General features: G+C 46.2%; 1 long non-coding RNA gene across 1 annotated transcript; it reads left to right on the top strand.

The window, feature by feature from the left end:
- The first annotated feature begins 20,083 nt into the window (after nucleotides 1–20,083).
- LOC132392442 (uncharacterized) lies at nucleotides 20,084–60,621 on the top strand. The gene is made up of 3 exons (XR_009511535.1): nucleotides 20,084–20,146; nucleotides 21,337–21,515; nucleotides 58,879–60,621. It is a non-coding gene; the product is annotated as an uncharacterized LOC132392442 (long non-coding RNA).
- Nucleotides 60,622–72,089: the final 11,468 nt, after the last annotated feature.

Genomic DNA, 72,089 nt, shown 5'->3' with positions numbered 1-72,089 from the left:
TTGCCTATTGCAGCCCACAGGGAATAGACACTAGAGGCAGGGTGGGCGAGAGCAGAGGCTCTGAGGGCCGCTGGAATTCAAGCTGGGTTGGGGACTGGCCCATCCATTGTTGCTGCTCTCCTGTATTCGCTCGGTGTAGGACAATTTGGATTGTGTTCATCTGCAGCCATACTCATGTGCGATGAGGAACTGCTGTGTACTTTTTCTTGCAGAAACCTGGCTCCAGACCAACAACCCATGCGCATTCATGCTACAGGCCATGCCCTTTAAGGACTTGCTGCATCATTTTTTTCAGATGGAATGTTTTCCTATTACTGTAGCTACAGGTATATGTACATTAGAGGGTTCTGTGTATTGTGTATAACTGTAGGTGCTGTATTCTGCACCTTTACTCTGAAGGAACGCTGTATTTGGCTGTATTCGTGTGTATGGTTGAATGACAATTAAACATGAACTTGTGTGACAAATGGAGTCTCAAGGAAAAGGAAGACATTGAGAGGGGAGATTTGGAAAAGTGAAGGATACAAAGATGAAAGAAGGGGAGTCTTCACAGGATGGACAAATGACTCTGTGTCTGGGGTTCCCACTCCTATAGGAGCTGCAAAGATATGTTTGCTGCAGATGTTCCTGGTGGCTTAGACTTTGCTAATCCCTAATCCGAGGGCCTTCGACTTGGTCAGGGTCTGCTGCTAACAGCCCCCTAGTGCACTCTGCAGATGACTGACACACCCTCGAAATCTGATGGAAGGGTCAGATGTCCAAATGCAGAGACATCTGCAGGCAGTAACACAAACCGTGGTCAGTAACTTGACATGACAAGGCACGAGGTGAGGCGGTTCACACTCAGCATCCGCAGGAACAAATGGCTTGAACCAATTATTGCACATATTGAGTGATAATATTTCAACAGTTGTTGCTCTGCGGGACATTTTCACTGATTCTAGATTCAAGATTCAAGTTTATTTGTCATTGAAACAAACAGTGTAATGCGTCGTTTGCTTTAACAACCAATGCTTCCAAGAGCACGCTGGGTACTGTCACGTGCCGCTACGCATTCCTGCACCAACATAGCATACTCACAACGCTCAGCCGATTAAGTCATTACAAGCAACGACAAAAGAACAATAGCGAAACCGGCCCAGTTCCTCCCTCCCCCTCGTGCACATACACTGTCCTTTAATGCCAGGGTAGACTGTCATCTTCGGCCTCTAGCCTCAAGTAGACTTGGACTCAGAATCGGGCCTTCAGCTTCCCCAGTAGAGGCTCCCAGACTCAGCTCTGGCCAATAGGCCTTGACTTCCAGACTGTGGATTCGAATCCCGGGCCTCAGTCCTCAGCATCGTTCTCAGGACACACCAGTCTCCAAATATAAAGCCTTGAACTCCAGACTCGCGGATTTTGGAACCCCAAACAGCAGAGCTTGAACTTTAATCTCATTGAATCGTGAACCCAGGTGGTCGTCAGAACTCATTCCTTCTGCCTGCATGTGGAATTTTGACCCCAGAACCCGGCAAAAAACTCGCTGAGCTGGGTATTGGGCCTTGTCCACTTTCCGCCAGCCGAGTATCTGAATCTGACCATAGATATCCAATGTCTTTGACCCTGGCCATTGAAAGTGGAGTCGTGACAGCCTTCAGCCTGATTTACCTCTAATCCCCTATCCATAAACCCAAGCCTCATCTCTAACGTCCTCTCTGTCCGCAAAACCATTGTTTTGAACCTAAAAAGCAATTAAGAACAACAACTAAATCTACTCACCAGAGGCTGTAGGTCATTTCTCAGACTGAATGCCTGACTGTAACCTTCTGTGGCTGTGACCACCCAACGCACAAAGTCATGGGTCACACACAGGAGACAGATAGTTGTGATCTGAAGAAGGGTCCCGGCCTGAAACATCGACTGCTTACTCATTTCCATTGATGCTGCCTGGCCTGCTGGGCTCCTCCTGCACTTTGTGTGCGTTGCCTGGATTTCCAGCAGCTGCTGATTTTCTCTTGTTTAGAAAATGAAGATCTGTTGATTGTGAGCAGAGATACTGTACAAGAGGGAACTAATTTCTCCTGGTATTAGTGGTCAGCCTGTTCTCCTTGAGTTAATAGACCTTCTTCTATGTTCTGTGTCTCTGGGACTCTCTGAAATTGGACAAAATGTCCAGAATCAGGGACGGATTAGCTGGTGCAGAGTTTGTTTACGATGCAGTCTGAGGTAGAATTCCTAGGATCCAACTGATCCATAAAGTCCAGTAAGATGGTGGCGCGCGTGGTTGCATCAGCCCCTCAGGTAGAAACAAATTTGTAATTGTTCTTTCTTAATCTCTTGTTATACAATCACAAGGCACTGCAGGATATTAAAAACATCGAGTGCTGCAGGTCTTCCCCTGCTAGCGAATTGCTGGTTAGTGATGGAGCTAGAATTGTTGCGTTGTTATCGGTCCTGTATCCCATCCTTCAACCCTAATCTCACCCCGACTCCCATGTCTGTCCCCAAAACCATCGTTAAGAAACCTAAAAAACCAATAAACTACTAACTAAATATGAGAATCTACTCAACGGAGCCCGCAGATCGGTGCACTGAGGACATTTCTCAGTCCGAATGACGCAGTTGTGCCAAGGTGATGGAGTGGAAATGGGCAGACCGTCACCTTCTGTGCCTGTGACCTCCTACTGCATAAAGTCATGGGTCTCACACAGGAGACAGAATATTGAGATCTGTTGCCTTTGAGCAGAGACGTGATACAAGAGGGAACTGAGGAAGTGACTTGATTCCTCATGGTATTAGTGGTCAGCTTGATGTCCGTGGGTTAAAAGACCTTTTTCTATGTTCCATGACTCTCAGACTGTGTATGCTCAGGCAAAGTGTCCAGAATCAGGGAGTGGCTGGGGATGCAGTGCCTTTGCAATGAAGTCTTAGGTAGAATTCCTAGGATCTAACTGATCTGTAAACTCTGGAAAGATGGCGGCTTCTTCAGCTCTAAGCAAATGTGTAATTATTCATTCATTTTATCTCTTTGTATGATCACAAGACACTGCTGGATATTAAGAACATCATGTAATGCAGGTCAACCCCTTCAAGCAACTTGTTGGATGGTGGGGAACTTGTTGCTGTGCCGTCCGACAAACGATGCAAATGATTGTGCTATTCTGGCTGCGAGACCCGGCTGGACTTTGGTAATGTTGAATACTTCAAGTCTGCCTCATTGGTTCATGGGTGAGACCGAAAGTGGGGTCGCACCAATGAACCAGTGAAGTAGGCTTGACCGACCGCTATGCGGCCTGGGTTGTTGCATGATTGAGGCACCTCATGCTGCGGGGTTGCCTGTTGCAGCCCATAGGGGAGGAGGCTCTGTGGGTCACCGGAATTAGTGGTGGGTGGTGGGCTGGCCCCTCTGGTGTTTGTTCAGTGAAATGCCAGCTGGATAGTGTTCCTCCACACCTGCACTGGCGTGTGATGAGAAACTGCTGTGTGCTTGTTCTTGCAGAAAGCTGGCTTTGAGGCCAACATCCCATGCACCATCAATCTACAAGCCATGCCACTCAAGGACTTGCGCTATGTTATTTATTCCTGCTATTGTAACTGTATGTGCTATGTTCTGTGTGCTGTGTATGACTGCTGGTACTGTATTTGACACCTTGGCCCCTGAGGAACACTGCTTCATGATGGGACTAGCTCAAGGAGCTGAGATGCCCACTTCCTTTGCTGAATATATACATATTGTCATTACTGGAAAACCAGGTTCAAATACCATAACTGGGGAAGTCTGTTGAAGGAACTTTTTCCATGTTACATGACTATGAGATTAGATAAAAGTCCTGTATCAGGGAGCAATTGGATGGTGAGATGTTTTATTTCATTGAAGTCTTAGTTTCAAATGCCTAGGATCTAACTGACGTGTAAGTTCCGGGAAGATGGCGGTGCGCACGGTCATGGCAGCCTCTTCCGGACCAAACAAAGGTGTTTGTCCTTTATGTCTTTCTGCCGTTTGCAAGACACTGCCGGACATTAAGAACATAGTACTGCAGGTCTACCCCGGCAGCAAGTTACTGGATAATAATTGAACTAGATTTGTTAAGTACAGTGTTGTTGGCTGGAATTGATGCATACTGTCGCGTGGAGGTGGTGTGTGGTCCATCAAATGGTGCAAATGATTGCCTTGGACATTTGATAGAAGTTTGTCAAAGTTTTAGATGTCATGTCAAATCTATGCAAATTCCTAAGAAAGCAGAGCTAATGTCGTGCTTTCCTTGCAATTGCACTTGTGTGCTGGGTCTTCTGAAATAGGAATTTAAAGTTAAAGTTAAAGCAATCTTCTCCTCTGATCCCCTGAAGAGGACTGGCTCTTGGACCTTTGGTGTTCCTCTCCTGAAGTCTACAATCAGTTCCTTGGTCTTCCTGACATTGAATGAGAAGTTGTTATTATGACACCACTCAGACAGATTTTCATTCTCCCTCCTTCCTATATGCTGATTCATCACCACCTTTGATTCGGCCTGTGACAGGGGGTATCGTCAACAAACTTAAACGTGGCATTGGAACTGTGCTTAGCCGCACAGATATAAGTGTAAAGAGAGTAGGGCAGGGTGCCTAGTACGCAGCGCTGTGGAGCACCTGTGCTGATGGAGATCATGGAGGAGATGTTGCCAATCTGAACTGACTGGGTCTACAAGTGAGGAAATCCAGGATTCAACTGCTCAAGGTGACAATGAAGGATTGACAATCAGTGGCTGACTCATTTGATGTTGGAGGTGGCCCTTGTGCAGTGTGGTAATGGTTACCGCATTACTCCAGAAGATGCCATAGTGTGTGAAGAGCCAACCTTCTTCTCATGATGAAGAGGCCTAGATCGGTCCAGCTGGGGACTGGCCTACAGTAACACCCTGACATGACTGATCTCCAACATCCACAATCTTTGGTTCTTCCTTTGTATGAGGGATGACACCAGCCAATGGGATTGATGGCCACGGACCTGTTTTGCCAGGGCTCCTTATGCTCATCAAATGTTGCCTCAACATCAAAGGCAGTCGTTCTCACCTTGCCTCTGGAGTTCAGATTTTTACTCGATGCTTGCACCAAGACTGTGTAATCTGAAGACATATAATCCTGGCGAAACTTAACTGATTAGATCATTGGTCAATGGCACTTGAGAGCACAGTCAGTGACACCTTCTATTACTCTGGTGACTGCTGGGGCATATTCAGGAGTTAGGGTATATATCAAATATTTCTTCACCAGCAACCACTCTTCAGACATGAACATAGATTGTAGATTGAATTTAAAATGCTGCCCCGAATAATAGTTTTCCTGGAGCTGTGGACTGGAGTTGGTTGCAAACCAGAAAATGCTGATTAACATTCATTTTGGGAGTCTGGAATGTGGGTGTGAAGAAGGAGTTTGAAAACTATATGTAATTCAAAGGAAGCTTTGTAGGTGCCTTGTAATTAGAATTGTCCTGCAGTTACCTTTGACCTTTAGCATATAAAAAATGTCGCTTGGCTGGTGGCGTAGTGGCGTCAGTGCTGGACTTTGGAGCAATTGCTCCTGAGTTCGAATCCAGCCGGCTCCCTTGCACGCTTTCCATGCTAAAGAAACACCGTCACGACGGCGTCCCGATGACTCCACTCGGAGTTAAGGGCTTTCTTCTTCTTCATATAAAAATGTCATGTAATATTGGATTAAGAGGCCTCTTAATATGATGCCTGCTGTTTGTTTCCGTTGAATAAAACTGCTTCTATATACACTAGGTTCAGTGGATCTCCAGTGGCTTTGTTCATGTAATACTGATGATTAGGAGCAGACGGATTGGGTGGTAATTTCTCCCGCCTTCTACGGACAAAACATTCCTGGTCAATCTTCCTCATTGTTGCGTTGATGTCAATGTGGAACAGCTTGGCAAGGGCCACAGAAAGTTCTGGAGCCTGGCTCCTCAGTATTACTGCAGGGATGTTGCCCAGCGCTGTGGCCTTACTGTGTTCAGTGCTCAGATCTTTCTTGACATAGCGAGGAGTGAACTGAACTGGCAGAAGGTTGGCTTCTGACAGGGTGGAGATGCCAGGAGAAAGCTGAGGTGGAACACCCACACAACCCGACTGGCTGGGCATGGTTGTGAATGCTTCAGACTTATCTCCGGCTGGTCCCCGACGTAATTGTGGATGGGGATGTTCTCAGGGCCACCTCTGCTCAGGACTGGACGTAGCAGGACTGCAAAGCCTTGGTGGGATTGCTCACCTTGTCAGATTCTGCAGCTTAGCACACTGCAATCCTGGACTGGCATTTGGCCAAGCTGGTGCCTGGTCTGCTATTGCATCCAGCATGTCCTTCCTGCACTCCCCTTTGAACCAGGGTTGATGTCCTAGCTTGGTAGTAATGGTGGAGCGAGGGATATGTTGGGCCATGAGATTAATATCGATAAAAATTACAGCAATTGTAATTTATTATGTTACATGAAACAAAATACAGTGAAAAGCTTGTATTGCATTTTGCTTATATAGACCAACTCACTGCACAGTTCACTGAGCTGGAATTTAAAACAATAATAATGCTGAATAAAGTGTAAAAGCGCCAAGAAAGTGCAATGCAGGTAAATGATAAAGTGCAAGATCATAATGAGGTAGATAGTGAGGCTGAGAGTCATCTTTATCGTACACGAGGCATGTTCCAGCAGTGGGATAGAAACTGACCTTGAGCCTGGTGGACGTGAAAACATTAGAAATATAGAAATGCAAAGGAAGGGTTTGGGGTTTGCTTTCCTGATGGATTATTGACGAAGCTTGTGAGGCCTCTGTCAGTCAGGGTCGACGGTGGGCGTTGCGTCCGAGCTATCTCGAAATGCAAGCCTGGGCAGTACGATATGGAGAACAAGCTGTTGCCCATGTAGCAAACGCCCCCTCTCCATGCATCTGTTGAACCCAAAGGAACGGCAGAGACCGATACAGTTTGGCTTCGCAGGAGTTGCCAGTCAGTGTTGGACTCAACATAAGGACTTCATCTCCTGGTCTTTCCCTTGATATTTACTCCCAAAGCCTTCCCCATGAGTGGGTATGGCTGCAAGGCAGCGGAGGTTTGAGATCGGGGTTTACCTTCTAGATGAGCTGCCAACCACGGCTGATGAGCCCCTTCTGTCCCAAGCGACTGGTTTTAAGGTACCAGTAACCTGGCTTTGTCCCTTCTCCTATCAGTAGAAATGGCTCTGCCGGGCTCAATGGCTAAGTCACACGTAAAGGCCAGGAACTGGACTTGGCTGTCAGAAGCTATTTGAGACACACGAGCATTTAATACATAGCGGGAGCTTGTCTCCACTACCTCATCTGGCTACAGCAACCTTAAGGAACCAGCCTAGGTTCCTCAGTGGACAGAGTTTAGTGGAAACCAGTGTATGTTCTGATTGAGAACTTCTCGACATGTTATTGACACAGGGAGCAACGCTGCTCACTGCTCACTGCTCTCCCTTCACAGGATATTAATGTCAAGTTGCAGGAGACTCAGAATTGGCTGGACCAGTCTTGGTGATTTGAGGCATCGGTCCTAGCAACAGTTCCAGCAACAGTTAGTACACTAGCAGTTGGTGTGCCAAAGCCCAAGAACCCTGAAGAATGCTGTTGGCTCAAGGTGCAGGGAGAGCTGGGTCGAATGTTAATTTAATTAAGTGAAGAAAGGGAACGTCTTTACTGCATCTCCAGGATGTCCCTGACGTGCTTTATAACCTGTGTTATTTTGTAGACAAAAGCTGGCTGCCAAATTGTGCACAGGCAAATCCCACATGTGAAGCTGCTGCCACTTATGTGGTGGCTCTGACACAGGAGGAGTGCACCTTAAGGCACTTTGCAGGAATATTAGCAGAGAACAGCTGGCTCAGAGGCACAAAGGAGACATTCTGGACAGATGGTGAATGAATTAGGTGTGAAGGAGCATCTTACGTGGGGGAAGCAGCAGAGAGGAATTCCCAGAGCTCAGAGTTCTGGCCTCCTATAGACAAATATCTTGGCTGAAGGTGTATTTTTGGTCTAGACGTCAGCTTAAATTCTGTTGTTCTACGATCTTATTTGCCCACTCAAGTTGGCAGTGGAAAGCAGTTTTGGATTAACTGTTCAGTACCTATGCTGGTGCTGTTCTGCAGTGATGCACTGTGTTAAACCTCAGGGTTAGCTTCTCATATAGAAGGCCCCTCATCTCTACACTACCTGGCGGTGCCATTTTCCTGGACACAGTGGGCTTTTGGTACACGGGTGATCGGTCACTTATGTTCTAATTCTCTTCACTGAATTCTCTTCAGTGCCTGGCAGTGTCCGGGAAGATGGGAACCCAGTCACCTTCCCTTCAAATAGACCTTGAGGTCCTCTAATTCGTGGGCTTGGGTTGCCACAGTTGTGCCAGTGGGTACTCAGCTGGAAGAGGATGCTGGCTGGGCAATGCAGAGTCCTCCCTGCCAGTTCAGGGGGATTCCAACATGAAGAAGATTCCACCCCCTCCCCCCGCCTCCCAATTTGACATCAGAGGCAAATAATGCAAAATACTGCAGACGGTGGGAAGCAGAAGTAAAGACTGAAAGTCATTGGAAAGGTTGAGCGGCTGAGGCGATGTCTACAGAAGGGAAAGAGAAGTGACGTCTCAGATGGCGAGACTCAGAGAGAAGAAACTCTCTGAAAGTGGAAGTGTGAAGGTGGGGAAAGGAAGATAGGGCACAAAGAAAGGTCAGAAGTTAGGAGGAATCCAGAATAGATTCAGTGGAAGAAAGAAATGATTGGACAAGGCAAGAGGTCATGTATGCAGTCTTATGTATGAAGAAATATGAGGCTATTTGGCCCAACTGATTCATGTTGTTATTTATGTTCCACTCAGACCTCATCCACATTAGCCACCAGTGGAACTCCCTAATCTTCCCTCTGTCTCAAACCTTGAACGTCCTACCTCCTTAAATTCATCTACCCTGTTTCCCTGTGGGAGCAAGTTCCATGTTCCAGCTGGGCTCTGAGCAAAGAACTACCCTCTGAAGACCTAACTGGATTTCTGGGTGCTTGTCTCATGCTGTTGGTTCCCAGGTCTGTCCTTTCCTGCACCCCTCCACCTTCTTGACTTTAAAGTCTCCATCTAGGTCCCTGCTCAGCCCTCTTTCCTCAGCAGATTCTATCTATGAGCTGGTCCTCTCTTCTCTGAGGAAAAACTGGCAGGAGTTGGACCAACGCCAACTGCTCCAGCCTGAAAACATGGCCCCATGGATATGATGGAACCAGTTGAAGCCATGTAGGATCCATAGAATGTAAACAAATCCCAAAATAAAGATCAGTTTCTTCTTTCTAGTCTGTTGTTGACTAAAGCAGAGAGGGCAGAATGAGGGAGGAGCAGAGAATGCTGAACAAAAAAAAAACTGTTGAAATTACTCAATTCTTTCGAAATGTTAGTTGGAATCTGTTTGGCTCTGAATCCAGGTTGTATGCACGATGCAAGTAAAATCCTTCTGTAAATTGGAAGCCAAGGACAACAAGCTTCATGTTTATGATTTGACATGACGGGCAATGTACTCTGATCAGGAATGAGGAAAGCAATTGACTGGAAGGCGACCCAGGAAGTGGGCAATCACTCCTTACAACACACTCAAAATGCTGGAGGAAGTCAGCAGGCCAGGCAGCATCTATGGAAAAGAGCCCTGATGAAGTGTCTCGGCCTGAAATGTCAACTCGTTTCCATAGGTGCCTTCAGTGTTTTGAGTGTGTTGCCTTAAAGTGGTCATCATGTTGCTATACTGAGGCAATGATGAGGGTTGTGCGGGTTGATTCAAGAACGAAATGTTTGAAGGGAAGTGGCTGTTCATGAGCCTGGGGTGGGGGACATCAAGTTTCTGCACAGCACAGAAACAGGTCCACATTGACCACCAAGTGCCCATCTATACAATTCCACTTGTCGACAACTAGCTGTAATCTTCTACCCCTTGGTGATTTAAGCGCTTATTTAGATAGTTCCGAAATGTTGCATTATTGGTTGTAGCCAGAGACTGTGAAGGGCAGTGTGACCCTGGTTCCCTACACCAGTGGTTATCGCCTGGAGTATTTCCTACAGTCGGATCAGCACATCGTGCCAGCTGCTTTTTGTAATGCTGGACCGGCAGCTGCTGTTATCTTCATGCAGGACAGCATCATGTGAGAGCTACGGGTAGGCCAAGCAAGCGGCCTTTTACGAGAGACCCCTGGCTTCCCTGCACTGCAAGAAGGGGAATGATTTAGACTGCAGGGCGGAGCGTGGCCCTAGTCCTGGCCTGCCGAGGATGTGAGTCCCAGTTCCAAGCCGGCCATAACTCAGCGCTAATTGGCACTTAATTGGCAGCTGTGTTCGGAATAATAGCCAGCCAGGAAAGCAGCAGGCGTGGGCTGCTGAGTGGAGGGAGGAGGGAGAAGTCTGAGGGTCAGTGAGCGCTGCTTAAGAAGAATGCAGGAAGGCTCACTGTAAGCGGACGCAGAACCTCACAGAGCTGAGGCCGTGCAATAACACAGATCCTGCGCAAATCGGCAAGTTTGCAGATGATTGAACTGGACCGTATCTCAAATAACGATCAGTCAGAGTACAGGGAGGAGTTAGAGAGCTTAGTGACATGGTGTCATGATAACTACTGTATGTTTCCCTTCATGAAACCGCAGCTAAAGAGCAGATCATGGTCGTCAGGAAGGGAGGTGATGCGCGTGCTCACAATAAGGTTGAAGCTGAGAACGTTGGGAGTTCCAATTTCCTGGGAGTGAACACCACCAAGATTATGCCTTAGTCCAACCAGCAGATGTCACAACTAGAAAAGCTCACCAAAGCCTCCTCATCCTCGGGAGGCCTAAGAAATTCGGCAAGCCTGCATCAACCCCTGTCAATTTTTATTGATTCACCATAGAAAATACTCAATCTGGATGCATAATGACTCGTTATGGCAACGGCTCTGCCTGTGACCACAAGACACTGGAGAGAGTTGTGGGCACAGCACAGCACATCCGGGAAACCGGCCTCCCCTCTGCGGACTCTATCTGTACATCTTGCTGCCCCAGTAACATAACTAAAGACCACACATCCCCAACGTTTTCCCTTCTTGCTTGCAGAAGATACAAAAAACTGTAGGCACCTGCCACTAGACTCCAGGACAGTTATCCCACTGTTATCAAACTCTTATACAATAGATGGAGTCCGGAGCTCACAGTTGACCTTGTTCTGATCTTGTACCTTATCATTTACCTGCACTGCAATTACTCCGCAGTTTTTACACTTTATTCTGCATTCTGTTCTTGTTTTTACCTTGTTCTACCTCAATGCACTGTGCAGTGAGTTGATCTGCATGAACAGTATGCAAGACAAGCTTCTCACTGTATCTTGGTGCGTGTCATAAGAATGAACCGATAAACCAAGTTGGTCAGTCCCAGGGGAACAGAGGCAGATGCGTACTGCTTGACCCAGTTGCTCCACTAGACATTAACATCCATTGTCCGGGCTTTGCCAGAACACACTTATGCTCTGCTAGCGCAGTGCATAGAGGAGACACCATGAGTTACTCCATCTCACGTTGTTCCAGGCTCCGCTCCGGGCCAAGTGCCTTGGAGTTGCAAGTGGACTCTGCACCATTGGATACTGTTCGGGCTCGATGCTCTGTTTCACCAATCATAGCCGCAGGTGATTCACGTGTTTCCTCCCAGGCCACAATAACCCAGCATCAGCTGCAGTGGCTGGGGCACGTGATAAGGATGCCCCCATGTCGGCTACCCCGCAGAGTGTTATACGGCCAGCTACATCATGGTCGACACTCAGCTGGAGGGCTGAAGAAACGCGATAAGGATCAGACCCGAGGAACTGGAGGATGTTGCTGCTGACTGTAACACTTGGCGACAGCTGTGTAGGGACAGGGTTCGTATTCTGGAGATGGAAAGAACAACCAGAAGACAGCAGAAGAGAGCCGGGAGAAATTCAGCCGTGGTTGCCATCACCACCACCACTACCACATATACATGTCCCACCTGCAATAGAGCGTGTGGGTCCAGAATAGGACTGTATAGTCATCAAAGATCTCACCGTTAAATGAGTGGACGTTGTCATCGGATTCTGATGGACAACCGAAGAAGAAGATACTGATTTGTAACGGGGTAACACATCACACAGGAGGTTTAGCAGCTCAATCTCACACATTTGGTGGGGCCGGAGATTGTCTCCCCCAGACTTACGCAGGCGACAGAACCTGAGGGTCACACGTGGAATAGTTCCAACACTTGTAAAGAGAGAAGCTGCATCTTTAACATGGCCTTTGCCATGGATGTCCCATTAACTTTACTGCCTTCTGAAGTGCAGTCACTGCTGCACGCAGAAAATACGATAACCAATTTACACACAGTTCTCTCCACCATCTTCTGCTGTACATGTGCACTCCCAATTTAATTGCTCCCCCTCCCTCTCAGTTTCCATGGCATTTCACCCCTCCCAGTCAGCAAAGTGATTCACCTCATGTCTCCCCTCAGCCTTTGCGTGTCAGGAGTGTGAAGGACCAGTCCCTGCTTGCCTGGATGAGTACAGCTCCAAGAACAATCAGAATCAGATTCAGGTTATTATCCCTGATGTATGTCACCAAAGTTGTTATTTCGTAGTGGCAATATGGAGCAAGGTATCAAATTATGTTAAGTTACAAATGTACAAAATAAATAGGAAATGTAAAAGATAAATAACAGGGTATGTCTCATGGGTTCACAGACCTACAGGAATCTAGCAGCAGAAAGGAAAAAGTTGCTCTTAAAACATTGAGTGTGGGTCCAAAGTTTAGATGGTACTAAGGTGAAGAGGACATGCCTCAGGTGGCATTGGTTTTGGAATTGCTTTATTTTCATCACATGTACCAAGATACAGTGAAGAGCTTGTCTTGCGTACTGTTCGTACAGATCATGGATGCTGCCTTCCTGAGGCACTGCCTCTTGAAGATGTACTTGATGGCAGGGAGGACTGTGCCCATGATGGAACTGGTTGCGTCTACAAGCCTCTGTGGCCTCTTGGAGGCTCCGTACCAGGCGTGATGCAACTAGCCAGAATGCTTTTCACTATAGAAATATTCCCGAGTCTTTGGTGAAGCATTAAATCTCCTCAAACTCCTGATGAAGTAGGTCCTTCATGAGTTCATCAATGTGTTGGGTCTAGCATCGGTTCTCAGTGACAAACTGAAAGCTGCTCACCCTTTCCACACACCGATCCCCTCAAGGAACCCTCGTGTGTGTTATTCCAGCTTCCCCTTACTGACGTGGACAATCAGTTTCCTGGTCTTGTTGACGCTGAGGGCAAAGTTGCAACACCACTCAGCCAGCCAATCTTTCTCACTCTTATACGCCTCCACATTGTCGTCTGAGATTCTGTGATCTTGCAAGCAATCCAGAGCCAACCTAACAGAGTGTCCCTCCCTCCCTGGTCATTCTCCTTTCTCCCCCTCCCTCTGGGCAGAAGGTACAGAAGTTTAAGAACATGTACAGACAGACTCAAGGTGTGTGGTTTAAAGGTGAATTCTTGATCCCATTGTTATGCTTGCACCTTAGTTGGCTACCTACACTGCATTTTCTCTACAACTGTAACACCATACTCTGCACTTTGTTTTCCTTTTGTACAACCTTGATGTACTTATGTGAGGAAAGATGTCTGGATGCCACACAAAGAAATGCTTTTCATTTTCAACGTGGTTGGTTGGCATCCGTCTGTCTTGAAGGACAATGAGTGACGATGATCCTATTCACAAGCCTGGGCGGAAGGTATGGAGATCCCAAAACACCCAGTTGTCGAGATCCCCCTCTCAGCCTCACCAGTGTAGTCCAAAGGAAAGTTTATGAAGCAATACATTTGGCACCAGCTTGGCTGCAGGAGCTGCTGGAAGGATGTTCAATGACGTCCAGCTGCCTTAGGGGCTCCACTCCAGATTTTCTGTCTGGGTTTACTCCCACAGCCTTTGTTTCATAGCTGGGGATCTGGTTCATGAGGACCAGGGTGTGTCCACAAGTCGGTGGGCCTGCATGCTGCGATCTCTTCCCCGTCCTCTGTAGTTCATCCTGAGTCTGAAAGGAGTTCAGTTTCCGTGTGTTGCCAGTGAGGAGAGGCTGTGCACTGGCAGGGAGAGACTTACAAAGTCAGCTCTCCTTTCCATTAGACTGCTAGCCAGTGAAAGCATGAACGACAAGCACTACTCACTACACTACCACACTAGACGCATTACAACAGCCATTAGACAGACACTGTCAATTTGATTGTACATCTGATAGTAATAAACTAATACCCAATTACCAGGTTATAAAACAGATATGGAGGGAAAAGGGGGTGTGAAGGGCATTTACCTGTACAATATGAAAGCAGGGATTGCCAAGGCCAGGTGTTACCCTCCTTTGGGAGAAAAGACACCAATATGGTCCTACCTAACGGTGAACTGTTATGAGGTTCAGCCAAATCAGCCATGATCTTGTTGAATGGTGTGCAAGCTGAAGAGGGCAAATGGCCAGTTCCTCCTGTTCTTCATGGCTTGACGGGATTGATGTAGACAAGGTGTTTCCAGGCATGACCAATGGTATAGGCAATGACTGTGGTACTCACATGAAAAACTTAGGAGAACCATCCTTACTGGGAGAACGTGCATCTAGCTGATGAGTTGCAGCTGTGTAAAACTCTGGTTAGGCCGCACCTGGAGCACTGCCTGCAGTTCTGGTCTCCCTGTTATAGGAAGGATGGTAGAGGCTTTGGAGAAGGTGCAGGGAGGTTTATCAGGATACTGCTTGGATTAGAGGGTATCAGTGATATGGAAAAGCTAGATAGAGTTGGGTTGTTTCTCTGATTTAGGGCTGAGGAGAGATCTGATAGAAATGTGCAACATTAAGAGAAGCAGAGATAGACTAGATAGTCAGAATCTTTTTCCCATGCAGAAATATCAAAAGATGGGGGATCAGAGGTGGAGGGTCATCAAATTATCATTTCAGAGGATCTGTCCTGGGACCAGCGTATAAGTGCCATCACAAAGGAGGCATTGCAATGCCTCCACTTTCACAGAAGTTTGAGAAGATTCGGCATGCCATCTTAAACTTTGACGTACTTCTATTGATGTGTGGTGGAGGATATGTTGACTGGTTTTATCATGCCTGGTATGGAAACACCAATGTAAACACCTACAAAAAGTATGGACATGGCCCAGTCCATCACTGGTAAAGCCACCCCCCCCCCCCCCACCACTGAGCACACCTACACGGCATGAGTGCTGTCGCAGGACGGCAGCATCCAGCATCAAGGATCCCCATCCAGGCCATGCTCCTTTCTTGTTGCTGCCACCAGTAAGAAGGTAAACTAGTCCTAGGACCCACACCACCACGTTCAGGCACAGTTATTACCCCCCAACCATGAGGCTTTTGACTTCACTCAACTTCATTCAACATTTGGACTCACTTCTTTTTCTTCATCGCAAGCTCTCAATATTTATTGCTTTTTATTATTATTTTTTCTTTCTTTTTTCTACTTGCACTGTTTGTTTTTTTTTATTTTGCACATTGTTATTTTTTGTCCATCCTGTGGGGTGCAGTCTTTCCTTGATTCTACTGTGTTTCTCGTATTTACTGTGATTGCCCACAAGAAAATGTATCTCAGGATTGTATAAGGAGAGATATACAGTATATATACTTTAATAATGAATTTACTTTGAACTTTGATCTCACTGTTGGTCCCCTTTGTTGAAACATCTGGGATTTGTGAGAAATTGAGACAACTTTCCCTGGCGTTTCTTATTTCTGCTGGACAGTGTTGGGTAGGAGGAGGAGGCATGACGTTGGCAGATGGTGTTCCTGAGGTTGCTCTACACTTTCTGCCCATTCCTGGACCGAGGTTTCTCACTTCCAACAGACAAGTACTTGTCCAAAAGTCTTGCTTTCCCCTCCTACTTGAGGCCATCGTGGTGTGCGGGCCTGCAGTCCATTTGGTCCACAAGTCTGTGCATTCAACTGTTCAGATGGGGAAACTGAAGGGTAACCGACTCAGGTTACAGAGCATAGCTTCTAGGACCGAGATGAGGTGAAACTTTCTCACACAGAACAATCTTGACTTACCATGGAGTGCTGTAAAGGATGTGAGACTGTGCACATATAAGAAGGCAGCAGATATATTTCCAGTTGAAAAATGCATCAAGGGATAGGGAAAATGGCAGCGGACTGGAGGATCAACTGTGATCATGTTGGATGCTGAAAGGGTAGGGTGGACCAAGCCTGTACAGCACACAAAATGCTGGAGGAACTCAGCAAGTCAGGCAGCATCTATGGAGGAGAATAAACAGTTGGCATTTTGAGCAGTGACCCTTCATTAGGGCTGGAAAGCAGTGGGGAAAGAACCCAGAATAAGAAGGCTGGGGTGGGGAAGGAGTTTATTCCACTCCATAGATGCTGCTTATGCCAGCTGGTGGCATAGTGAACTCAGCACCAGTCTTTGGGATTTCCATCAGTAACTTCCATCAGGTCCCGAGTTCGAATCCAGCCAGCTCCCGTGCACGCTTTCCATCGGTGCTGGGTTGAGCACTGAGCTAGCAACTCGACTTTGTAAAAAAGAAATTGCCTGCTACAGAAACATCAACAGCAAAAAGTTGATGGCCTATGCTTTTTCACGAGTTGAAAGTTGAAAGGCAATTTCTTCTTCTATAGACGTTGCCTGACCTGCAGAGTTCCTCTGGCATTGTGTGTGTTGCTCTATATTTCCAGCATCTGTAGAATCAGAAGATATGCTAGACTGATATCTAGGACAGGCAGGCTGACTTGGGAGGAAAGGTTGGACAAGCAAGGCTTGTATCTGCCAGACTTTGGAATAGTGAGACAAATTCTCAATGGGGGCTCACAAGTTGGATGTGGGAGAATTTAGAACTGATACTGTATCACGCTTTAAAAAAAGAGGTTATTCCATTCAAGACAGAGATGAGATGGAACTATTCCTCACAGAAGGATTTAAATCTTTAGCGAGCTCTGCTGGAGTGGTGTCCTTGATTAAGACAGGTGGAGGAAGATTGTTGATGAGTGAGCGAGAGATCACCGGGGGTAGTTGATGATGCTGAGTTGAAGTTTCAATCCAATCTGTCGTGACCTTAGAGACTAATGGAGCAGGTTTGGTGAGCTGGTACCTGGTACTGCTCCTCATTCCAATATTCACGTATTTGTAGGTAAACCTGTTTCTCTCGCCACCGATGTAGCTGACCGCCTGAGCATTCCGAGAACTTTCCTGGTGTTTGCAGCCAGTAACTTGGATGCCTTTGCACAGGAATGTTCTCAACCTCAGTATTGGTTTATTATTTATGTATTTATTTACTGAGATACAGCTCGGAACAGGCCCTTCCAAACACACTGCCGGCAACCCACCGATATTGCATGCCATCCAGACCGATCCCACGTACATCGAGGCTGTAGAAAGAAAACAGATGAACAATATAGTCTTACAGTTGCAGGAAGGTATATTGCAGATAGACGTATAAAGTGTTAGGGCCACAATGAGGTAGGTTGGCAGATCCAGAGCTCATATTTTAGCGTATGAAAGTGCATTCAAGACTCTGAAATGAACCTTTAGCCTGGTGGACTGTGCTCTCAGGCTTGAGGCTCAACAGGAGAAGAGAGGAGAGAGAGTGACTAGGGTGGCAAGGGTCTTTGATTATGTTGGCTGCTTATGTATCACACTCATTCGTAATACTTTATGCCTTTATTTGATTACCTCTACTAGGGGAGGTCAGGGCTCTCGGTCTGTTGCCAATAGTCCTCTGCTGGGACCAGTGTTTCACAGCTGGCCCCATCACAATGCAGGAGTAAGGAGAATCACCCCAACCGCACAGCCTTCCCGTTACTGAAGCAAGGAGGGTAATCTGTCACCTGTAAGCTCACAGCCCTGGTATCCCAGGATGGGCCCCGGACAGGCGGCATCTAAAGCTTTATAAGCAAGCCTTTGTACCAGGAGACCCTGTAGTATCTTGCTTCTATCAGTCTTGTGACTGGAGTCTGCCAAAGCTCTCCACAACTGCAGCTAAATAAGCAGTTTCAGAGATGTCTAATTTCTAATTAGCAAGGCTATAATCTTCTTTGAAATGGCTTAGTGTTCCGAGGCAGTAGCGCACACCATGTGACAGGAAGTATAGACGAAGAAGACGGTGCTTGAACATTTTGGTTAATAACATATCAGAGTGTTTGAACACTATTTATTGTTGGAAGGATTCTGTTCATTTGGTTTGTGGTTGGAATTCAATAAGCTGGCAATTAAGTCCTTCCTATGAAAAATGGACCACAGTTTTTATTCAGGGAGCAAGTTGGACTGACCGTTGTAAAAGTCAGTAAATCACGAGACTGCGGATGCTGGAAATCTGCAAAAAGCAGGAACTGCTGGGGATGCTCAGCGGGTCAGGTAGCATCTGTGGAGAGGAACACAATGCTCAAGGTCCATCAGAACTAATAAAAATAGAAAACAAGCTGTATTAAGTTAGCGATAAGCGAGAGTGATAAGCAATGCATTATGCAGGTGATAATGAATTAAACAAGATGACCAAAAGGATTAACAGAAGACCGGGGTGGTTAGAATTAACAGGGGATCCTCCTGCTGCCTCACTTTGCACATTACACGTTCGTCACCACCAGCACAGTCCTCCCCCTGACTCTTCCTTCCTCACTGTGATCCAACCCTCAGCCCCCTCAACAGGAAAACCTTCCTCACAGGCAGACTTACAATTAGTTCTCATCACAGAGGCAGCAGCAGCTGAGTTCCAGGAAAGGATCAGTGTGGTGGAGGCTCTAATCAGTACAGATACCACCCCACCCCCTCTGCCATCCTCTCACTACGTAATCGAAATGGCAACTCCAACCTCACCTGATCAGAGATACTCCCCTTTTCCCCATCCCTACCTACCATACCCTCTCCCGCTTAAAACTAAAGCTGCTTCGTCTCCTTTTAGGTTTGAAAAATTGTCACTGACTTGAAATATTAACTCGGTTTCTCTTTCTGCAGCTGCTGCCTCAGCGGTTGAGTGCATCTTCTGTATTTGAAGTGGGAGGTGAGCAAAAACCCGATGTCCCATCAGTCCGGAGAGAAACACACCCCGAGTAGAGGCACTTCTTGTGCTTGAGGTCCAGGCTGTGCCTTAGACTGCCAACTGAACTCCAGCAGAAGACTCACCGATGGTGGCCAAGAAGGTATTTGGTACGCCGGCCTTCATCAGTCGGGGCACCAAGCTACGTAGGACATTGTTGAGATGACACCTGGAGTTTTGTCTCACGTTCTTTTTGGAAAGACATTAAAATGGAAAGAGTGCAGTGCAGAGAAGATTTACAAGGATGCTGCCAGGGCTCAAGGCCCTGAGTGATAAGCAGAGATAGGTCACGATAGGGCTGTATCCCTTGAGCAGATTAGGGCTTCATTCACTGGAGCATAGGAAAATGTAGGGCAATAGTATAAAATCATCAGGGCCATTAACAAGGTGAACACACACAGTCTTTTCCCCTATGAAAAAGGAACTCAAAACTACAGGGCATAGATTTAAGGTGTGAGGTAAAAGATTTAAAAGAGACCTGAGGAGCAGATTCTTCATTCAGAGAGTGGTGGGTATATGGATTAAGTGGTTGAGGCAGATATAAAAAGAAAGGGTGTTTAAAAGATATTTGGATAAGCATATGCTGTAGAGAGAAAAGTTTTGGAGGGTGAGGGGCCTAGTGGGCAAATGGGACCAGCTTGGTAGGCATCATGGTTGCCATGGACACATTAGGAAGAAAGGCTGTAGTTCCATGCTGTCTTGCTCGATGACTCAGATGAAGAAACACGAGGGGCTGCAGATGCTGGAATCTGGAGCACAGTTGAAGTTACACATGTTCTGTCAGAGTGAGTGGACTGCACCTGCAACAGAGCGACAGGCGGACATTATCAGCCTTGAGTCTGTTCCAGCACTCTATTTGAGGTCTAGCTGCATTCCTTTGGCTCAGATCCTCCCATAACCCTGGCCAACTAAGTGCATTCCAAGGTTTAAAACTAACAATTGACTCAACATTAGTCAGCATTATGAGCACGAGTCCTAAATCTCTCTCTCCTTCTCTTCATGTAAACTGTTATCTTAAGTCCTGAAAGGGTTTGCTCCAACGTTAGGCTCGTCCGGAAAAGCAGAAGTACTTGCCGCCCATTCAGAGGCAATTCTGAAGTGAGTTTCAAGATTATAGAGCCTGCCGGGTGAGTGGTGGTTTGGCTTGGAGAGGGACTTCACCTCAAGTGTGTGGAGTGGATGTGGGAGAATCTAAAATTAGGTGTCACTGTTTAAACTAAGAGGGTTCCTATTTGAGGCAGAGGAAAAGTGAAATTTATTTCTTTATGAAGGCTGAGAGTCTTTGGAAATCACTTCTCCAAACAGAAGTGGAATTATGGTCTGGTTATTTTTAAAGCAGAAGGGAGACAGATTCTTGATACAGGTGAAAGGTTACTGGGAGGTCATCTACAATGAAAAGTCGAGGTTTTGCCCAGCTCAGCCACAAACTCATTGAATGATGAAGCAGGTCCACTGGACTTCTGGCTGACTAGGATTCTTGGTCTGAGCTCAATCATTTGTATGTTTGTGTCTACTCATAAATGGGCAGAGTTAAAATCTTCTGGTGGCAAGTAATTGATTACCCCTCTGAGGAGTGCTGATGGGGATGGGTAGGAAGGAGGGTATGGGGTTGGGTGGGGGTGTTGAGGGAGGATAGGGAAGAGTAGAAATGGGTGAAGCGAAGCTGTTGACAGAAGCATGGAGCTCTATGTGGGTAGGCCATGGTCATGTGCCCCCTCCCCCCGCCATCCATGGTACATCCTGCCAGGTGGCAGCACTGCACAAACCAAAGCCCTTGCTGGCATTATGTCTGGAATGGTCATTGCCACTGCTGTGTCTGTACTGGAGTCCATTCGCCACCTGTGGTGTGCACGAAAAGGGTTCTAAAGCCTGGTCAGTCTTCTTGGACAACACAAGAAATAGATCAGGCCATTCTGCGCCACTCCCCCAACCTTTATCCAACATTCAACAAGATCATTGCTGATCTTTTACCTCAGTACTACTGTCTTGCACCAGCCACATTTCCCTCAGTTTCCCTAAATCTATCAGTTCCCACCCAGAATGTACCCAGCATCTGAGCCTCCACTGATCCCGAAGGGAATTCCAAAGATTCACCACCCTCTGGGTGAAGAAATTTCTTCTCATCTCGGTGCTGATTCTCAGCACTCTAAACCGGAGAAACGTGTCCTCTAGTTCAACAAGAAATGCCAGAGCACTGGCCTAGCCTACTTATTCTTATTGCATGCCACAGACCAGCGGTCTGAGCAGAGACGGTCACTCTCAAAACTCCTACTCTGTCTCCCCTTCAGATTGGATACAAACCTGTAAGGGGGAAAATGCGAAGGTGACTCTGGGACTTGGTCTGGACAGGGGTTTGGGCATCGGTGTGTCCAATCTAGAGATACCTGAAGGAAGGAGCCCGGACTGAGGCATTTTCACAACCCGGGCCCGGGGGCCTGCAGGCAGATTCTCTGTGTTCGATACTGTGGTGAGTTGCTGCTTCACTGAGTCACACGGTAGCCAGGCAGCACAAATCTCTCTCTAAAATTTACAATGACCAAGAACAAGAACAGGCCCAACTTTTTGTGTAGCTGTCCCATGTCCACCACTGGGCTTCCCAGCGAGGTAAACAGGCTTTCGGTTCTGATCAGCATGTTGGAGCAGACAGCCTAACTTTGGCAGGGACACCGTGTGGCAAGGTGATGGTGCAGCTGTTAAACCACCGGCTCACAGTTCCAGTCACCCAGGTTCGATGTTGACCTCCGATGCTGTCTGTGCGATTAGAATATTCTCCCTGTGACCATGTGGGTCTGGCCCAGGGGCCTCGGTTTCCTCACGCATCACAAAAATGCGCAGGTTGTTGGGTTAATTGCTGCTGTAAATTGATGTTAGTGCGTAGGTGATTGGTAGAATCTGGGAGGGGAAGCTGATGAATAGGTGGGGAGTATTATGCAAAGTTAGTGTAAATGGATAGTGGATAGTGGTGACTTTACTCAACTTCACTTGCACCATCATTGAAATGTTCCCATAGCCAATGGACTAACTTTCAAGGACTCTTAATCTCATGATCTTGATCTTGATATTTGTTGCTTATTTATTTATTATTATTATTATTATTAATTTCTTTTTGTATTTGTACCGTTTGTTGTCTTTTGCACACTGGTTGAACGCTCAGGTTGGTGCGATCTTTCATTGATTCTGTTATGATTACGATTCTAAGGATTTATTGAGAATGCCCACAAGAAAATGAATCTCAGGGTTGTATTTGGTGATATATATAGAATCAATAGAGAAGTACAGTACAGAAACAGGCCCTTCGGTCCATCTAGTCCATGCTGAATCCATTTAAACTGCCTACCTACTTCCATCGACCTGCACCAGGACCATAGCCCCCCCAAACCACTACTGACCATGTACCTATCCAAACTTCTCTTAAACGTTAAAATTGAACTCGCGTGCTCCACTTGTGCTGGCAGCTCAGTCTACCCTCTTAAACTTTTCACCTTTCACCCTTACAACCTCAGTGGAAAAAGCCTGCTTGTATTTACCCATCGATAACCCTCATAATTTTGTATACCTCTACCAAATTTCCTCTCTATCTTCCATGTTCTTAGGAGTACAGTCCCAATCTATCCAAACTTTCCATATAACACAGTTCCTCCAGACCTAGAAAAAAATCCTTTTCCTGTGCCTCAGTGAATAAAGTCCTAACCTATTCGACTTTTCCTATAACTTAGATCCTCAAGTCCTGGCAACATCCTTATATATTTTCTCTGTACTCTTTCAACCTTGTTTACATCTTTCCCGTGGGTAGGTGACCAAAACTGGACACAATTCTCCAAATTAGGCCTCTTTACAACATGTTTCCTTCAACAAGTGGTGTGATGTGGAACTCATTGCCTGAAAGAAAGGAGCTGGCAAAAAAAAACCTGAGCACGCTTCGGAATCACTTGGCCAATTGGAGACGAAGGTGGCCTGGAAGGAGGAGCCAGAGGGTGGTGGTGGAGGGTTGTTTATCAGACTGGAGGCCTGTTATCACCAGTGAGCCACAGGAATTGAGACTGGGTACACTGTTGTTTATTTATTTCGAGATACAATATGGATTAGGCCCTTCTGGCTCTTCCAATACTGCCAGAAACCCACTGACTTAACGTCAGCCTAATCACGGGACAATTTAAAATGACCGCTTAACCTGCCAACCAGCATGTCATTGGACTGTGGGAGGAAACGCACGCATGAATGGGGAGAACATACAGATGACGTTGGAATTGAAATCTGAACTCCGACGCCCAGAGCTGTAATAGTGTTGCGCTAACTGCTACGTTACCATGGTACCCAGGAGAGGTTTAGAGTTCTGTGGGTAGATGGGACTAGCTTGCTTGTCAACTCAGTCAGCGTGGATGAGCTGGACATGTAAAGTGCCAGGTGAGATAATGCAAAATGGGAAATCCAATTTTGGCTGACATTGACCTAATGGGCAGAATGGACTCCTGTGATTTTCGTAATTCTAATGACTGCAGGACAAAGGGTCACAAATCCCCTACAATCAGAGGCTTCAGAGTGGGGTCAGCAGCTCTAGCATAATGGGTTGGCTCCTCGGCAAAGCTCTGCAGCAGAGTGGAGTGCTTGGTCACTGCTGCTCCATCTGTGCCGAGAGCCTCTCCGTTCTCCGAGGATCTGAAACACACTGTGAGCTTCCAAGTCCCAAGTCATGGCTTAGGGGAAGGTCTGCCAACCCGGAATGCCAGCTCATCAATCTGCACCAGTCCTGCCTTAATTGGTAGGCGCTGTATGTCCGTGTTTGTCCCTGTTGCTAGATTCCAGATTGAAGCACGATAGGCACTCACGTTCACTGCTCCCAGCAACAAGCACCCCATGGGGTTACAGGAGGAATGTGAGCATTCCTTTTTAAGACACTTGATGATGGCACTTGGCCAGATAGCAGATAGCAGAGTCAACACAATCTTAGTTTAAGTCTCTTCAAGTCATAGAGTTTAAAGAGGAGAAGTGAGTCCTTTTATCTCCTGTTGCACTGGTGTGTGGGATTCTCTTAAAACAGAGCAGATACAGGAGTTGTACCCACTCCTGACCGAGTTATCACCCTGAAACTCAAGCAATGGAGACATAAGAGACTACAGGACCACAAGACACAGGAGCAAATTTAGGCTATACAGTTCTTTGAACTGCTCCAGCATTCAATCATGGTTAATTTATTTTCCTTCTCAACTCCATTCTCCTGCCTTCTCCCTGTAATCTTTGATGCCCTTCCTATTAAATGACATGTTAACGTCTACTTTAAATATACCCACAGACTTGACCCGAACAAGGTCTGTGGCAATGAATTCCACAGATTCACCACCCTCTGGCTAAAGAAATTCCTCCTCATCTCTGTTCTAAAGGGGTGTTTTTGTATTCTGAGGCGGCTTTAGACTCTCCCACTATAGGAAATACCCTCTCCACTTTCACTCCATCTGAACCTTTCTATATTCAGTAGGTTTCAATGAGATCCCCTTCATTGTTTTGAACCCCAATGAGTACATTCCCAGGGCCATCAAACTTTCTTCGTGCACTAACCCTAAGCGACCGCAGATTTGGAACCTGGAGCATCCAAGCATCCTGCTGGATGAATTCAGGAGAGCAGGCAGAGTCTGTGAGTTCAAGAGCAGGCAGAGTCTGAGAGGAGAAGGAGAAGAGGAGAATTAGATAGGTATCTTATGGATAAGGGGAATCAAGGGATATGGGGACAAGGCAGGAACCGGGTATTGATAGTAGATGATCAGCCATGATCTCAAAATGGCGATGCAGGCTCGAAGGGCCGAATGGTCTACTTCTGCACCTATTGTCTATAGGAGAAGAGAGATTGAGAGAGATAGAGAGAGGGAGAGAGGGAGAGAGGGATATATATATATATATATTCAAAGTAGAACTGTATTAGGCCAGAATCCCGAGGGGATTATTCAGCACAAGGCAAGTCAAGTCACTTTTTATTGTCATTTTGACCATAACTGCTGGTACAGTACACAGTAAAAATGAGACGACGTTTTTCAGGACCATGGTGCTACATGAAACAGTACAAATACTACACTGAACAACGGGAAACAACACTGAAAAAAACTACACTAGACTACAGACCTACCCAGGACTGCATAAAGTGCACAAAACAGTGCAGGCAATATAATAAATAATAAACAAGACAATAGGCACAGTAGAGGGCAGTAAGTTGGTGTCAGTCCAGACTCTGGGTATTGAGGAGTCTGATAGCTTGGGGGAAGAAACTGTTACATAGTCTGGTCGTGAGAGCCCGAATGCTTCAGTGCCTTTTCCCAGACGGCAGGAGGGAGAAGAGTTTGTATGAGGGGTGCGTGGGATCAGCAGAGTGAACAGCAGTGGACTGAACACACAGCCCTGGGGGAGCCCCCGTGCTCAGTGTAATGGTGTTGGAGATGCTGCTCCCGATCCAGACTGACTGAGGTCTCCCAGTCAGGAAGTCTAGGATCCAGTTGCAGAGGGAGGTGTTCAGGCCCAATAGGCTCAGCTTTCCAATCAGTTTCTGAGGAATGATTGTGTTGAATGCTGAACTAAAGTCTATGAATAGCATCCGAACGTATGTGTCTTTTTTGTCCAGGTGGGTTAGGGCCAGGTGGAGGGTGATGGCAATGGTGTCATCTGTTGAGCGGTTGGGACGGTACGCAAACTGCAGGGGGTCCAGTGAGGGGGCAGCAGGCTCTTGATGTGCCTCATGACGAGCCTCTCAAAACACTTCATGATGATGGATGTGAGTGCAAAGGGATGGTAGTCGCTGAGGCAGGACACTGAAGACTTCTTTGGCATGGGGACGATGGTGGCGGCCTTGAAGCACTTTGGAACGGTGGCGCTGCTCAGGGAGATGTTGAAGATGTCAGTGAGAACATCTGCTAGCTGGTCTGCACATCCTCTGAGCACTCTGCCAGGAATATTGTCTGGTCCAGCAGCCATCCGTGGGTTGACCCTGCACAGGGTTCTTCTCACATCAGCCACTGAGAGACACAGCACCTGGTCATTTGAAGGAGGGGTGGACTTCCTTGCCGCCACGTCATTTTCCGCCTCAAAACAAGCATAGAAGTTATTCAGCGCATCTGGGAGGGAGGCATCACCCCCACAGTCAGGTGATGTTGTCCGGTAGTTGGTGATGTCCTGAATGCCCTCCCACATGCACCGCATGTCGCCACTGTCCTGGAAGCGGCACAGGGAAGAGGGATGAGTGTAGTGTTCCAAAATTATCATCATCACTTCTCCTTGGACCCGGAAGCTTCGATTAACTTTCACCAGACGGGACCTGAGCCTCCTGTTACATGGCACAATTCCACCTCCTCCACCCGCAACTTTGATTACTCCGTCTCATTTCAGAGCAGTCACCTCCAGGTTATCAGTGCACAACCTAGGACAACACTGTCCATCATCCTGGAGGGAGTAGTATCTGGTTGGAGGTGGATGTTTACGGGTACACCTTGTTAAGCAGCTTGGGTTTAAAGTTGAAGATAAGTCTGAGACAGCCATGTGGATTTTTGGATCACTGGGCCAGAGTTACACCGGACAGTTCCTTCAGCCCAACTAATCCATGACAAATGTGTCGTCCAGCAATCCAGTTCCATCTGTCTGTGTTTGGCCCATATCCCTCTAAACCTCTCCTTTCCACATACTTATCCAGAAGGCTTTTAAATGTTGCTAATACGCCTGGCATGACAACTATTTCTGGCAGCTCATTCCAAATACAAATCATGTTTTGTGTGGAGAAGCTGCGTCTGATGTCCCTTTGACATGTCCCACCTGTTTCTAGTATCCTCTCCCTGGGAAAATGATTATGTGCCTTCACCCTATCTATACCCTCATGAGCTCTGTCAGGTCATCCCTCAATCTCCTACGGTCCAGGGGATAAAGCCCAAGTCCACACAACCTCTCCTTGTAACGGAGACCCCAAAATCTAGGCAACACCCTGTTAGATCTTTTCAGCACTCTTGCTGGTTTAATAAAATCTTTTCTACAACAGGGTGTCAAAAATGTTCACAATCCTCCAGGAGTGACCACTTTTCTGGCACATTTTCTGAGCAACATCCCTCCCACCACCAAAACACATTAATTTGACACTTGCTGGTTGCTGGGCTGCCCGCTGATCCACGTACCTGACGTGAGCACGTGGTGCTAGGTAATTCTTTGCAGGTGATGTCAAGGCAAGGTGATAAGTACACCTAGTGGCCACTTTATTAGATATCCTGTGAGCGGAATCTAGTGCGGCCTTTTGCTGCTGTGGCCCATTCGTTTCAAGGTCTGATGTGCCTTCTGTTCAGAGATGCTCTTCTGCTGTTGGAAAGTGAGCTACTGTCACCTTCCTGTCAGCTTGAAGCTGTCTAGCCATTCACCTCTAACCTCTCTCATTAACAATTTGTTTTCATCCACCGAATTACCACTGACTGCATGTGCTTTTGGATCTTGCACCATTCTCTGGAAACCCTTGAGTCAGTTTTGTATGGAAATCCCAAGGGATCAGCAGCGTCTGAGATACTCAAACCACCCCAGTCTGGCACCAACAATCATTCTACAGTTAAAGTCACTTGGATCATATTTCTTCTCCTTTCTGAGAATCAAGTATGAAAGAGTTGTCATGTGAGGAACGTTTGATGGCTCTGGGTCTGTACTCTCTGGAATTTAGAACGATGAGGGGGGATCTCATTGAAACCTTTCAAAAGGCCTAGACAGAGTAGATATGGAAAGGATGCTTCCCATGGTCAAAGAGTCTAGGACAAGAGGGCATAGCCTCAGGATAGATGGACACCCTTTCAAAACAGAGATGTGGAGAAATTTCTTTAGCCAAAGGGTGGTGAATTTGTGGGGTTTGTTGCCGCATGCAGCTGTGGAGGCCAGGTCGTTGGGTGTATTTAAGGAAGAGATTGATAGGTTCTTGATTGGATATGGCATCAAAGGTTACTGGGAGAAGGCCGGGAACTGGGGTTGAGGAGGAGATAGAAAAAAAGGATCAGTGATGATTGAATGGCAGAGCAGACTCAATGGGCCAGATGGCCTAATTCTGCTCCGATGTCTTATGGTCTCATGATGCTTGATCTGAACAACAACTAAACCTCTTGACCATGTCTTCATGCTTTTATGCTTTTATGCATTGAGTTGCTGCCACATGATTGGCTGATTAGACATTCGAATGAACAAAGAAGTGTACAGGTGTATCTAATAAAGTGGTCACTGAGTGTACATACTGCATCATGGTATGCAGTTGTGGAACAAAGTTATGAATTATTGGGTGGATTTTATATCAACATGTTGCACTAGAATCCCTGGCCTCTTCTAACTTCATCAGAGACAAGTGTTTTGCAGATATAATGGGCACAAGCATAAAAAGGAAGTGTTGCCTGACTAAATATAGAGTGACATCTTTCTCTAATTGACTGGAGTGTCATTGCGGGCCAGGCTACCTCAGCCCACATCCAGTGGGAACATCTGCCGCCATGCTGTGTCTGTGGTATCCGCCTTGTTAAATTATCGGCTTGCATCTCAATGGGGCCACTTCCTCCCCCTTCCTTCCTTCATCCACTCAGAAGACCCATTTCCCCCATGTCAAATGCTGTCTTCCCTGCCAAGGTGGCATAGCACCAATCTGCTGACTGGCTTCCGAGTGTCCACCACGAATTGGGCGAGGCAGGATCCGCCCTCGCACGTCAGGGACCGCACTGTGACTCAGGAACCCCATTGGAATCAGGATTGGAGTTTGGGAAAGAGTTGAGGTTGCCTTTCACACTCATTGAAACATCAAGAATGACTTCAGAATTTGGCTTTACTCATTCACAGGATGCCCACCCCTAAATGCCATTGACAACGTGGTGATGAGTCCTCTTCTTAACCCACTGCAGTTCTTCTGGTGAAGATCTCAGGCTTCCAGGAATTTTGGTTGGGGACAACAAGGCACGACTAATCATTCTGTTTCTGAAGCCCCAAGTCTGTGGGATCTGAACCAATGGGTCTCCCCCAGACCAATCCCGATGCTAACAGGGGCTTAGCAAGGCTATGTTACTGCACCAAACTTTCCTCCCCACAATGCAGCAAGTCACCTCAGCAAGGTCCTTGATATGAAGTTATTCAACTGGATAAAAAGGACTCCATTGACATAGGGTAGATAGAGTGATAAAGAGAGCTTTTGGCTCATTGCCTTCATAAGTCAGAGCACTGTCTGCACAATTCCTCCACCATCGATGCTGCCCTCACCCACATCTCCTCCTTTCCCTGGACATCGGCACTCATCCAATCTTCCTGACGCCTTAACAGGGATAGAGTTCCTCTTGTCCTCACTTCATGAGCCTCTGCATTCAACGCATCATTCCCCGCAACTACCGCCATCTAAAGGGATCCTACCACCAAACACATTTTTACTCCCCCCCCCCCACCCACCTTTTCAGGGATCTCCTTTGTCCTATGACTCCCTTGTCCATTCTTCCCTCCTAATCTCCCTCCTGGCACTTAATCCTGCAGGTGGCCTTAGTGCTACACCTGTCCATTCAGGGCTCCAAACAGTCCTTTCAGGTGAGGCAATACTCCACCTGTGAATCTGCTGGGGTTGTCTAATGTGTCCGGTACTCCCGATGTGGGCTCCTCTACATTGGCGAGACACGTCGTAAATTGGGGGAGTGCTTCATCGAGCACCTCTGCTCCATCCGCCTAAAGCAGAATATTTTAGTTCCCATTCTGACATGTTAGTTCATGGCTTCCTCTTGTGACATGCTGAGGCCACCCTCAGGGTGGCGGAGCAACACTTTATATCCCATCTGGGTCACCTCCAATCTGATGGCATGAATATCAATTTCTCCTTTTGGTAAAAAAAATTCCCACTCCCTCTCTTCTTCTATTACCTACTCTGGCCTCCTACCTCTTCCCCCGGTACCCCTCCTCCTTACTTTCTCCCATGGTCTTCCACCCTCTCCTATCAGATTCCTTCATCTCCAGCCCTTTGCCTTTCCCACCCACCTGGCTTCATCTATCATCTTCTAGCTATCCTCCTTCCCCTCCCCACTCCTATATAATTCTGGCATCTTTCCCTACCTTCAGACCTGAAGCAGAGTCTCAGCCTGAAATGTCAACTGTTTGTTCATTTCCATGGACTTGAGGGTCTGAGTTGAAGGGAAAGTTTGAATAGGTTAGGACTTTATTCGCCGAAGCACAGGAAAACACTGGTGGATTTTATAGAGGCATGCAAAATTAAGAGGGGTGTACACAGGATGAATGCATGCAGGCTCATTCCCTTGTGGTTGGATGAGACGAGAGCTAAATATCATTGGTTTAGTGTGAAAGGTGAAATATTTCAGGGCAATCTGAGGTAGAATGTTTTCACTCAGAGGGTAGGTGGAAAAGGGTTAAAGGGCTATAGGCCAAAGCTTGCAGATGTGCAATTCTCACTCAATAGACTGAACCCACTTGACTCTTGGAGGCTCGAATGGGGCTTAGTGGACAGACATCATATCTCTGGCTTCAAGTCCTACAGCAGACCAGGATCTTTTGGCCCCACCTTCATGTCCTGCCCTGTTTTTGGCACCACCCTTCAATCTTTGGTCGCCATGGGAGCATAGTGGTTAGTGCGACGCCATTACTGCATGTGCACTCTGGACTTCGGGGTCCGATTCCGGCTCTGTACGTCATTCCCTTGGAATGTGTGGGTTCCGCCTGGGTGCTACGGTTTCCTCCTGCAGTCCAAAGGCATACTGGGTAAGCTAACTGGTCGTTATAAGTTGCCTGTGATTGGGTTAGGGTTAAATCGGGGTTGTGGGGTTCCTGGGGCAGAGTGGATTGAAGCACCGGAAGGGGCTGCTTTGCAAAATAAACAAACAAGCTGTCAAGCCAAGGCCGAGCTTCTCCCCCAGATACTTTTGGAAGATCTTTTGGCATCACCTTGGAAGTTCTTCCAGTATCCTGGCCAACATCTGCCTGCCGATCAGCCTTACCAAAGCAGATGACTGGGATCCTAAAGAGCCACGTAGCCAGTCAGCTTTCACGCTCGCTGTAATACAACTTCATTGTCTGTAGAGTGCTTGGATCTATCCTGAGATGAAAGCATCGTCTAATTTCAGGATTGCCATTCTGTAGATCATTGTCTAGAAGAACATGGTTGTTGTTTTAGTGCCCCACTTAGACAGTGAGCAATAGAATCTCAGCAGCCTCACTAACATGGAGATACAGGAGACTGGAGACATTGGAATCTAGCAAGATACAATCTGCTGGAGGAACTCAGTGGATCAAGCAGCTCCAGCAGATATTTTTGTATTCCAGGCTAATTAACAGGTTATCCACAGTGAATTTCACTCACCCTGTGGTTAAAATAGAAATGTGCTTCACTCCTTAACCTGCCTTTTATGGGGCAGTCTGGTGGGGTGAACGTCTCCGGGGAGTCAAGGATTACAGGGAGCAGGCAGGGAAGTGAAGCTAAGTTAAAGAGGGCAGAAACCCTGTCCTTATTGATGGTGGTGAAGGGTGAAGAGGCTGAGCCGTGTTTTCCTGCTTCTCTTTCGGACCATCTTGGTCCAAACCGTAGATTTGCACAGGATCAATGCATGCGTGCACACCAGGGGACCTCACCCCGTCAAGATCCCCGCCATTCAATAATGTTGGTGCTGATTTGACCGTAATGTTAATTTTGCACTCCTCTGAAATGACCATAACCTTTCACCTGCTTGTTTATTGAGGATCGAATCCCCCCCCCACCCCCCAGCCTTCAGAATATTTAAAGATTACCCTTTGAGGAATAGAGTTGCAAAGACTCAGGACTCTCTGAGAGAAAGAATTTCACCTCACTGTTGTCTGATATGAGTGATCTTTTATTTTTAAACCTCTAGTTCTAGGCTCTGCCATATGAAACGTCCTCTCCACACCCAGCATCAAGATCTACCGTTTGTTAGTGATATGGTGGGGGGGGGGGAATTCCTTTAAGAAACACACACAAAATGCTGGAGGAACTCAGCAAGTCAGGCAGCATCTATGGAAATGAATAAACAGTTGATTTTTTGGGCTAAGATCTTTCATCGAGGCTGATGATAGATTTTTGACCAGCTGAGCTCCTCCAGCATTTTGTTTGGGTTGCTTAAGATTTACAGCACCTTCAGAATCTCTCGTGTCCAGGACTCCCTTAATTGGTGCTTGTGTGTTTTAAGAAAATGTTTATGGCAGAGGAGGAGGCCATTCAGCCCATTGAGCCTGGTGCATCAATCTTCTCTGTCTCGTTCCCCCACCTTTTACTCTCATTCCCTGTTCATCAGCCATCAAATTATTTTCCCAATCCAGTTCTTCTTTAAAATTGTTTTGATAACTTCCAGTTTTTACACCAGCTGTGGCCATGGTAGTGCAGGGCAGCCATGAGATCACAGGATCTCACAACAAAAAAGGAGGCTATTTGGCCCATCATACCTGGGCTGGTGCTTTGGAGCTTTCTCCAATTAGTTTCTGCTCCTTCACTTTGGTCCTGCATTATTTAGTAGAAACTGATTAAGCAATGCATGCACCTCAAAAACTGTGACAGCTATCACCAAGGAAAATGGAGCAAGGATGCACTGCCCCATGAATTCACCTCCACCAGGCATCACTCTACATCATTGTTCTTTAACAGTGATTGGTCTAAATCCTGGAACTCCCTCCCCAACAGCACCGCGGGGCACCTTACTACAAGGACTGCAGAGGTTTAAGATGGCGACTCTCCACCACTTCTCCAGAGCAAATACAGAATGGGGAATAAGACCATAAAGTATTCAGCCCATCAAGTTTGCTCTGCTAGTCAATCACAGCTATACTATTTCAATCCCATTCTTCTCATAATCCTTAACCCCTTACTAATCTCTGCCTTAAGTATACATAATGACTTGGCCTTGTGGCAATGAATTCCATAGATTCACCGCCATCTGGTTGAAGAAACTTTTCCTCATCTCAGTTCTGAGGAGATATCCTTTATCCAGACGCTGTACCCACAGATCCTAAACTCTCCTTCCTAATGGTGACATCCTTTCCACATCCAGTCCATCCAGTCCTTTCAGAATTTGGTAGGTTTCAATGAGATCCCCCTTCTCCCACCTGCATCTTAGCCTTTTGAACACAATCAGAGCCATTAATTGCTCCTCATATTTAAAACCTTTCATTCCTGGGATCAGTCATGAGAAGCTCCACTCAGATATCCCAACCTGCAAAAACTCATTTCAGGGAGGTAGCACCCCTGCCCCCCACAACCCCATATCCCACTCCCACCCCCGGTAAAACCTCCAAGTGTGTATATAATATTTTGTTTAGTGATTTTTGTCTAATCTGTAAACCAAGTTGGGTATATGTAGAAAGTGTGACATTAAAGTATGTACTTACATTATCAAGGAGTCGTTTTTTTATTCTATTACAATTTTAAGCAAGTCTACAGGGAGTTTGGCCTCATCACGTAGGATATCAATAGAGTAGCTCCTTAGCAGCTAGCCAGTTAGTTTAAATAATGTTAGCTATGCTAATGAATAAATGTCACCTGTTAAATTCACCTCAACATGTCTTTTACATTTTAACCCACCATGGGCAACACTGTCATTATTTTTGACCCCTATTAGGCATGAGTATACTTTAGTGAAGTCTGGGGTGAAGTACGTTTCATATTTTCTTTTTTTGGAACACTCTGCCATGGCACAGCAGGATACTAAACTGAACTGATGGACAATGAAAGAGAGAGAGAGAGACAGGTCGACTGTAAAGGCTGCCCACGGAGAAAACTGATAGGTCTACTTAGCACGAAGAGAGACCAATCAGGATGCTCCCTTTCGCTCTTGCTCTTGCTCTTTCTCTTCCTCTTCCTCTCCCTCTACCTCTCAAAAAATTTGATTTCTGGGATATTGTATATAATTTGTGGGTGTCAGGAAGCTGTTATCAATATGGTGAAGACTCCCGGAATTTCCAGGAATTGCCAGCACATTTTCCCACAGAAATGATGGCTATCCTGGGTGTCAATTTTTCAATGGATCTATTTTGGGTATCCTTGATGTAATTATGAAGAAGGCACACCAGTGGTTATACTTCAGTTGGAGTTTGAGGAGGTTTCAAGATTCAGGTATATTATTATCAAAGAATGTATAAATTGTGCAACCTTGAGATTTGTTCGCTCACAGGTAGCCACAAAGCAAGAAATCTGAAAGAACCCAATTAAAGAATGAAGAAAAATAATAAAAATAAAATAAATAAAAGACCAACATTCGATTCAGAAGAGAAAGAAAAAAATACAAGTCATGCAAACAATTGAAATGAACAACTGCATTCTGGGCCAAAATTGAGTCCTCAGATAAGAACCCTGGAGAAGCCCAGAATAGGCCCAAAGCCTTGCTTATTAGTTCATCACATTAACGGGCAGGGAGCACAACAGCTGGGGCAATCTTCATAGCCTCAGCGCCATAGAGAGGGAGGATTGACCATCATGGAGAATGAGCAAAATTGGCTCGATCTGGATTCTGACACCCTGTCTTATCTGTGCCAGCGTTTAAATTGACCCATGATGAAGCAGCAAAAGACCTGGAGAGAGGAGTGAACGTCGTTGAGAGCCAGTGAAATTGGCTCTGATCTGTCTAAACATTGCATTGTACCTTGTAATAGGACCCAGGCACTGCTGCTGCAAAAGGCCACAGGCCTAAACCATGTTGCCTAGCAACATGCTCCAGGCCTAGATTTCACTGCCCAGTGACTCACTCTGGGCCCAGATTTCGTGGCCCAGCCCAAAGTCACTCTCAAGCGCTTCAAATTAGCCTGGCCCCAGAGTGATCCAACCTCGCTCCTGGGTCAGTTGTACAGGCACCGGAACTCCAGCTGCAACAATTTATCCCCTTCACTGATTGCGGTGACAATTTACCTCAGAAATGGTGGTTTTTAGTGATGTTTTTAGATAGATTCCTTAGCTTTTTGACTACTAGGAAGCAGTCGCAAACATTTGGTAGTGCCATCTTAACAGGAAATGTTGTATGTCATTGACGGCTCTAGCAAATTTCTGCAGATGTTGAGAGTATTCTGAATGGTTGCATCACTGCCTGGTATGGAGGTACCAATACACAATATGGAGGTGCAGAGGACTGTAGACTCAGCCAATTCCATCATTGCACAACCTTCCCCACAATTTGGGATTTCTTCAAAATGGGATACCTCAAAAAGTCAGCATCCATCATTAAGGACTGTCACCATCCAGGACATGACCTATTCTCTATTCTACCCTCAGGGAGGAAAAGCAGGAACCTCAACACACACACTCAGCATTTTAGGAACAGCTTCTTCCTCTCTGCCATCAGACTTCCGAATGACCCTTGAACACTCCCTCACCATTTTGCTCTCTTTTTACACTGTTTATTTTTAAAATATACTCTCATTGTAACCTAGAGTAATTTTTTTAGACATTGCACTGTACTGCTGCCGCACAACAAACCTTGCAGCATATGTCAGTGATGATAAACCCGATTCGGGTTTAGATTCTTGCCAGTAACGTTCATATTCAGTGAGCGGGGGTGAATGCGGTGAGCACACCAACCATCATCATCATCTTCTTCTGGGAGGAGGTAGTGTTGGAGAGGCTGAGGGAGGAAGTAATCCTGACAGGAGTGACTGAAGTCTGCTGAAGAGGTGGCTGTTCCTCACAGGAGTAGTTGGATCTGCGGACGGTACCTGTAGCAACTGCCAGACCATTGCGCAGGATCCCTTGATTGCAATGGTCTTCACTTAGAACAGAGGCACAAAGGGTTGCAGATACCAAAACCTGGAGCAACAAAATCAGCCCGGGACCTCAGCCGATCGGTATGCTCCTGATTGATACTGATGCAGGATTTTGGCCGAGACACCAGCAGTCCCTTTCCCCCACAGATGCTGCTTGATCCACTGAGTTCCTCCAGCTAATAATTTGCAGCTTCTTTCACTCACTAGGCTCACAGCCTTGAGTTTTGGACATATTCCAACTGTATATAAATATTCTATTTAAATATTAAATCAACAAGTCAAGTCACAAAACAGCCCAGAGAAAAATAAACTTCCCTTGAAAATAACATCAGTGGCATTTAATGACTAAAGTCATGGCACTGAGAATGAGTTCAAAATTCATAAATGCCTTTGGTTTTTTTGCCCAGGTTCATATGGGCAGCCTCAATTTAAAAAATTGACATTCAGTGCAGGACGACACAATAATCTTTGTTTAATTCCATGGTAACATTTATTTGAGTAATTGGCTTGTGTTATATCTGAAATTCCCCCGAAACTTCAATGCTGCTTTCCTCCTTAAAGATACTTCTCAAAACCCTTCTCTTCTTGATTTTGGTTATCTGCCAAAACATCTGTGCAATGAAGACCTACAAAAAAAAACAGAGAAATTGACCATTTTAGAACGTTATTTCTGCAATCCCTGCATCTCGAGGGCAGATAAGGGAAATTTGAACCTGCAGCTGGGAGACTAAAGATGTGGAGGACCATAGCTGCTGACTGCAGATGGTCAGACCAAGTAGGTCCTTGCGCGTGGAATCCAAAATAGTTGAGAGCTTCAGTCTGCGTGAAGTGAACAAAGAAAGTTATCACTGGTTTTTGAATCTTCATTTCAGATGTTCTTCATTGCACTTTATTGCTCCCCTGCACTTCACTTTTTAGGTAGAGTTTACATGCTATTCTGCATTGTTACTGTTTTAGCTTATTTTAGTTCAATGCACTGATTAATGATTTGATTTGTATGAACAGTGTGCAAGACAAGCTTTTCAGTGTCTCTTGGTTTGTGACAATAACAGACCAATACCAAAATTCATTTCACCAAATTTTCCACTTGCCTTTTTGTTGCTGAGGCAGAACAGTCCATGTTCCAAAGCTTTCCTGATAATGCTCCCCAACTCTTCCTCCGCAACATTGACAACTGCATTGGTGCTGCTTCACACACCCATGCTGAGCTCGTCAATTTCATCAACTTTGCCCTCAACTTCCATCCTCCCCTTAAACTCACTTTGTCCATTTCTGACATCTCCCTCTCCTCTCTCGATCTCTTTGCCCCCATCTCTGGAGCCAGCTGTTGATCGACATCTTTTATAAACCTGCTGATTTCCACAGCAATACTGGCTATACCTCTTTCCTCCCTGTCTCTGGAAAAAATGCTCTTTTCTCAGTTCCTTCATTTCCACTGCATCTGTTCTCAGGACGAGGCCGTCCTTTCCAGGAAATCAGAGATGTCCTCTTTCCTCAAAGAACAGGGTTTCCCTTTCTTCACCATTGATGCTGCCCTCATCTGCATCTCCTCCATTTCCTGGACATCCACTCTCAACCCATTTCCCCGCTGCCTTAACAGTGATAGAATTCCTCTCATCCTACTTACCACCCCGAGCCTCCACACCCAACAGATTACTTTCCACACTTCCGCCAAGTCCAAAGGGATCTTACCACTAAACACATCTTTACCTACCTCGACTCTCTGCTTTCTGTAGGGATCACCTCCTCCGTGACTCCCTTGTCCGTTCATCCCTCCCCACTAATCTCCCTCCTGCAGCCGAAGTACTAAACCTGCCCACTCACCTCCTCCTTCATTCAGGCCCGAACAGTCCTCGCAGGTGAGGCCACACTCCACCAGCGAGTCTGCTGGGCCGCCTATTGTACCTGATGCTCCTGAGGTGGCCGCCTCTGCATTAGTGAGGCCCGCTGTACGACTGGGCAGCTTCACCAAGCATTCGACAGAAATGGAACTTCCCGGTGGCCCAGCATTTTAATTCCCATTCGCATTCCCGTTCCGACATGTCGGTCCATGACCTCCTCTAGTGCCAGGGTGGAGGAGCAACACCCTATATTCTGTCTGGGTAGTCTCCAACCTGAGGGCATGAATATTGATTTCTCCTTCTGGTAAAAAAAATTCCCTCCCCCTCCCCTCTTCCTCTATTCCCTACTCTGGCCCCTTACCTTTCTATCACTTACCCCTGGTGACCCTCGTCCTTTCTTTGCTCCCTGGTCCACTCTTCTCTCCTGTCAGATTCCTTCATCTCTGGCCCCTTATCCTTGCCACCCGTATTACCTCTTGCTATCCTTCTTTCCTCTCCTCTACCTTTTTACTGCGGCGCCACCTCCCTTCTTTTGCCTGAAATGTCGACATGGGTTCATTTCCATAGGAGCTGCCTGACCTGCTGAGTTCCTCCAGCATTTTCTGTTTGTCCCTTTGGATTTCCAGCATCCGCAGAATCTCTTGTGTTAATGGCTTCCATTTTAATGTCTGGGTAATTCCCTATAGAGAAGCTATCTCCACCTGTGCCTCCATCTCTTGAGACTGCTATGGCAGGAGAACAACAACTCTGGACACTTCCACAATGACCAGTCGCACAAGGGGTGGGGGGGGGGGGACAAACGTTGATGCACAGCGGGGTGCCATTTCATTGAATGAATGGATGATTATCTTTCGGTAAGCGGGAAGCAACAGGCTCCCTGGCCTGCAGACCAAGCTGTGACATCATTGGGGAGAGGGACAAGGCCTCAGTTATAGTTTTCTGCACTAGGATCCCCCCCCCCGCCCCCACTTCCTCCTTAGTGATGTGTCAGTTTGATTTTGGCTCGTGTCCACCTTGGAGTTCCAGTCCCTGAGTTCAGTGAGCCTGAATACTACGGCCAAGTTCCATGCACTATGTGCCGTGACACGTCCATGCCCCGAGGAGTTCACAATCCACACAGAACTCCTCACCGCACACGATCTCATTCCTGAAGCGATCCCAGAACTAACCCTTTTAAAACATCCCCAACAACGCATTTTGGCCGCCTTCGTGGGCGAGCGTTTCTACACCTCCTTCATCGGGGGAGAGAGTGAATCTTCATGTTTGCTGAGGCTTGATTATCTCATCAATCTCATCTTCTTAATTTCCAGTTCTCTGGTCCAACCTAAACACCAGCCTGAGAGGATGCAGCTTGACATTGTGGGATGCAGGTGGGAGGGGCAGGCTTGAAATAGACTTGTTTCAGAAACCAGCCCATGGCTGAAGGGAGACCTGTTGAACCAGACAGAGTTGGAGAGGCAGCAGCAGATAAGATCTTTGCAGTTCCCCAGCTAGGAACACACTGGGCCAAAGGAAGGAACTGAGGAAAACAATCTGTTCCGTCAACAGAGGAAGACAAGAACTTTTCCTGGACTTTGTAAATTGGAGCTTATTGTGTGCTGGTAATTGTCTTATTTTTGTTGAAGGAAGCAATTAAATAACAATTGAGCTAATCTTGGTATTCTATCTTGTAATGTTGAGTGTTATAGGCTGACTCTCTCTGCTGCACTGAACAGCTGGAGGCTTTTCAATGCTTAAACTTTGCAAATTGTTTTTTTAATATTTCAGACTAGGGAGAAAGTGAGACCGTGACCAGATCCATGTGAAAGGGAGAAAAGAAAAATATTGTCAGGAAGATTCAGATTCAGAATAATTTACCACATGTACATTGAAAGATAGAGTTAAATGCATCATTTTTGTTAACAAGCAACACAACATAAGGATGTGCTGTGGGCAGCACAGTGGTGCTACCACACATTCCTGTACCAACGTAGCGTGCCCAGCAGAGCAACACAGAACACGACAAGCAACAAAACTAACACTCTACATCTCTCCCACCCCATGGACATACACTGTCCTCCAACCCCAGGCCAAACCATTTCTGCCTCCAACAGACTCATGGATTCACAGACGTCGGGCTTTGACTTCCCCAGCTGACTCACAGAGAATCGGAGACATAGGCTTCTGCAGACTTCTGGAATGTCAATTGACCATCAGGCTTTGATCATTGGTGTTGACCCTGGATAAGGAGCCTGAACACTAGGCCTCGACCTCCAAACTTGCTGATGACAGGACCCAAAACACCAGGCCTCGAACTCCAGACATACTAATGATAGGACCCTGAACACTAGGCCTCAAACACCAGATTTGCTGATGACAGTGATGCACCATCAATAACTCTCTCTGAGACATAAAGGCGAGATATCGGCTTTTATTGACTGGAAGAAGGAACAAGCAGTGAGTGACCACCATACTACATCCTGGAGACTGAGAGGCCGGGCTCAGGCCTTGATCGCCTTTATACAGGGATCTGTGGGAGGAGCCACAGGAGCAGTCTGCAGGGGGCGTGTCCAGACAGGTAAATGTAGTTCACCACAGACAGGACACTGATCACTAGGCCTCAGCCTTTGGACTTGCTGATGACAGATCCTGAACACTAGGTCTTGCCAATCTTGCCGACCTGAACGGTTTTGCTGATCTCTCCAGTAGGTATCAGCAGCACAAAACTAGATTTGCTCTGACACAAAGTCAAGCTGCTGGAGTTTGTATTTCCCATCACCCTTTTTCAGTCCATACCAATATTGTGTCCCCCTTTACCTCTCTCCAAAGTCACAGTCTGTGCTGACCACCAGCCTTCCATTTGCATTTATTTTGCATTAATCCCATTAATTTATCTCTCTACATTTTCCCCTGATTTCATCACTCACCCACCACTAGCAGCCATTTAACATTGCCCAGTTACCCTACCAACCTGCATGTCTTTGGGATGTGGGACAATGCCAGAGCATCCAGGGGAATCCCACACAGTCACAGGTCCATCGGCTCACCCACACAGACAGCACCAGTGGCTGGAATTGAACACAGGTCTCTGGTGCAGTCAGGCAGTGGCTCAGCTACTGTGTACCATATCCTGTCACAAAAGCATCTTTACGTTGGCCACGGTTGGAGAATTCCTGATTCTCACCGCTCTATGGGTAAAATTCCCCACTCTGTTTATTACTGACTATCACTGATACCCCACACCACCAGGTTCAGGAATAGCTACCTTCCCACACCCATCAGGTTCTTGAACTGACTTGCACAACCCTAACCCTACCTCAGCATGACAACTCTATGGGCCACTGTGGACTTGTCTCTGTGTTAGTTTTTCACTAATGTCTTGTTTTGCACACGTTTTTTTCCTTCACAATCTGAAAAATGTATGCATAATATACACCCAGCGGCCACTTTATTGAATTAATCTGGATGCCTGCTCGCTAATGCAAATATCTAATCAATAAAATCATATGGAAACAACTCAATGCATAAAAGCAGGCAGACATGGTCACCAAGTCCAGTTGCTGTTCAGACCAAATATCAGAACAGCGAAGAAATGTGATCTAAGTGACTGACCATGGCTGGTGCCAGATGGGGTGGCCGATCTCCAATCATTTTCACACATAGCGGTCTCTGGAGTTTACAGAGAATGGTGCAAAAAGCAGACAAAAAAATCTAGTAAGCAGGAGTCCTGTGAAAGAAAACACCTCATAAATGAGAGAGGTCAGAGGAGAACGGTCAGACTGGATCAAGCTGACAGGAAGGTGACAGTAAGTTAAATAACCATGCGTTACTACAGTGGTGTGCAAAAGAGCATCTCTAAATGCACAACACGTCAAACCTCAAAGTGGATGGGCTACAGCAGCAGAAGACCATGAATGTATGAGGGGTGATTGATAAGTTCATGACCTAAGGTAGAAGGAGTCAATTTTAGAAAACCTAGCATATTTATTTTTCAACTTAGTCCCCTCCTACATGTACACACTTAGTCCAGCGGTCATGGAGCACACCGATCTTGGACCTCCAGAAAGTGTCCACAGCATGGGTGATTGATAAATTCGTGGCCTACAGTAGAAGGCGATGAGTTATTAACTTCAAGCTTTCTGCATTATCACTCAAAAAGTTGAACTGCATGTGCAAGTAACGAGAGCTGTATAACTCATCTCCTTCTAACTTAGGTCCCAAACTTATCAATCACCCCTGCTGTGGACGCTTTCTGGAGGTCCAAGATCCGTATGCTCCACGTGTGTGTAAATGTAGGCGGGGACTATGTTGGAAAATAAATATGCTAGGTTTTCCAAAATTGACTCCTTCTACCTTAGGCCACGAACCTATCAATCAGCCCTTGTACACTCAGTGGCCACTTTATTAGGTAATAAAGCAGGCACTGAGTGTACGTTCTGTGTGTTACATGCCCGTGATGCTGCAGCAAACATGTTTCTCAGTGTACTTGTGCACATGACAATCAACTTGACTTGACTACGGACTCACGTTTCTTTCTCTGTAGTTCTAGACCTCTCTGCAAGTGGAAACCCCCACACAGAACATGGGAATTGGAAGTAGGAGGCCATTCAGATTCAGATTTAATAATCACATGTATGTCGGAACGCACAGTGAAACACACCATCTGCATTAACTGCCAATATGACTAATAATATGTACTGGGCAGCGTGCCAGTGTCGCCACACATATCCACCAACAATGCTCAGTCGAGGTCCGGATTATGGACGTCCTTAGTTGCACATCCACGTTACTGGCCTTTTGAGCGCAGAGCACAGGTCTGGACTCTGGACAGTGGAGTCTGGATTATTAATGTCCTTAGTCACATGTCCACTTTGCTGGCCTTTAAACGCGGAGTGCAGAGTGCAGGCCTGACCTCTCGTTCCTCCACATCACTGTTCTAAACCCTACCTCCCTGAAACCATCCCTGTGAAATTAAAAGCCAACCAACTCTGACCCATGATCTCGATGGAAACTGGAGCTTGGCGCCATCTTGAAGAACCTCTCAAGCTCGTCTCGCCAATGCTCAGCACCAATTTCCTGCACTAACCCCACCCACATCTCTTCACTCCCCATAAACTATATGTGGAATAGAATGTTTACAGCACACTCAGCTCATCATGCCCATGTTTTCTGGCCAGGATTTGGAGACAACAAATGGGACACTTTTTTCAAAATCCTTTCTCCTCCTCTTGTGTCCTGCTGCATTCCCGTGTAGCATGGTTCACACCAATTTAGAAAGTGTGACTTTCTGTTTGAGGTGTGCACATTGTATGTCATGCTTTACTTTTCACATGTCTGTTCCCATCTCTTTCTAGTTTAATGCTTCCATCTGTGCTGCCTCTCTGTGTCACAATGTGTGCTGGCAAGTGTGGAGGGAAAACAACCAGAGTTTGTTCATAAGAATTCCAACAGAACATTGGTGGTTCAGTCGAGTGATGCCACGAGACGAAACATTCTCAAAACCAGGACCCTGCGATTGGCACTAATCAGGCATCTGCTTAAGTAATACAAATAGCATGGAATCCCTGAGCCATCAAAATAAATTTAACCAGGTTAAGCAGAAAACACCAGGAGATTACAAAGAGCGTGTCGCTCGAGAACACACAAGGAACTCTAAACAATGAATGACTTTTGTTAAACAACAATTAACCAATTCAGGTGCTCTAAAACCTCGGAGCCCAATGCTCTCCAGCGCCCCACACAGGCTCGAAGAACTCGCTACACTGTGCCTTCAGCACATTTGGATCTGTGGCGGTCTAACCCATCAGTGGAATCATTTACAAACATGAACAGATGTGTCCCCAACAATCCTGCCATTATCAATGACCACATTGCCTCTCCTCTGGCTGAAGTATTCAGCCGTTGATCTGACTTGGCCAATGATTTGCCTTGAGTGTAATGGTATAGATATTAAACAAGGAGGAGCAGGTACAGGAGCCCGAAGACACACACCCAACTTTTTAAGAACAGCTTCTTCCCCTCCGCTATCAGATTTCTGAATGGATAATGGATCCATGAACATTTCCTCACTATCTCTTTTCTTTATTTTGCTCTCTCTTTGCACTACTTACTTAATTTAATCATATATATATATATCCTATTATAATTTATAGTTTTTAAAAAGTATGTATTATAATGTACTGCTACTGCAAAACACCATATTTCATGACATATGCCGGTGATATTAAATCTGATTTTGATTAAACATCAAAGCAATACTGGAGTGAGACAGATGAGCGGTATCTCAACTCCGTGTCAGCAAGACCAAGGAGTTGATGGTGGACCAGGAAGGGGAAGTCTGGAGAACACACACCTTTCCTCATCCAGGGCTCAGTGGAGGAAAGGATCAACGGCTTCAAGTTCCCGGGTGTCAACGTCTCAGCGGATCATTGCTGGGCCTAGCGCATTGACAGAATGATGGAGGAGGCATGCTATGTGGCTCTACTTCATTAACGGTTTGAGGAGGTTTGGTATGTCACTAAACTCTCTTACAAATTTCTATAGGACTGCAGTGGAGAATATTCACAACCTGTATGGAAGCTACAATCCACAGGATGGTAAGAGGCTGCAGAGGGTTATAGGGTTATCCAGCTCCATGACAGGCACAATCCTCCCTGTGATTGAGGACATCTTCAAGAGGCAGTGCCTCAAGAGGTGGAATCAACCACAAAGGACTCCCTTCTTGCCACTATTATCCGGGAAGAGATACAGGAGTCTGAATGCCCACACATGATTCAAGAACCGCTTCTTAATCTCCTCAATCAGATATTGGAACACTCCATGAACCAATGTACCCATCCATCTTTAGCATGTGTGAGGACGCTAGAATGCTCATGGGAACCTGCAGGATGGCAGGGAGAAAGTGCAAACTCCACACAGATAGCGCCGAAGATCAGGATCAAACCTGATTCTCTAGAGATGTGATTTATACCACTGCAAAACAATGAATTTCGCATTAGTTCTAGATATCTAACTGAATTTAAATCCAACCATTTCTTTTGTGGGATTTGAACAGGTGTTCAGAGTGCTATTCAGAATACTTAAACCACTGCACCACCAGCATAAGACCATAAGACATAGGAGCAGAATTAGTCCATTCAACCCATCAAGTCTGCTCTGCTATTCCATTATACTGATTTATTGTCCCTCTCAACTCCATTCTCCTACCTACTCTCTGTAACCTTTGACATCCTGACTAATCAAGAACTTAGCAACCTCCGCTTTAAATATCTCCAATGATTTGGCCTCCATAGCTGTCTATGCCAATGAATTCCTCAGATTCACCACTCTCTGTCAAAATAAATTCCTCCTCATCTCTGTTCTGAATGGACGTCCCTCTATTCTGAGGCTGTGCCCTCTGGTCCTAGATTTCACCACTATAGGAAATATCCTCTCCATTTCTACTCTGTCTAGGCCTTTCAACATTCAACAGGTTTCAGTGAGAACGCCCTTCATTCTTCTGAACTCAAGCAAGTGCAGGCCCAGAACTATCAAACGCCTCTTACATGTTAACCCTTTTATTCCCAGAATTATTCATGTGAAACTCATCTGGACCCTCTCCAATGCCAGCACATCTTTCCTTTTAGGCTACATCCACACTAGATTGGATAATTTTAAAAACGTCGGTTTTGAGTGAAAACAGTAGGTGTCCACACTGCGTTTTTGAAAATATCTCTATCCACACTGAAACGGAGATTTTGGCGAATCTCCTTCTCCTGCACATGCACAGGACACATCTACCAAAAACAAGTGACATGTTTGGTATTGAGTCTCGACGTAAAAGTGCGCGTTTGTGTAGTTACAGACTAGAAAAACTTAAAATGACGGTCAGCTGTTGGCTCTTGCGCAGGAGAACTTAAAAATAAAAAAACACAAATGCTGGAGCGTACGGCGGCAACCGACGGAGTTCACGGACAGGCTGATGACGAACATTGAAAAACTGACTAACTCTGTTGCATTAATAAAGCCCTTTGTTTAATGTATAAAACATGTCTGCATCAGTGTTATCTTGTATTTCCATACAATGTTACATTAGGCTGTTACACATCTATTGTCAGAGAAACACTTGCATAAATAGGTAAACCACCTTCATACGAGCAAGGACAGAAAACAGGGCAAAGTGAGTATACTTATTTATTCAGTAGGTTATGGGTCAAAGTATTTGGGGAGTACATTTCTAACTCTTCTGGCTTCAGTCTCATTGCCATCTGTTCTGAAATTGTTAGGTTGTGTTCAAGAAAACAATGAAATAGTGCGCTGCCATCTGACAGCGTTTTCAGAAGTCTCCGGTTACCCCGTCCACACTGATCTATCTCAGCAGCATTTTCAAAAATAACCCAACCTGGAAAGCGTTTCTGAAAAGCTCCGTTTTCGGGGGACGAAAACGCCGTTTTAGTGTGGACAGAGGGTAAAAACGAAGAGAATAAGCTTCGGTTACAGATTTATCTGGCGTAGTGTGGATGTAGCCTTAGATAAGAGGCCCAAAACTGCAGCAATATTTGAAGTGCAGTCTGATCGATGCTTTACAAAGCCTTCAGCGTTACATCCTTGCTTTTATACTCTAGTCCTCTCAAAATGAATCCTAACATGGCATTTGCCTTCCTCACCACTGACTCAACCTGCACGTTAGCCTTTAAAGAATCCTGGACAAGGACTCCCAAGTCCCTTTTTACCTCTGATGTCTGAATTTTCTCCCTGTTTATGCCTTATTCCTTCTACCAAAGTGCATGACCATACATATCCCTACACTGTATTCCATCTGCCAGTTCTTTGCCCATTCTCCTAATCTGTCTAAGTCTTTCTGCAGACTCCCTGCTTCCTCAACAGGACCTGCCCATCCACCTACCTTCGTATTGTTTGCAAACTTGGCCTCAAATTCATCAAATCCCTCATCCAAATTATTGACATATAACGTTGGGAGCGGTCCCAACACCGGACACTGCAGAACATCACTTGTCACTGGCAGCCAACTCGTTGACTCCTACCAACCTTCTGTCCATGCTAGTGACTTTCCTGTAGTACCATGGGCTCTTAACTTGTGAAGCAGCCTCATGCACGGCACCTTCTCAAGGCCCTTCTGAAAATCCAAGTACACAACATCCAGTGACTCTCCTTTGTCCATCTTTCCTGAAAGAATTCCAAAGGATTTGTCAGTCTTGTCTCCTTAAGGAAATCACATATGCATCCAGTGTAAAAGTGCTTAGAAGAGAAACTGTTAATGAAGCAACTGCAACCTGAACTTTTAAAAATCCATAAAATCGTGGTTCTTTGCAGAGCCATCACTTACAGATCTCACCTGACACCTCTTGTGGAAGACTATGTGAGCGAACGTTGGAAGCAGCTCGAAGCCCTCCTTCCACTGACCGCCATAGAGAAAGTGAATGTCTCTTTGCCGGCTGTGGATCTGAGCAGGTGTTGTATTACAGAGCTACAGAGGCTGCAGACGACTAACTCATCGAGGTTTGAGAGCTTCCTCTGACCCAGTGATCGCCTTGGCACCGATGGCGCAGGGCCGCGAAGCGCAGCGCCTTGCCAGCATTGCTGGCAGGTGCGTCACAGTTGTCGCATGCATTACTGGGACCAGCTGCATGCGCACACACTGAGGCCCGGGCGACAGCTGCAGCCCCGGTTCACCTGTTCTGATCTACAGCCGGGCCTGCTGAACCTTTTGGAGAGCATGAGCCTAAATTGGCAATAATCTTCTAAAAATTCAGGGTAATGTTGAGCAGAGAGTAATGAATTAGTAACAATAATTATGGGAAAGGCCTGTTATTTTGTATCTCTGTCCTCAGGTGGGAGACCTTCTTTAGGGTGGGAGACAAAATTTACACACAAGTGAACAGAATTACAACCCGGCTGCTTAGGGATTGTCATCAGGAAGCACAAACCACACTCAATGGAAACTGTTTATAATCGAGACTGCTAGATTTTCACTTGCAATGATAAGGAGCCAAGGTGGTTCTGGGAGTTAAGGGACGTATCAGATACCATCTCATTGAAAGATAGAACTATCTCGAAGGGCTGAGTGCCCTGCTCCACTGATTTCTTTTTCCCCCCATGTGACTGAACTGATGGGCTTTGGCACAGGAGAGTTAATCGCCTGGCATCGTGCCACCGAAGAGGGTGACTGGGTGACTGGACTGGCAGGGAGTCGGGAGGTTGTCTCAGGTTGCAGCCTCAGCTCCCTCCGGCCCAGCATTGGTCTGAGTAGTGGCCTCACATCCGCTCGCACCGAGCTGCGAGGTGTGCAGTGGCTGTGCCTGACTTCAGAGCGACGCCTGCGAATCGACCGAAACGACCTCATCCTTTGTGAGCCTGTCATAAAGAAAACCCGACCTCCAGCACACGATGGATTAAATTGCACTGAAAAGCCTGCTCCTTCAGCTGAGTATGTCAGCGCTTTGCTTGTATAACATGCCGGCCGAGGGTTACGAGCACCCTCGAACTGTCGATCTTTCTGCTATTTGTGTGATTGGACATGTCAAAAGCTCTGAGAGAGACAGGTTAAACAGAGATGATTGTAGCTCGCTCCCTGTTTGGTGCATATTGTTCGCTTCCTCAGGGCATGTGGCCTCACAGGCAAGGAGCTGGTGGTGGTGAGCTGCCTTCTTGCACCCTCGCAGTCCGTGTGGTGAAGGTTCTGCGACAGTACTGCAGGGCTGAGAGTTCCAGGACTGAGGCCCAGTGACGATGAAAGGACTGTGATACATTTCCCAGCCAGGAGAGTGTGTGGCCTGGCAGGGAGCTCACGGGGATGGAAGTTTTCTTGCCCTGCTTGGCGGCCCAGGTGGCAGGTTTTGGGAGGTATAGCCACAGTGTACTTGACAAGAGAATGCATTGCATTTTGTAGATGGTGCAAAATGCAGCCACAGTGGACCAGGTTGTTATGGTATGCACCCAATCACACCAGCTTCTGGAGTTTAGGTGCTCTGATTCTCCAGAGTATGGCTAGCTGGCACAGTCCCTTTAAAGATTCAGGCCCTCTCCACTAATTGGCGGCCATGTTTTAGCCCCAGGATTTTAATACTTAAAGAGCACCTGAACTCGGGTTCAGTGCTCAGTCATCAGCTCAACTTTAGTTCAGTCTGCGATTATGTTTTTGGATTTCTGTCTCGTTTGGATTTTGGTCTAGCATCTAGACAAGAACCCTGTTCTCGTCTCAATCTTGAAATTGAGTCTCGAGTCTAACCTGGGATACTCCAGCACTTGGGCCCTTACCATCCTGGCCTGGGCCCCTCGTCACACAGGGTGGAAGGAGTGAGTGCATCTGGAGGTCGATGGTTGCTGATAGATATATTATTGTTATTATTATAGTATTTTTATTTTTTTCTCAGCTCAAGCTGGTAAAACCTGAGGTAATGGCATAGCTAAGCACACTCATTGCGGGGAGCTTTCGGAGTATTCTAGTGGTGTTTAGTATTGTGGCTTTCTCAAGATTTACATTACTTTGTAGCCCTAATTGTTTCGTGCTTATTTTGCAGTGACTTTGGGATTATTATCAGGGCAATGTTCATGTTCCAAAGTCTTTCAATTTTTTCTTTAAATTCAGCATATTTCTAGTGTATTTCACTTACTGATTTCTGTAAGTTTTGTGTGTTTGGAATGGCTATATAAGTTGTTCTTGCTCGTTATTATGGATTGTCCCATCTGTAATAACTGATCAGTCATAATATAATTTGTGGTATTCTGACACTAAAACTGGATCAGGCTTGTATTTACAGTAAGATGTGGTTCCTTTTATGAATTTGTATTTTAAAGCAAGATTTTGGTGAATGATGTTTGCCATTTGATTGTGCCTGTATAAGTAATCAGATTGTGTTAAACTGCTACAGGATCCTGTAATGTGTTGGATTGTTTCTGTTTTTCTCAGCATTTCCTACATGCATCATCTTGAAATTGATAATTTGTTGTGTTAACCACTTGGTCCTATATTGTCACAAGGTACCCTTCTGTTTCTGTCTCTAACTCTGACCCAGGTATTTGAAGCTTCCTTGTTGACATTTCATCTGCTAAGAATGTGGAGATGTCTTCCATGGAGGGTCATGCTCTTCCATTGCTGAACTTTCTCTTCAATAGTGATAATTTCTTCATTTTTCTGTGTTATGCTCTCATTTAATTTTCGTGGTGTATACTTCTTATCAGAATTGCATAACATCCAGTGGAGTGCTGAGTCCTGCTTTCTTTGATGAAAGTATGTCCTTAGAGGTTTTATCTGATTGTTGTGTAGATTTTTAATGTCTGTTATTCCTCTTCCCCCTTCTGTCCTAGGTAGTGCATTCAAGTGCACATAATGTTTTCTGAAATTTGTCATTTCAGTTCTAATTTTTCTCTATAAATTATCCAGATTAGTTTTGGACCAAGGTATTATGCCAAAAGAATACTTTAATATCGGTATAGTGGAAGTGTTTATTGCCCTTGTTATGTTGTTATCAATATTGGTTTATTATTATCACACGGACGAGATGATAAGTGGCATAGATCAAGTGGATAATCAAACTTTTTCTCAGGGTGGAAATGGCTAATGCAAGGCGGCATAATTCTAAGGTGATTGGAGGAAGGTATGGGGGCATGTCCGAGTTAAGTTCTTTACCCAGAGAATGGTGTGCAGTGCCAGGGGTGATGGCAGAGCACGTGGCCAAGTGGATAAGACGTCGGTCTAGTGATCTGAAGGTCACTAGTTCGAGCCTCAGCTGAGGCAGCATGTCATGCTCCTGAGCAAGGCACTTAACCACACATTGCTCTGCGATGACACCGGTGCCAAGCTGTATGGGTCCTAATGCCCTTCCCTTAGACAACATCGGTGGCGTGGAGAGGGGAGACTTGCAGCTTGGGCAACTGCAGGTCTCCCATACAATCCTGCCCAGGCCTCAGTCATCATCGAAAATTGAAGAAGAGAAGATGGCAGAGCACATACATTAGGGGTGTTAAAGAAACTCTTAGATAGGCACATGGATGATAGAAAAATGGAGTGTTATGTAGAAGAGAAGGTTAGATTGATCTTAGAGTAGGTTAAAAGGCTGACAGAATATCATGGACCAAAGGGCCTGTACTGTTGCTGTAATGTAACCATATAACAATTACAGCAGGGTAACAGGCCATCTCGGCCCTTCTAGTCCGTGCCGAACGCTTACTCTCACCTAGTCCCACTGACCCGCACTCAGCCCATAATCCTCCATTGCTTTCCTGTCCATATACCTATCCAATTTTACTTTAAATGACAATACCGAACCTGCCTCTACCACTTCTACTGGAAGCTCGTTCCTCACAGCTACCACTCTCTGAGTAAAGAAGTTCCCCCTCATGTTGCCCCTAAACTTTTGCCCCCTAACTCTCAACTCATGTCCTCTTGTTTGAATCTCCCCTACTCTCAATGAAAAAAGCCTATCCACGACAACTCTATCTATTCCCCTCATAATTTTAAATACCTCTATCAAGTCCCCTCTCAACCTTCCACACTCCAAAGAATAAAGACCTAACTTGTTCAACCTTTCCCTGTAACTTAGGTGCTGAAACCCAGGTAACATTCTAGTAAATCTCCTCTGTACTCTCCCTATTTTGTTGACATCTTTCCTATAATTTGGTGACCAGAACTACACAATACTCCAAATTTGGCCTCACCAATTCCTTGTACAATTTCAACATTACATCCCAACTCCTATACGCAATGCTCTGATTTATAAAGGCCAGCGTACCAAAAGCTTTCTTCACCACCCTATCCACATGAGATTCCACCTTCAGGGAACTGTTCTGTGTTCTATGGGTACTGAGGCACATTGCGCAAACCAATCAATTCATTACACAGCGCAGAGAGGTGCTGTGGTACAAGGTGAAATAATAACAGAATGCAGAATAAAGTGGAACAGCCACAGAGAAAGTGTAGTGCAGGAAAACAATGAAACGCAAGATGATAACAAGCTAGATTGTGAGGGCAAGGGCCCATCTCATTCTACTAGGGAACCATTCGATCGACTTCTAATAGAGCGGTAGGAGCTGTCCACAACCTCCAAGAGGACCACAACCCTGACACGGTTTGAAGGCTTGTGCACCTGATTGATCCAGAGAGCTATGGCTGGCTGGAGTCAGGGCCTTAACACTTTGACTCTAGGTTGGGTCACCGATGCCAAACAGTTCAAAGGGTAGAGGTCAAACAGGTCAAAGAGTAGAGGCCAAACAGGTCAAAGAGTAGAGGCCAAACAGGTCAAAGAGTAGATGCCAAGCTAAGAGTGGCCCATCGGTTCTCCAGGTTTGGGGGTTCAGCTCGGAGCCAACAACCCTGACTGGTCAAAATAATAATGTTATGGAAACAGCAATGAAGAACACCTTCACTGCTGCCGTAAACACCAGTGGCATAACGGACAGTAAGTAAGTAAGCAAGCCTGGTAATACATGCTTACAGGCTTTTCTATCTTCTGCCCGATGGGAGAGGAGAGAAGAGGGAACGTCTGGGATGGATAGGGTCTCTGATGGTGCTGGCGGCATCACTGAGGCAGTGAGAAGTATAGATAGGATTCACGAAGGCAAGGCTGGTTTCCGTGATGTGCTGAGCTCTCTGCAGGTTCTTGCAGTGACAGCCAGAACATTTGCCAGACCAAACCGAGATGTGGCCAGGTAGGGACGCATTCAACGTGCATCAGTAGAAGTTGTTACGGGTGAAAGGGTTCAGGCCAAGTCTCTTGAGGTATAGCTGAGCTTGCTTGGGTCCGGTGGCTGCTTTGTTCTGGGTGAGTGTCGCTGGTGAGAGATTTAACGTTTGCCCAGAGGATGGACGAGATTCCCTGTTGGGGGCATAAGGGAACTGGGAGGATGGCGGGCTGCATCTCCCCTTCTGTGTGGACCGTAAAGGCAGAAGACGGAAGTGAAAACGTGTGAATAGTAACAAACAGCTCATTGAAGGAGGGTTGGGTGACGTGCAGAAGGGAGATCTGGACAGAGTTAATCTCTTGTGAAGAGGAAGCAGCGATAAAGTCAAATCTGTCTAGGCCAAGGGTTCCAACCTGGAGACCACGGACCCTTTGCTTAATGGTATTGGTCCATGGCATAAAAAAGGTTAAGAACCCCTGGTCTAAACCCTGCCTCCTCAGTGCACCTAATGTCAGAACAGAAATCAGACTGCATCTACAGCCCAATAGAGCAAGTTGACCATACTCTGAGCCAGAAAGGGCCAAAGGTAAAACAGTCACAATGCATGACTCACTCTTAGCGGAGAGAATTCTCTGGGGAGGGCAAGTGGTGGACTAATGGAGATTTGACCCGTTGATGGGTTTGAGGGATAACGTGGAGCTACAGCTGAACCGGACAAAGTGCTTTCATGGCATTCAGGGAGAATGAAAAGAAAGCTTAATGAAGTTTACCAGCAATATTATATAATTTGTAGTCCATTGTTGCTCATGACGCTTAGGGATGGTGGCTGTCTGTTTGTGGTACCGGTGCGTGGTGACACAAGCTACCAGTGATAAATCACTCTGACCCGAGTCAGAAGCACAGTTCATTGATTGTCAGGGAGTAAAGTGGTTAGCGTGTACACATCAAGGGGCTGTTGGGAGAGCTAAGAGCTCACAAGCACACTATGTGATTCCCTCTCCAACAAGTTATGGACAAATTTACATTTTCTTCAGCAAACTGCTGTCAAGACTGATGCATTGGTAAAGGATTCAGAGCAGAAGCTCCATGAAGCTACCTATAAGGCCACAAGACCATATGAGACAGGAGCTGAATTAGTTCATTTGGCCCATTGAGTCTGCTTCACTATTCCACTATTTATCGTCCGTCTCAACCCCACTTCTCTGCCTTCTCCCCTAACCTTTGACACCCTTACTAACCAGGAACCCATCAACCTCGGCTTTAAATATATCCAGTGACTTGGCCTCCACAGCTGTCTGTGGCAATGAATTCAACAGCTTCACCAGTCAGGTTCAATTCCCACTGCTGCCTTTAAGGAGCTTGTACGGTTTCCCTGCGACTGCGCGGGTTTCCTCCCACAGGCCAAAGATGTCAGGGTTAGGGTTAGTGAGATGTGGGCATGTTATGTTGGTGCTGGAAGCATTGTGAAACTTGTGGGCTGCCCAGAACAATGCTTGCTGATTTGATTTGATGCAAACAAAACATTTCACTGTGTGTTTCGTTGTTTCGATGTACATGTAACAAATAAGGATAATCTTTCATCTTTCTGCATCTATCTCATCTCCAGCATTTGACTCTGTCTCCCAGGTCACACGGTATCAGAACAGGAGTCAGACTGTGTATCTACATGCTAGAGCTCCATCAGTGGGCTGAGGAATGGCAGACAGAATTTAATTCAGCCAAGTGTTAGGTTTTGGGGAGTGTGGTGAACTACATATACCTGTCTGGACACGCCCCCCCCCACCCCACTGACTGCTCCTGTGGCTCCTCCCACAGACCCCGGTATAAAGGCGATTGGAGGCACTGCTCCTCCCTCAGACTCCAGGATGTCGTGTGGGGATCTCTTGCTGCTGACTGCTCTCTTCCAGTTAATAGAAGCCTATATCTCGCCTCACGTCTCCGAGAGTTATTGATGGTGCATCAGGGAGTCAAATCAGACTAGGACCTTCACAGAGATTAGTAGGGCCCTGAGCAGTTTATAGAACAGAAGGAGCTAGGATTACAAGTATATAGTTCTCTGAACACAGATAGGCAGGGTGATGAAGAAGATATTGGGGCAATTATGGCACTGAGCACAAGAGGTGGGATGTCAGTTTGAAGTTGTACAAGAGGCTGGTGATGCTGCGTTTGCAAGTTCAAAGGTCAAAGTGAATTTATCATCAAAGTAAATATATGTCACCATATTCAACTCTGAGATTGACTGTCTTGTGGGCATTCACAGTAAAAATACTGTAGAGTCAATGAAAAGCTAAACACTAACAACCAACTTGCAAACTGCAAATACAAAAAATGATAATGATAATAATAAATAGAATAAATAAGGAACATTTAGAAAATGAGTTGTAGAGACCTTGAAAATGAGTCCACAGCTTGTGGAATCAGTTCAGTGTTGGGATAAGTTATTCAAAATGGTTATTTTGGAGTATTGTGTAGTTTTGTTCAGTCTACTGTAGGGAAAATGCCGTTAAGCTGAAAAGAGTGCAGAAAAGGCTTATGAGGATTTTGCCACAACTTGAGTGACTGAATTTTAGGGAGAGTCTGGGCAGACTAGGATTTCATTCCCGGAGCCTAGGAGATTGATGAGTTTTTTTTATAGAGGCGTATAAAATCATGACAGGCATAGACAGGGTGACAGGTTTTTCTTGCCAGTGCTGGATGGCATAGGTTTAAGGTGAGAGGGAAAAGATTTAGTAGGAACTTATGAGCAACTTTTTTTACACACGGTGAGTGTACATATAGTCTGAGCTGCCAGGGACGTGGTTAAGGATTTAAAAGAAACATTAAAATGAAAGGGAGGCAGAGGAAAGTGTGGCAGCCGTTGTCGGAGTGGACAGAGACAAAGTGGGGACCTTGAGGCTTTAGTTCTTCGAGGCTTCTGTGAAGAGAGGCCTCAGTCAGAGAAGGCAAAGAAAAGCTCTAGGTTAAGTTTCTTTTTCTTCGCTTCTTTATATCTGCTCAGCTAGGACAGTAGAGACGCCGGGCAGGATAGTTGAATTCTTGTGGGATGTGGGAGGCCTCCAGTGTCCCTGATGACTGGAACTGCAAGAAGTGCATCCAGCCGCAACTTCCAACAAGCTGGAACTGGATGAACTCCGGATCGTTCGGGAGGCTGAGGGGGTGATAGACAGGACATGTAGAGAGGTAGTTACACTCCGGTGCAGGACACAGGAGACTGGTTGACAGTCAGGAAGAGGAAAGGTGTTAAGGAGCGAGTAGTGAGTATCCCTGTGGTCATCTCCCTCAACAAGAGATATACAACTTTGGGTACTGTCCATGGGTGGTGGGGAGGGGGGAAAGTCACAGTGGTCTCTGGCACTGAATCTGCCTCTGTGACTCATAAGGGAAGGGGGGAGAAGGTGCTATTGATTGGAGGCCTCTGGTCCAGGTGCCATGCTCAACCAAGTACTAACGTTCTGTGTGGGCCTTTTGTGTATTTACAGGCATATTTGTTCTCTTGCTTCTGCAGTTGATGTTCCCATCTGCTTCAAAAAGATGTCTATTGTACTGATATCCAAGAAGTCCAAGAAGAACATGGCAAGCTATTTCAGTGATTAAAACTCAGTCTCTCAAACATCCTCATAAATCTTCGCTGCCACTCTTTACATCACAGAACTGATTCCGCAAACTATGGACTCATTTTCAAGGATTCTACAACTCATGTTTTCAGTATTATTTGTTTATTATTATTTTCATTTTATTGATATCAATCATAATGAAATGCTTCTTGAGGTTGACAACGCCATGAATCAAATCCTGCCTTGGAGGTGACCTGGACATACTCCGATTTGTCTACTGCCTGTTATGACCTGCACCCATCCACACCAGTTTCCGAGGTTTAGACGCTCTAACTTCCTGGAGTATGGATAGCTTAGCACAGTCCTGCTAATCGGCAGCCATGTTTTGGGCGCCAAGGATTGAGCGCTTAAGGAGTGCCTGAACTGAGGTTTGATATTTAGTCGTAAGCCTACTTGTGATTCTGTCTAATGTTCGTTTTGTGGTCAGGTTCTTGACCCAGTTTGAAAGTGCCTCTTGATCCCAGCCTTGGATACTCCGACATTTGGGTCCAAGCCATTCCCATCAAGGACTCTGGTCATACTGCCACAAGAGGTCAACAGCAGATGCAGTTTCTCTGGCTCTTCCCTTTGCTCTGGACAATCTGGTCAAGGGGAACTCGTACGTCAGGTTGTTCATCATTGACTACAGTTTGGCATTCAACACCGTCATCCTATCCAAGTTCATCATCAAGCTTGAAGACTTGGGTCTCAGTACCTTCCTGTACAACTGGATACTTGACTCCTCATTGGCAGACATGGGTCCGTGAGGACTGGTAACACCTCCTTTTCACTCATTATCAATAGGGGAGCATCTCAAGACCGTGTGCTTAACCCCTGTTCTACTCTGTATACATACATCGACGAACAATTGCAGCAGTGTGTACTGTCCACACAGTTCCTTAGCAACACAGTTCCTAAGGCGGCACCTTCCAGACCCACGACCACCACCACCTAGAAGGACGAGAACAGCAGATACCTGGGAACACCCTCACTTGGAAATCCCCCTCCATGTCACTCACCAGCCTAACTTGGAGACATATCGCTGTTCCTTCATTGTTGCCGGGTCAAAATCATGGAATTTCCTCCCACCAGCGCTGTGGGTGAACCTACACCTCAGGGACTGCAGCGGTTCAAGCAGGCAGCTCATCACCACCTTCTCGAGGGCAACTAGGGATGGGCAATAAATGCTGGTTTAGCTGATGACACCCATATCCCGTGAATGAATAAATAAAAAAATATACACAATTGTGTAGCCGAGCACAGCTCTAATTACACCTTCAAATCTGCCATTTGCAGTGTTGTTATTGTTCAAATCACAGGCGGCGATGAGTCAGTTTACAGGTGTGAGGCAGGACACTGGGCAGGCGTTGCCACAACAACAACAGCAAAACTAAACAGCTGGTTCTTTACTCCAGAAAGGGGAAGGAGGGCAAATGTGTGCCAATCTGTAAGGGGTGGACTGGTGGAGAGAGTCAGCAGCTTTTAGTCGGCGGGTGGTAGTATGTTGCAAGATGTCCTGCATGTAGATGTAATTATAAGGAAATCATACTAGTGTCTTTACCTTCTTAGGAGGTTAAGGACATTTGACATGACACCAGACATCCTAACAACCTTCCACAGATGTGCTGTTGAAAGTACCCTGACTGGTTGCATCATGGTCAGGTATGGCAATAATTGAATGGGCAGGAACACGAGAACATCCATCCTCACCATAGGTCATTTCAACAAGAGACAGTACCTCAAAAAGGTAACATCTATCATCAAAGGGAATAAACGGTCGACAATTGGGGTTGAAACCCTTCAACATGACTGGAAAGGAAGGGTGGCAGAACAGAAAGTAAGAAGGCTTTTATCCCCTTCCTTTCCAGTCTTGATGAAGAGCCTCAGCCCACTAAGTAAACTGTTTATTCCTCTCCATAGATGCTATCTGGCTCACTGCATCCCTCCAGCATTTCGTGTGCGTTACTCAAAATTTCCAGCATCTGTAGAATCTCTTGTGTTTATCATTATCTATCATCAAAGATTCTCACCATCTGGCCTTTGCCATCTTCTTGAAATTACCATGGTGTAGGGAGCACAGCAGCCTGAAGTCCCGCACCACTAGGTTCAAAAACAGTTGCTTACCTTCCATCATAAAATCATATAGGAATAGAATTGTGCTTCCATTTCATTCCTTCAACCAACACAACCTGAATCACTGCAATTTATCAACACCGAGACCACTTTGATCAATTTGCACTAAATGGACTTTTATTTGTCCTAATTTGTTCTTTCTTGTAAAAACTGTGAATAATTTACATCTAATTTATGATTTTCTTGTTTTTCTTGCTGCTTGTATGTGTTATGTGCCTGTGATGCAGCTTCAAGTAAGGTTTTCTTTGCACCTGTGCATGTAATAAACTTGACTTTGACTTTGAATTTTATTTATTTGTTTAGGGATACAGAGCAGAGTAGACCCTCCCAGCCCTTCGGCTTGCACTGCCGGCAAGCCACCAATTTAACCCTTAGCCTAATCACAGGACAATTTACAATGACCGATTACTAATCAGTAAGAAGAAACTGGAGCACCCAGAGGAAACTCAAGTGGTCACATAGAGAACGTACAAACTCCTTACAGAGGATGCCGGGTTTGAATTCTGAACTCTGACATCCTGAGCTGTAATAGCGTCATACTAACCGTTCCACTGCATTGGCGCCCAATTGTACTTTCGGCTGACGGACTCCATCCCATCTAGACCATCGGTCTAGGCGTGGTCCTGTCTGCATGGTCCCTCACTTCTCACCCGATACATCACCAGTGTTAACCCATGTCCTTGTGCACCAAATCCAAATTCCTACAAATCAAGCTGTGTTCTGTAGCAGTCTACATCATGCTGTGTCCCTGCTTGCACGTCCTCTTCCATTGATCTGTGGTGCCAATAATTCGCCTGTTCCTCCAATCTGTAACTGGCATCACAGCTTTCAACCAACTCTGTGCCACACTCTCACTCGCCCATTGTACCCTGCTGCTCACCCTTCCACCTGGAAAATCCTCCTCCTCCAAGTCATCTTACCTCCTCCCTTCTCCTCTTTTCTATGTGGGCATCAGGATCGAACAGCCTGGAAGGAATTCAGAGACTCAGAAGGCAACAATTGGACTGAGAGGAAGAGAGGCATCTGGCAGAGAAACATGAAGACCAGCAGGCTGTGAATCATCAGGTCTTGCATATGATCATCTTTTGACTGGATTGTGGGGCGGACAGAATTGAGAAAATGACTGAGCAGCTCTAGTTCAATTTAATATCAGAAAAATGTATGCAAGGAAATTATAGACCAGTGAGTCTTACTTCAGTGGTTGGTATGTTGATGGAGAAGATCCTGAGAGGCAGGATTTATGAACATTTGAAGAGGTATAATATGATTAGGAATAGTCAGCATGGCTTTGTCAAGGGCAGGTCGTGTCTTACAAGCCTGATTGAATTTTTTTAGGATGTGACTAAACACATAATGAGGGTAGAGTAATAGATGTAGTGTACATGGATTTCAGCAAGGGAAGGCATTTGACAAGGTACCCCGTGCAAGGCTTATTGAGAAAGTAAGGAGGCATGGGATCCAAGGGGTCATTGCTTTGTGGATCCAGAACTGGCTTGCCCACAGAAGGCAAAGAGTGGTTGTAGACAGGTCATATTCTGCATGGAGGCCGGTGACCAGTGGTGTGCCTCAGGGATCTGTTCTGGAACCCCTACTCTTTGTGATTTTTATAAATGATGAGGAAGTGGAGGGATGGGTTAGTAATTTTGCTGACGACTCAAAGGTTGGAGGTGTTGTGGATAGTGTGGAGGGCTGTCAGAGGTTACAGTGGAACATCGATAGGATACAAAACTGGGCTGAGAAGTGTTGGATGGAGTTCAACCCAGATAGACGTGAGGTCGTTCATTTTGGTAGGTCAAATATGATGACAGAATATAGTATTAATGGTAAGACTCTGGCAGTGTGGAGGGTCAGAGGGATCTTGGGGTCTGAGTCCATAGGACACTCAAAGCTGCTGTGTAGGTTGACTCTGTGGTTAAGAAGGCATACGGTGTATTGGCCTTCATCAACCATGGGATTGAGTTTAGGAGCCGAGAGGTAATGTTGCAGCTATATAGGACCCTGGTCAGACCCCAGGGTGATTTAAGGTGGGGGGTTATATGGGAGACAGGGTTTGAGGGTTGGCACAACATTGTGGGCCAAAGGGCCTGTAATGTGCTGTACTATTCTATATTCTAATGTGCTCAGTTCTGGTCTCCTCACTACAGGAAGGATGTGGAAACCATAGAAAGGGTGCAGAGGAGATTTACAAGGATGTTGCCTGGATTGGGGAGCATGCCTTACGAAAATAGGTTGAGTGAACTCAGCCTTTTTTTCTTGGAGCGACAGAGGATGAGAAGTGACCTGATGGAGGCGTATAAGATGATGAGAGGCATTGATCGTGTGGATAGTCAGAGGCTTTTTCCCAGGGCTGAAATGGCTAGCATGAGAGGGGATAGTTTTAATGTGCTTGGAAGTTGGTACAGAAGAGATGCCAGAGAGTGGTGAGTGCATGAAACAGGCTGCCAGCAGTGGTGGTGGAGGCAGATATGATAGGGTCTTTTAAGAGACTCTTGGACAGGTACATGGAGCTCAGAAAGATAGAGGGCTATGGGTAACCCTAGGTAATTTCTCAGCTAGGGACATGTTCGGCTTAGCTTTGTGGGCTGAAGGGCTTGTATTGTACTGTAGGTTTTCTATGCTTCTAATATACATCCTGAAATTCTTATTCTTCCCAAACATCCACAAAAACAGAGGAGTGCCCCAAAGAATGAATGACAGTTAAACGTTAGAACCCCAAAGAACCCCCAGATCCCCCCTCCCACACAAAAGCAGTAGCAAAGCAATGACCCCCCCACCAGCAAAAAAGCATCGGCACCCTCCACCGAGCACGAGCGTGCAGCAAAGCATCAAGAAAGACACAGACTTGCAGTACCCCAAAGACTATTCGTTCACCTGGTATTTAACATACCACAGGCTCTCTCTCTCCCTAATAAGGGAAAAAGAGGTGTCCCCATTTCACAGCGAGAGGGGAGGCATAACATTAAAAGTCTGTTGCGTTGCTTTATCCGAGCTGTGTGACCAGGGAGTCGGCCCCAAGGCACACCTCTATGGACACGGCGACTAATCTGCCGCTCCCGATGTTCCGTGTTCTCCCGTGACGCTTCAGTCAGGGGCACCGGCCTAGAATCAGCACGCCTCCAGAACCAGGAAAATCCGGCACCCAGAAGGCGCGCTAGTCTTCCAGGCCGCGTCCTTGGGATATTGAAAAGCGGCCGGTCGTGAGGCCCCGAGAGCGGGTCCCCTTCCCGCAAAGAACCGATGTTGGGGTGTAACTCCAGGTCAGGGTCTTCAAAAGAACCTTGAAAAGGAAAAAAAGTTATCAAAGATAGAAATGGAGCTGTTTCCAAAGATGCCAGCAAAGGAGTCGCCGTTTAGCGCCATGGTAACTTCGCTGCTATTAGTTGCACCTATTATAAACACAAGAGGTTCTGCAGGTGCTGTAAATCCGAAGTAACACACACCCAATGAACTGAGAAGGTCAGGCAGCATCTATGGAGGGGAATAAAAAGTTGACATTTCAGGCCAAGACCCTTCATCAGGACTGGAAAGGAAGGGCAAAGAAGCTGGAATTTGGAGAGTGGAAGGAGTACTAGTGAGAAGGTGATAGGTGAAGCCAGGTGAGGGGGAAGGTAGGTAGGTACACATATTTCTTATATTTTCATTTTATTACAATGAATTGGTTAATTCAAGTGAATGAACAGTGGCTCAGAGGACATCTGTGGGGCAAATGGAGAGCTGATAAATGAGGTGCTTCATCTGGACTGAATCAACCTGGAAGGGTCTCGGGCTAAAACTTCACCTGTGCTTCTCCCTCCACAGGTGCTGCCTGACCCACTCAATTCCACCAGCAGTTGTTTTTTGGCTCCCGGCTCCAGCACCTGCAGTCTCTCATGTCTCCGAGACAAGTAGGTGTTTCATTCACGGGTGATTCAGAAACAGTACAGCCGCGGAAACAATCAGCAACTTATCAGAGACACGAAGGAGAAACCGAGCATTAATTGTGTGCCCGCTTTGCAGAGAAACTCTGTTCAGTTAGCAAGCTTACTCCGAGCTTCCAGGCACCCATCACTTTAATTCCAAGCTTTTGCCCTCTGACCTCTGTGTGGCTCCGCCTCCATCAATGTCAGAGGTCAGCTCACCCATCAACACCTGTCTGGGCACCTTGCAGTCTCGGGCCCCGGCATTGAATCCAACAATTCCAGGTCTTGTGTGAATCTTCAAAGATGTGGCTTTAATGCTTCTGGTTGAGCCTTTTCTCCTTTTTCCCACTTGTTTTCCAGCTACTAGTTTAATTTATTTGTTACCTTGACAACTTTAATCTGAGCTCTATTCTCTCCATATTCTCTATTCTATCCTCTCTTCTCCCCATTGATTCCCTTTTCAGCAACTTAAAACGTTTGGAGTTTTTGCACGTTACCGACCTGAACCATTGACCCCGGCTCTCTCCCCACAGATGCCGTCTGACCTGGGGCCTTAATCTGAGCCCCGGTCGCAAGGCTGAGGGAGCGGGCACTGAAATCTGGACGGGAGTCTGAGCAGGAAAACTGGGAAGTGTCCTGCTCAGCGTTACGGGACTGTGACTGCTGCCGTGGACAATTAAACTATTATTCTTCCGCTGACTGGTACCAAATGGAATCTAAATGTGTCACAGACCTGTCAGGAAAACCTTGGAGGGAGACTGGATCAGAAAGGTTCCAGCCTGGCGATTTTTCAAACAATAATCTGGTTCCATGTTGTCTAAATTTGGTTGTGTTTCCTGCAGCACTGTAATGCTAATAGGTTAATGCAATTTATCAGCAGTTTGGGTGCAGGTCAAAACGCACTTTGTACTCGACCATATATATTAATTACCTGGCTGGCTTCTGTTTATTTAATTTAACCAGTGGATGTGCTTCAATACTACCTGTAAGTGAGCTGAAAGCCTGCAAACCATTCATGGGTGCGTTCACACTTTGTTCGTGTTGCAATGAAAATGGCTTACGACTGGATCACCTATAAAGATGAGAGCTACACTCACAGTGCGTTCTGCGTTGGTTACTGTTAACTCTCTTTTAGTGTGTTTTAATCTCAGAAACAAGTTCCTGTGACATATATCAGCGCACGCTTGAGCATCGTGTGAACTGTCCGCCTCCCCTCTGCCAGGAGCACCTCAGGCGCTGCGTCAGCCCCTGATTGTGGCCCGTCTTCGTCGCCCCTGGTGAAACTATACCGTCGCACCGCTCCTGATAATCACTTTACATTCCGCAATTAGTTGAATGTACTTTCCTCACCCGCTAAGATAGGTTTCAGACTCACGGGCATTTGTTTAAAAAAAAGTTCCCCTCACGCCTAATTTGGGGCATCGGGCGGCAATTTTGCTGTTTCTTTTTATTACGAGTTCCTAGCTCGACGCACGGGTGGAACTTGTACAAAAAAGCCAGCCGGATTTGTAACTCGAAGTCCGGGTGGAGCTACCACTTCACGGTCAGCACGGACACCCATGTGATCGGACTGGGTCAGTAACTTACCCCTTGATGACACCACATCCCTCATTCATTATCTGTGCCCTCCACCCTCACTGAAGATCAGGAGACGCGATGTCAGACGCACACAGCGGCAGAAAATAAGTCCTCTGGCAAACCGACTCTGTCGTCCATCATCTGAAGCCAACTGTTTTCCATCACACTGGTCGTGCTCCAGCAGCTGTACAAAATATTGAAATTATGATATACAAAATTAAAAAGCACACACAGTACTGTGTAAACATCTTTAGGTCTTTGAGAGAGAGAGAGAGTGAGTTAGTTCTAGGGTGCCCAATACTTTTGCACAGTTCTGTAGTAATTTAATCTATTGCACTGTACTGCTGCCGCAAAAAAACAAATTTCATGATATGCGTGATGATAAACCTGATTCTGATCTGGGTCTCTATTGTAGACTGATAGTGGGAAAAGGGGGCAGGGAGAGGGGCATCATGGCTGGGAAAAGGGGGAGAGGGGAGGAAGCAGGAAGCCCCGGAGAGGCGTTCTGTATTGACAAATACAGTACTGTGCAAAACGTTGAAGGCACCCTAGCTATATATGTATACGCCTAAGACTTTTGCACAAAGGTGTAGATAGGGTTAATGCAAGTTAACATGCGCATGCATGGATAGCATTAATGCAATTTCCACTGAGGCTGGAGTATGCAAGTGGAATCTTCACTCAGAGGACTGCTCAAGTGTGGAACGAGCTGCCTGTGGAAGTGAAGGATGCTGATTCAAGGGAAGTTTGGATAGGTGCGTGGACTGGAGTAGCTCCTCCATGGTCCAGGCGTGGGTCAGTGGGACCAGGCAAAATAACAATTTGCCTTAGAATAGTTGGTCTGAAGGGCCAGTTTTTGTGCTGTAGGACTCTATGACTCTAAGCAGTGGCCAGTGATGGCAAATGCTCAATAGAGATCATGTCCTTCTCTTTTATGAGGAGGCCGTGTGTTAAATGTGGTTCTGTGGGCAGCCAACTGGCCTTTGTGTGTCCGAGTTGAGTTCAAGAGCTATGAGGTAATGTCACAGCTATGTAAGACTACTTGGAGTACTGTGTTCAGTTCTAGTCACCTCAATACAGGAAGGATATGGATACACTCAAAAGAGTGCTGAGGAGATTTGCAAGCATGTTGCCTGGATTGGAGGGCATTAAGAGAATAGGTTGAGTGAACTTGACCTTTTCTCCTTGGAGTGACAGAAGATGAAGGTGACCTGATAGAGGTGTCTACGATGATGTGGATCTTGTGGACAGCCTGAGGCTTCTTCCTAGGGCTGAAATGGCTAACACGAGGGGGCACAGTTTTAAGTAGGTACAGAGGGATCTCAGGGGTAAGTTTTTCACACAGAATGGTGGGTGCATGGAATGCACTGGTGGCAGCAGTGGTAGAGGCGGATACAATAGGGTCTCTTAAGAGAATCTTAGATAGGTTCACGGAGCTTAGAAAAATAGAAGGCTATGCAGTAGGGTAATTCAAGGTAGTTTCTGGAGTAGTTACATGGTCAGCACAACATTGTGGGCCGAAGGGCCTATGATATGCTGTGGATTTCTATGTTCTATGCTCTAAATTCCAGTCCAGATCCCAAAGCAAAACTTTAGGTAATGCAGAGGAATGTAGCACTTCCATAAACATCTTATTTCAGCCGCATATAAAAGATCTCAGGGAAACACACACAAAATGCTGGAGGAACTCTGCAGGCCAAGCAGCATCTAGGAAAAGAGTGCATTTGGGATTTCGGGGGGCCTGCTGAGTTCCTCCAGCATTGTGTGTGTGTGTCGCTCGGATTTTCTCTTGTTTGTGAAAGATGTCGAGGTACTACTTTGAGGAAGGGCAGACAAGTGAGTCTCAATACTTGGGCCAATTTTTAACTCTTGGCCAGGGGTAATTATTGCCTTGATGCTTGCGGGATCTTACTGTGCAAAGGTGATCCACAACAATTCTCTCTCCTATAACAGTGACCACACTTCAGTAGGACCATCACTGGCTCTGAAGCAACTTAGGGAATCCCGATGGGCCGGGAGAGAGATCTGAGAAATGCATCTCCTTCCCTCCAAACGTGGTGGATAAGTCAAAGAACGGTCCTGTCCGGTCGCTCAGTGTCGCCGATCAGCTGTCCCGTTCCACTTCTGCAGGATGTGTCTAGAGAAGACCAAGCAGCAAGCCAGGCATCCTTTCTCACCTTGTATAGTGGTGGTGGCGTCTCCCTGATAGTCCCACTTGGATTGAAGCTCCCAGGTAATGTTTTCCCCGCACTCAACAGGATCAGAAACAAGAGGCATTCGAAGGGGCTCGGAGAATATCCATTGGGTACTCTATTATTAGGCATGGGCTTGTACATAACTACACTTCTAAGTTCAGTTTCATTTATAACAAGGAAGTTCCCTGGTAATCATTTCCACATGCATTCTTTGAATACTCCTCCAACTCGCTGACGCCACTTCTCAATTATAATCAGATGGTCTCCTTTCAAGACGCCTTTTGTTCAGACAGTTAAGACAGTCTGTTCACAGTAAGTCTGCATGTTCTCTACAATAAGAGTCTGAAGATAAACATGTTTCTTTTCTGAAATGGAGGGAGCTCATCTCCATTTGTTTTAGGGTCGGAGGCGAATGTGGTTGGGATAATGGCTGATTGAATTCCATGTGTTTCCTGGAATTTTTGCCTTCTATAATGGATAGCAGCATTTAACATCCTTAAGCTTACACATTCTTGATGGTCGGCATTAACTTGTGCGGCAGAACTTTGCCCACTTACTTTTGAGAACCCAGCCTGGGTACAGGGTTAGCACAGCCATATGTCAGGAACGTGACTTCACAAGCCAGAGGTCTGGTTGCATCCTGGTACCTGTTGAATTTAATTTTAGTAATTAAGCAGGAACTAAGAGAAGTAAAACCCAGTAGTAAAGGAACAGACACAAAATGCTGGAGGAACTCAGCAAGTCAGGCAGTGTCCACGGAAAAGAGTAGAGTTAACGAGACCCTTCACCAGGACGGAAAAAACTAAGATGAGAAGTCTGAGTAAGAAGGTGGGGGAAGGGGAGGAAGACGTACAAGGTGACAGGTGATAGGTGAAACCAGGAAAGGGGAAGGGGTGAAGTAAAGAGCTGGGAAGTTGATTGGTGAAAGAGATAAAGGGCTGGAGAAGAGGGAATCTGATCGGAGAGGGTAGAAGGCCATGGGAGAGAAGGAAGGTGTGAAGAGCATCAGTGGGAGGTGATGGGCAAGAAAGGAGATGAGGCGAGAGAGGGGAATGGGAATGGTGAAGGGTGGGGGGCGAGTACTGGACGTTCGAGAAATTGAAGTTCATGCCCTCAGCTTGAAGGCTACCCAGATGGAATATAAGGTGTTTCTCCTCCAGTCTGAGTGTGCCAATAGAGCAGGCCATGGCTGACAAGTCAGAATGGAAATGGAGGTGGAATTACAATGGGTGGCCACTGGGTGATCCCACTTTTCCTGGCGGGTGGAGTATATGTGCTCAGTAAAATGGTCTCCCAATCCATGTCGGGCCTCACCGATACACAGGAGGCCACACTGGGAGCACTGGGCACAGTATATGACCCCAACGGACTCACAGGTGAAGCGTCACCTCACCTGGAAGTACCGTTTGAGGCCCTGACTGGTCATGAGGGAGGAGGTGTAGGGGCAAGTGTGGCACTTGTTCAGCTTGCAAGGGTAGGTACCAGGAGGGAGTTCAGTGGGAAGGAATGAATGGACAAGGGAGTCGCATAGGGAGTGATTCCTGCGTCAAACAGAAAGTAGGGGGGAGGGAAAGATGTACTTGGTGGTGGGATCCCATTGGAGATGGTGGAAGTTATGGAGAATTATGTGCTGGACGCAGAGGCTATTGGGGTGGTTGGTAAGTATAAGAGGAATGCTATCCCTGGTGGGGAGGCGGGAGGATACGGTGAGGGCAGCGTTGATGGTGGAAGAAAGAAAGCCCCTTTCTTTGGAGAAGGAGGACATGTCATTAGTCCTGGAATGAAAAGCCTCATCCTGAGAGCAGATGCTGCGAAGACAGAGGAGTTGAATGAAAGGGATGGCATTTTATCTCTTGCCAATGGAACAAGTGCCATATCTGCCCCTATACCTCCTCCCTCACTACCACAGGGTATCCATTTTGTCAGTCTATGGCCTCCTCTACTGCTGCAATGAGGCCACACTCAGGTTGGAGGAACAACACCTTATATTCTGACTAGGTAGCCTCCAACCTGTAGGCCTGACCATCAATTTCTCAAACTTTGAATAATTGCCCCTCCTTCACCATTTCCATTCCTGTTTCCCCTCTCTCACCTCATCTCCTTACCTGCCCATCACCTCCCTCTGATGCTCTTCCCCTTTCCTCTCTCCCATGGTCTTCTACCCTCTCCGATCAGATTCCCCCTTCTCCAGTCCTTTATCTCTTTCACCAATCAGCTTCTCATCTCTTTACTTCACCTTGTACTTCTTCCTCCCCTCCCCCACCTTCTTGCTCTAAGTTCTCATCTTCTTTTTCCAGTCCTGAAATGGTGACTGAAATGGGGCCTCAGGCTGAAATGGTGACTGTTTACTCTTTTCCGCAGAAGCTGCCTGGCCTGCAGAGATGCTCCAGCATTTTGTGTGTGTTGCTTCAGATTTGAAGCACCTGCAGGTTTTCAAACAGAAGTGCACACACGTGTTAAAAAGTATACCTTTCAGGAGAGGAAGTCGGCCCGGTATCTGTCTCCAGACCCACCAATAGCACTGGGAAGTGGCTTAGGGATGGGCAATAAATGCTGGCCTTAGCAGTGTTTCCCAGGTCCTGAAAAGGAAGATGCAGAAAATATGTTCAGGGACCAGACGGAGAGAATCAGTGTGGGCGAGGGAAACATGTTATTGTCAGAAAAGGAGCCTCGAGAGAGTACAGATGCTGGAAATCTGGATCAACACACAGAAAGCTGGGGAAGCTTTGCTGTTCAAGCATTATCTGTGGAAGGAAGTGGATTGTTGATGAAGGGTGTCTGCCTGAGACGTTGACTGTTTGTTTCCCCTCCATAGATGCTGAGATCCCCCCAGATTTTTGTGAGCTTGTCTTCGAGAAAGGACCAATGTTTGAAGCCCACCTGTGTCTAGGTGATTCAGTTCACATAGGACATACGTCACTTTGAACTGCGCAATTCTGGAAGAAAGTTTCTGAGAGCAGAATCAAAATCAGCTTTAATATCACTGGCATATGTTGCGAAATGTTTTGTAGCAGCAGTACATTGAAAAACAATAAAAAATTATTATAAATTTCAATAAGAAATATATAAATTGTATTCAGCAAATACTGAAAAATATATAGTGAGGTAGTTCATTGTCCATTCAGAAATCTGGTGGCAGAGCGGTTTCTCAAACGTTGCGTGGGTGGACCTCCTTCTTGATAGTGGCAATGAGAAGAAGGCTTGTCTTGAGTGATGGGGTCCTTAATGATGGATGCTGTCTTCTTGAGGCATCGCTCTTTGAAGCTGTCCTCAAAGCTAGTGAGGCTAGCACCCATCAAAAAAACCTTGTTTGAAATTCTGAAGGTGTCCAAGAGCTTCTTCGAACTCCATCAATTTTTCTTCCACCTTTTACCAAGGCTCCCATCTTCTGATGGATTGGTGTGGAGAAACCCCCTGGGTCCATTGAAGAGGGGAATGCAGCTTTCCCAGTTAGACATCTTTCTCCTAAACACAGATATTATACACTTTTGACTCACTGAAACTTCTGAGTCTTGCTTTGGGAGGGTTAGTGTGCATGTTGCCTGCAGAAGAAGTAACTGATTGATTGCATTGGCCACTTTGGTCTCTTCTGAGGCGTAAAAGGTTGGTGAATGGAAGCAGTTTCAACGTGATCAGCAATCTCGTTGATTGACGTTACTCATTTCATGTCTCTTACTCAATCTACAGACCGGATAATTCATTTTTCTACATGAGAGGAGTGACTGGTTATTACGGCTGTTAGGGTCTGACAGAGTCATCGACTGTTACTGCTGATCCTGGTGCAGCCTCCTCTACATTGGGAAGACCTGACGTAGGTTAGGAGACAGCTTTGTCTGCAACAAGCGGGATTTCCCACTGGCCAACCATTTTAATTCCTCTGACCATTCCCATTCTGACATGTTGGTCCACAATGAGGCCTCTCTCAGGTTGAAGGAGCACCATGTTGTATTCCTTCTGGGCAGCCTCCAACCTGATGGCATGAACATCGATTTCTCTATCTTGCTGTAATTTGTCCCCCCTCCACCCCCTCTCTTTTTCCATCCCCATTCTGGATACCCTCTGACTCCTTCTCTCCTCTTCACCTGGCTATCACTTCCCTCTGGTACCTCTCTTCCTTTATTTTCTCCCATGGTCTACTCTCCTCTCCTATCAGATTCCTTCTTCTTCTGCCCTTTAACTTTTTCACCTATCATGTCCCTGCTTTTCACTTCATCCCCCTTCCCCCTCCCTTAGTCTCATCTGTCACCTTCGAGCTCCTTCCCCTCTCACATTGTCTTCTTCTCCTTCCCTTCCCTTTCCAGTCCTTATTAAGGGTGGCAACACAAAATGCCGGCACATTATTCCTCTCCATAGATGCTGCCTGCCCTGCTGAGTTTCTCCGGCATTTTGTGTGGGTTATTTAGGATGTACAGGGTCAGAGATCAGCAGGAATTCTGACTAAACTGAACCAATCACCCCAATTTAACTTAACAGTAACTCAACGTGAACCTCACATCTCTCTCAACATTATCTCAGGATTTTTAGTGCTCTGTTTTTATTTCAGACTTCCAGGAACCACAGTGTTTTGTTTGAGAATCGTTTACTAGTGTTGTTGGATTCATCTCCTGTAATAAATTGTGAAGTGCTTCCTGTATGTGTTGCCCTTGATTGTCAGCCACTTCCTGTGAGTTGAACTCTTCTGTAAGTTCTGACTCTGGCTGCCTGTCTTGTTCCAAGCACTCACATGTGAGAGGGCCTGGTGAACATCAGTGGGCTGATCAGAACAGGCCTCACGGCCAAGTAAAAATTAATTCCAAAAACCCACAGAAATTATTGGAATGGTTCAAGGAAAGAAGGAATCTAGTGATGGTTGGGTTAGAAAAACTCTGCAGGAAGGAATGTTGAGAAGAGAATAGATAGAGATGAACCTCAAGATCTGACTAGAGGCCTGAGACTAATGGTGTGTCACAGAAATCTGTGCTGGGTCTGTGGTAATTATATTAAATGATTTAGATGACAATGTGGTAAACTGGGTCAGGAAGTTTGTGGATGATGCCAAGATGGGGTATTGTAGGCGGCAAGGAAGATTATCTGAACTGGCAGCAGAATCTGGACCAGCTGGGAAAATGGGCTACAAGATGGCAGATGGAATTTAAAGCAGAAAAGTGTCAGGTGTTGCACCTTGGGAGGGTAAATCATGGTAGGACTTACACAGTGAACAGTTGAGCAGTGTGGTGTGCGGGAGAACAGAGGAGTCTCGGAATGCAGATCCCTAATCCCTTGAAAGTGGTATCATGGGCAGATAGGGTCATAAAGGGACCATTGGCCTTCATAAATCAGAGCACTGAGGTAGGAGGGTATGTTGGGTAACTTAGGGAATCACAGTAACGTTAAGGTTTGCGCGATACTATTCTGGATCACGGTGTTTCGGAGTTTGGACTTCACTCAGAGAGTGTAGAATGAGCTGCCATCAGAAGTGGTGGATGATGCGTGTTCAATTATAATGTTTAAGAGAGGCTTGGATAGGTACATGGATGGCAAGGCATTGGAGAAAGACGTGGTGGAGTATGGTCCGAGTGAAGGTAGATATGGGCCAAAAGGTTTGTTTCTGTACTGTAGTGCTCTATGACTCTCTGACTGTAAGATTGTGATGAGTTCCAGTCAGCTCGGTAGAAGGACGTGCTCCCAGCACTGCAGGGTTCAAGGACCAGAGGACACAGATAAAACTGAAGGGCAAAAGACACCGGGAGAGGGAGGACCTCTATTGGAGGACCAATAGTGATTGGTCGTGAACTGGAGCTAATTGTGGTGGGAATAGCAGATAGATGAGAGTTAGAGGGGCTGGGGCAGGAATACTCCGGAGGACATTGGGGAGAGGACAATGAAATGGGATTAATCCGATTGTGGTGCAAGGAGCTGGCAAAGACTCGATGGGCTGACTGCCTACCGGATGGTGTGCAGGCATCAGTGGGAGAGGGTAAATCAGCAGCTCTGTCTCTAAGAGGGCAACTGCAGTGGGAACCAATCCAGCTATATCAGTTATCTTAAGCATTTATATTTATTGTGTTTTTTTATTATTTGTATTCTTTATCTTACTGTGCTTTTGTGAGCTGCATCAGATCTGGAGTAACAATTATTTCATTCTCTGTTTCACTTGTGTACTGGAAATGACATTAAACAATCTTGAATCAAACTGACTGAGACAACTAACAGGAGCAACTCAAGTGGGTTGAGTAGCATTTGTGCGAGAAAAGAAGTTGTCAACGTTTTTGGTCAGGAAATTTCTTTCCCTCCACCCCTCCCAGATGCTGCGTGACCCCTGGGTCACTGCTCACTGTTCGGGGCTCGGGATTCCAGCATCTGCAGTCTGTTTTGTTTCTGAGGCTGTCTAGTGTGGGGCTCTGAACAACAACCTCCTGGTCTGGATCGGCCTGGGATTGGGGAGGTGACACGTCTCTAACCAACAGACAGAGCGAAGGAGCCAGCGAGCCACTTAAAGCCAACCACCTCAGGCA

The sequence above is a fragment of the Hypanus sabinus genome, chromosome 1, assembly GCF_030144855.1.
Source record: "Hypanus sabinus isolate sHypSab1 chromosome 1, sHypSab1.hap1, whole genome shotgun sequence".
NCBI classification, from domain to species: Eukaryota; Metazoa; Chordata; class Chondrichthyes; order Myliobatiformes; family Dasyatidae; genus Hypanus; species Hypanus sabinus.
The sequence above is the reverse complement of the archived record's forward strand: the minus strand, read 5'-3'. Positions and strand labels throughout refer to the sequence as shown.